The sequence below is a fragment of the Mus caroli genome, unplaced genomic scaffold (assembly GCF_978045245.1).
Source record: "Mus caroli unplaced genomic scaffold, Mus_caroli_1 scaffold_6, whole genome shotgun sequence".
In the NCBI taxonomy this organism is placed as follows: domain Eukaryota; kingdom Metazoa; phylum Chordata; class Mammalia; order Rodentia; family Muridae; genus Mus; species Mus caroli.
Genome location: NW_028227261.1, coordinates 23,418,842 through 23,487,831, shown reverse-complemented (window position 1 = coordinate 23,487,831; position 68,990 = coordinate 23,418,842). Strand labels below are relative to the sequence as shown.

General features: G+C 50.5%; 3 protein-coding genes across 8 annotated transcripts in view; 2 read left to right on the top strand and 1 right to left on the bottom strand.

Annotated features, from left to right (window-relative positions):
- Trim63 (tripartite motif containing 63) overlaps nucleotides 1-7,167 on the top strand; it is an 11,635-nt gene extending 4,468 nt beyond the window's left edge. The window contains 6 exon segments of the mRNA XM_021160834.3: nucleotides 43-211; nucleotides 1,543-1,638; nucleotides 3,389-3,622; nucleotides 5,212-5,234; nucleotides 5,647-5,806; nucleotides 5,808-7,167. Coding sequence (XP_021016493.2) covers nucleotides 43-211; nucleotides 1,543-1,638; nucleotides 3,389-3,622; nucleotides 5,212-5,234; nucleotides 5,647-5,806; nucleotides 5,808-5,837 — 712 coding nt within the window. The 3' untranslated portion in view covers nucleotides 5,838-7,167.
- A 15,315-nt stretch (nucleotides 7,168-22,482) lies between these two features.
- Nucleotides 22,483-34,271, top strand: Slc30a2 (solute carrier family 30 member 2). Of its 3 annotated transcripts, none has more exons than XM_021159851.3 (8): nucleotides 22,483-22,646; nucleotides 23,312-23,520; nucleotides 25,320-25,466; nucleotides 26,759-26,912; nucleotides 27,905-28,073; nucleotides 29,119-29,224; nucleotides 31,755-31,889; nucleotides 32,179-34,270. In XM_021159851.3, exons 1-8 carry the CDS (start codon nucleotides 22,597-22,599, stop codon nucleotides 32,322-32,324), a joined length of 1,116 nt encoding a protein of 371 aa, XP_021015510.1. In that variant the 5' UTR covers nucleotides 22,483-22,596; the 3' UTR covers nucleotides 32,325-34,270. The 3 variants fall into 3 exon arrangements, with proteins under 3 accessions (XP_021015510.1, XP_029332728.1, XP_029332727.1); XM_029476868.2 differs by lacking the exon at nucleotides 22,483-22,646 and adding an exon at nucleotides 22,776-22,862 and having other exon boundaries at nucleotides 32,179-34,271; XM_029476867.2 differs by lacking the exon at nucleotides 22,483-22,646 and adding an exon at nucleotides 22,982-23,106 and having other exon boundaries at nucleotides 32,179-34,271.
- Nucleotides 34,272-36,750: 2,479 nt separating this feature from the next.
- Nucleotides 36,751-52,862, bottom strand: Extl1 (exostosin like glycosyltransferase 1). Of its 4 annotated transcripts, none has more exons than XM_021159734.3 (12): nucleotides 52,756-52,862; nucleotides 51,230-52,636; nucleotides 44,855-44,945; nucleotides 44,537-44,644; nucleotides 42,837-42,956; nucleotides 42,339-42,471; nucleotides 42,055-42,161; nucleotides 40,502-40,591; nucleotides 39,713-39,799; nucleotides 39,063-39,223; nucleotides 37,926-38,094; nucleotides 36,751-37,768 (listed from the first exon to the last, which is right to left on the bottom strand). In XM_021159734.3, the coding sequence occupies exons 2-12, from the start codon at nucleotides 51,988-51,990 to the stop codon at nucleotides 37,586-37,588; spliced, it is 2,010 nt and encodes a 669-aa protein (XP_021015393.1). In that variant the 5' UTR covers nucleotides 51,991-52,636; nucleotides 52,756-52,862; the 3' UTR covers nucleotides 36,751-37,585. The 4 variants fall into 4 exon arrangements, with proteins under 4 accessions (XP_021015393.1, XP_085694982.1, XP_085694984.1 ...); XM_085838856.1 differs by having other exon boundaries at nucleotides 51,230-52,010; XM_085838858.1 differs by lacking the exon at nucleotides 52,756-52,862 and adding an exon at nucleotides 38,477-38,550 and having other exon boundaries at nucleotides 37,926-38,114; nucleotides 39,061-39,223; nucleotides 51,230-52,077.
- Nucleotides 52,863-68,990: the final 16,128 nt, after the last annotated feature.

Sequence of the window (68,990 nt, the reverse complement as noted above, 5' to 3'; positions counted from 1 at the left end):
GGAGATGGGACAACCCTGACCTGTGACTCTCCTCCACCTCAGTCGGCCCCTGCAGAAAGGCAGCCACCCGATGTGCAAGGAACACGAAGACGAGAAGATCAACATCTACTGTCTCACGTGTGAGGTGCCTACTTGCTCCTTGTGCAAGGTGTTTGGGGCTCACCAGGCCTGTGAGGTTGCCCCTTTGCAAAGCATCTTCCAAGGACAGAAGGTACTGACTACAGCTGCTATGCCCTGATGATTCTGGGGGTGGACTTGACCCTTGTGGATGTGCTGAGCCGGCCTTTCAGGAATAGTCCCTCTGGAGGGACTTCCCAGGCCACAGGGACAACAGCCGTCGCCTCCCTGGGGGAGGTGGCTGAGCTCATGGGTTATACTTAGAGCCACTTGAGAGCGCCTGGGTGTGACCAGAAGGAAGAGGCCACAGCTTCCCTGTCCTGTCTGCTAGTCTGTGGTCCCAGACCTCTCCACCCGAGCCTCTCATGAAGTCTAAGGCAGCTTTGAGGCTCTTCCCTGGACCATGGCAACCCAGCATCCTGCCATGGAGTGAGCTGTAGCCCTACTCTCTGAGCAGTGTGTTTGTAACACTCCACGCGGCTCTCTCTGCTAGAACTTTCCAATTCTGTTCCTTCTCTCAGAAAGTAGCAGCTGGGGATGGTAGTGCGGGCCTTTAAGCCTAGCATTCAGCAGGCAGAGGTAGGATCACTATGAATTTGAGGTCAACCTAGTCTACACTAGTCTATATATTGAGTTCTGGGCCAGCCAAGGCAGCACAGTAATACCCTGTCTTGAGAGGGGGGTGGGGAGGAAAAGGAAGGAAGGAAGGAAGGAAGGAAGGAAGGAAGGAAGAAAGAAAGGGGGGCTGGTGAGATGGCTTAGTGGTTAAGAGCACTGATTGCTCTTCTGAAGGTCCTGAGTTCAAATCCCAGCAACCACATGGTGGCTCACAACCATCCCTAATGAGATCTGATGCCCTCTTCTGGGGTGTCTGAAGTCAGCTACAGTGTACTTACATATTAGGAAGGAAGGAAGGAAGGGAGGAAGGAAAGAAGGAAGGAAGGAAGGAAAAAGGAAAAGAAGGAAGAAAGAGCGAGGGAGAGAAAGAGAGAGAGGAAAAGGAAAAGAAAGAGAGGAAGGAAGGAAGGGAGGAAGGAAAGAAGGAAGGGAGGGAGGAAAAAGGGAAAGAAAGAAGAGAGAGGGAGAGAAAGAGAGAGAGGAAAAGAAGGAAGGAAGGAGAAGGAAGGAAGGAAGGAAGGAAGGAAGGAAGGAAGGAAGGAAGGAAGGAAGTGGTTTTCCTTTGTCCCTTTGTCAGTGCCTTGCTGTGTGTTTTAGGTTGCTTGGTTCCCCTCTCTGGGCCTCATCTGTCCATAAAGGATACATCTGTGGTAGTCTCTGCTTTAGACCAGAGCTGCACCCCAGAAAGAGGGATAGTAACCCTGTTGGTGACTGTCACAGACAGGGAGCATGAACACTGTGCTGCTATAACACTGGAGAAACAGCGGGCTCTGAGTCTATTTCTGTCTCTCCTCCCCCCCCCCCCAGACTGAGCTGAGTAACTGCATCTCTATGCTGGTGGCGGGGAATGACCGAGTGCAGACGATCATCTCTCAGCTGGAGGACTCGTGCAGAGTGACCAAGGTGAGGGTGCAGAGCCGCCCTGCCCTGCCAGCGGTGAGGGGTTCGAGCCTCCAGGGCAGCTGCTCTCTGGGCAAGATCTGAGCTATGAGTGCAATTTGGGGTTTGAATCTTGGGTGCAAGATAGAGATGGCAGGAAAGGACACAGTCATTTCTCCATTCCCTCGGTGAACACAGCAGCTGTGTCCGAGCCTGCTGAAGGACAAGACAGACCCCAGTTGGTCCCTGACTGCAGAGACCCAATAACTCCCTGAATGTTTCCAGTGTTTTGCTGTAGAACAAGACTCCTGGGCCTTTAAAAGCTCACACTTGACTCAGGACTATGGAAACTCGGGGGCTCTGGAATGATACAGAAGTCTTCACTTGCTCCCTGTTTGTATTTTACTTTTTATGTATAAGATGTTTTGCCTGCACATATGTCTGTGTACCATGTGTGTGCAGTGCCAGAGGAGGCCAGAAGAGGGAGTCGGATTCCCTGGAAATGGAGTTCAAGATGGTTGTGAGCCTTTCACTATGTAGGTGCTAGCAATTGACGGGTCTTCTGGAAGAGCAGCCCGTGCTCTCAACCATTAAGCCATTTCTCCAGTCTTCTGTCTTTCTGCCTTGGATTTGATCTTTGTTTGTTTTTCAGGACAGAGTTTCTCTGTGTAGCCCTGGTTGTCCCGGAACTCCCTCTGTAGTCTGAAATCAGAGATCCACCTGCTTCTGCCTCCAGCGTGCTGGGATGAAAGGTGTGTGCCATCACCTGGCAGATTTGATTTTTTGAGACTAGATCTTATGTAGAACAGGACAACCTTGCATTTACTATGTAGCCTAGATTGCTCTTGAACTTCTGATCCTCCTGCCTCTACCTGCCAAGTGCTGATATTACAGGCACCATATACCTGGCTGGAAATTTGCATTTCTACTGAGCTTTGGCAGGCTGCTGGTTCTACAGACTGCAGAAGGCAGTGGTAGCTTTCCCAGCCAGATGTGATGGCACATCTGTAACTTAGCATTTGGGAGGTGGATGCAAGAGATCAGAGAAGTTCAAGGTCGCCTTCCTACACATAATGGATTTGAGGCCAGCCTGGGATACATGAGACTGTCTCAAAAAACAAAATGAAAATAGAGAAAGAAGAAGAGAAAAGAAAAAGAAAGAAGGAAGCTTTCTCACTCCTGGAAGAGTATTCAGAATTCTGCACTTCCTGGATGTGGTAGCACACAACTCTGACACCAGTGCTCAGGAAGAGTTTGAGGCTAGCCTGTCTACATACTGAGCTCCAGGCCAGCCAGGGCTACACAATAAGACCCCGTCTCAAAAGAAAGAAAGAGAGAAAGAGAGAAAGGGAGAGATAAGAAAGAAAAAGAGATTAAAAAATAAAACCAGTCGGACATGCTGGTGCACGCCCTTAATCCCAGCACTCGGGAGGCAGATTTCTGAGTTCAGGCCAGCCTGGTCTACAAAGTGAGTTCCAGGACAGCCAGAGCTATACAGAGAAACCCTGTCTCGAAAATCAAACAAACCAAAACCAAACCAAACCAAAAAACCCTCTGGTCTCTTCTTGAGGAGGGTTGGAGCTGGTAAGACCGGGGGCGGGGGGGTACACGACCATCATAACTGCAAGTGGGCTGAGCTGTGGAGTGGAGGGGAACAGCTTTGCTTCCTGTGTGACAGAGATTCTTCTTGCTGCAGATAGTTCCTGGGGCCCTTCTGTCTCAGAAAGTGCGTTGGGACCCCCATGGGATGTGACTGTAGGATTTCTGTCTTCAGGAGAACAGTCACCAGGTGAAGGAGGAGCTGAGCCAGAAGTTTGACGCCCTCTACGCCATCCTGGACGAGAAGAAGAGCGAGCTGCTGCAGCGGATCACGCAGGAGCAGGAGGAGAAGCTGGGCTTCATTGAGGCTCTGATCCTCCAGTACAGGGAGCAGCTGGAAAAGTCCACCAAGCTTGTGGAGACCGCCATCCAGTCCCTGGATGAGCCCGGAGGGGCTACCTTCCTCTCGGTGAGTGCAATCTGAAGGGTTTGGGTAGATTTGAACTATACTTTCTTAACCCTCGAACTGGCCGTTCAAATCTTGGTGAAATGCCAGGCATCTCGAGCCATTGCAGGCTCCTGGCTATATTTCTAATTTTTGTGGAGCTGAAACAGGAGGGGTGCAAGTTTCTGAGAAATCAGGGCAGTTTGGTGAAATATTATCTCAGAATAAAACATGCCGGTGTTAGGCTTGGTGACACACAACTTGGATCCCAGTACTTGGGAGACACAGGCAGAGGCAAGAGGATCTCTGTGGGTTTAAGGTTAGTCTGGTCTATATAGCAGCAAGCTCCAGGCCAGCCAAGACTGCATACTGAGACCCTGTCAATAAACAAACAAACAAATAAACAAACATAAGAAATATTGGCATGGAGAGATGACTCTGTGGTTAAGAACATTTCTTGTGTCAAACTTTTTTGTTGTTTTTAAAGATATTTATTTATTTATTTATTTAAGTACACTGTCACTGTCTTCAGACACACGAGAAGAAGACATTGTATCTCATTACAGATGGTTGTGAGCCACCATGTAGTTGTTGGGAATTGAACTCAGGATCTCTGGAAGAGCAGTCTTATCCACTCTTATCCACTGAGCCATCTCTCCAGCCTGTGTCAAACACTTTTAATCCCAGCACTGAGGAGACAGAGACAGGCAGATCTCTGTAACTTTAAGGCCAGCCTGGTCTACAGAGTAAATTCCAGGACATCCAGAGCTGCATAATAGAGAGAACTTGTCTCAAAACAAAACACAAACAGACAAAAACCAACCAAACCAAAATAACACCTTGGTTTTGTTCTTGCAAATGACCTGAGTCCAGTGCCCAGCACCTACACAGTGGCTGAGGACCATGTATAAGTCCAGTTCCAGGGCACCCAATGCCCATTTCTGACTTCCAAGGGCACCAGGCACATATGTGCAGGCACTCATGCATACACTTAAAATAAAAATAGATCTTTTACAAACAATATCAACAAAACCCAGAGAGGCTGGAGAGATAGATGCTCAGTGGTCAAGAGTGCTTACTATTCTTTCAAGGTACTTGAGTTAGGACCCCAGTACCCATGTCTGGCAGCTTAAAAATGCCTAGAATTCTAATTGTAGGGGAATCTGACACCCTCTTCTGGCTTCTAGGCGCTGTAATATATATATATATATATATATATATATATATATATATATATATATATATACATACATACATAGAAAAAATTTTAAAACATACAAAAAAACCTACAATACCCAGACCACATGCCTTCAAGCTCTTTACAGTCCAGCTTTGTCCGGCCCATGGTCTAAAAAGGAAGTTTGGTTGATGTTCACCCAGGAGACTTCAGACATTGTGAGTGGTTGGTCAGAGAACCCTGGCTTCCTGCCAGGACAGTGGATGCATACAGGGGTGCATGCCGGCTAAGATCTGTGCTACCCAGGGACAGAGAGAGAGTGAGTGTCCGAGTTCTGTCTAACAGGGCAGGAGGCGAGCTATGCCTGTACCACGGATTGGTACTGGAGTCCACCCTTGGGGGCTTCCATGTTAACCTCTGTTCTTTCTCTCCACAGAGTGCCAAGCAGCTTATCAAGAGGTCAGTGTCCCCCAGGAGTGGGTCCCACGCCCCTAGTCAGTGTCCCCAGGAGTGGGTCCCACGCCCCTAGTCAGTGTTCCCCAGGAGTGGGTCCCATGCCCCTAGTCAGTGTCCCCAGGAGTGGGTCCCACGCCCCTAGTCAGTGTCCCCCAGGGCTTCTGACACCTGCCCAGTAGGATCCTGTGCATTCATTTTGCAGGGATTGGGGCTCACCTCCCCACTCTCCAGACCATGTCCCCTACTTTCTTAGACATCCACTCTGCTTGATCCTAAAGAAGAAATGCTCTCTGCCTCTTTACTCCCTCACTTCAGGGATGGATTGTGGGGCTGGGATGCATGGATATAGAGCCAAGGCTAAGCTGACCCTTCCTGCATGGAGCCCTGAGACCTCACCCTGCCTCTCTCCCCACAGCATTGTAGAAGCCTCCAAGGGCTGCCAGCTGGGGAAGACAGAGCAAGGCTTTGAGAACATGGACTACTTTACCCTGGACTTAGAACACATAGCAGAGGCCTTGAGGGCCATTGACTTTGGGACAGGTAAAGGATGTGATAATGTTACTTGCTTATGCATGATTGACCTTTGAAAGGCAGCATTCCTCTTGAGTTCTGAGGGGAACTGTTAAAAAAGTCAAATTTACACAGCCAGTGTTGACAGGTCTCTCTATGGAGCCCTGGCTGTCTTAGAATTCTCTAAGTAGACTGAGCTGGACTGGAACACATAGAGCTCTATCTGCCCATCTCTGCTTCCTGAGGGCTGAGATAAAAGGCATGTGCCCAACATGCCTGGCTCCACAGACAACTTTGTGATGGATCCAGGGTCTAGCACAGTGCCTGGTACATAATTGTTACGAAATAAATTCTGTCTGGATCCAAAGCTCATGACATCTGGCATTAGACAGGTCTGTCTTCAAATCCCGATTCTGCCATTTGTGTGTTATCCGTGTGACCTTTGGCACTCCCCCAAACCCCTGCCTTTGTGGTCTCCTGCTTTGGCTGGGTTTTTGGGAGGATCTATTACCGGTACTCCAACCCAGGCCTTGGAGTCTTTGACTTAGCACCTAGGAAGTTTAGGCAGGAAGATGGCGAGCTGGAGGTTAGCCTAGGCTACATAGTCAAAAGGATATTCAAGACAGGTTGTGCTGTGTGAACATACATGTTAAAGGCTTGCACTACCCACTCCCTACCCACAGCAGGGAGACCATGCCAACAGCGTTTCTTAAGCCCATTCATGAAGACCAAGCCAGCCTCAAATTCACAGGACCCTGATGGCAGGCAAAAAAGGCATGGGCCACTACATTCAGCCCTGAGCCCATTTATTGGTTGGACTTTCCATGCTCTGAGCACTGAGACTCAGATGTAAAGTTGTAAAGGTGGAAATTCTATCACTTAATACAGTTCTGGGATGCGGCTCAGTTTGTAGCTTAGAAAACTGAGTTTCGACAGAGCAATCCCTTGTTCAAAGCCACACGGCTAGTAAGTAGGTGGCGCAGACCTCACCTGGGGCCCCTTGGCTTACAAGACTCTCTGAGGACATCTGAGACCCTTGTGAAGACACCATGGGACCTGCCCATAGTGATTCTCTGGGAGAAAACTATTCTGAACAGTCATTATGGTTTAAATTAAACAGGCCTCCTGCATTGTGGAGATTATGGGTGCGTCCTACATGGTTAGCTGGAGGTCTTACGTGACAGTTTTGTTGTTTTGCTTTTTTGTTTGTTTCTTGAGGCAGGGTGTCACTATGTAGCCCAGGCTGTCCTTGAATTAGTGGCTAATCTCCTACCTAAGTTTCCTGAGTGCTGGGTTTCCACGCTAAAGCCATGGTAGGCGTTCTGGTTGGTAGATAGCCTTGAGAAAGGTTGACTCTGCAATTCCTGGAGGCCCAGAAAGGCCTGGGGGAAGGAAGGGTCAGGGTCCCGTTAGGAAGGTTTGAAGGTCACACCCCAGGATGAGAAAGTGAGAATCCAGGTGTGGGGGGGTGTGAGATGGGGGGTGGGAGGTGGGGGGATGGGATGGGGACATCAGACTGTCCCACTCTCCTGAACAGAAACCCCACCCCCAACCCCTGGCCACCCTGAGACTGCCTCTCTGTGGACCTAGGAATCAGGCAAACAAGGAGATGCTGAGTCAGCAGATTTCAAAGGCGAGCAAATTCCTTTCAGTTGAGGACTCTGATCCCTAAGAATAGGAAATGCTTGCCCTGCCTCCCCTTTGTGGTGTGTCTGTTCTGTTGAGATGCACAGAACACTAAGTGTACCTCCTGCCTCACGGAGGCCACAGTCATGCCAGTGATGAAGTGTGCTAATGTCCTGGAGCAAAAGGACTATGATCTGGAAGGAGGAGGCAGGGAATGTGGAGGCCGGACTCTGTGAGCTTGAATCTTAACAAAGCCACCTCCCAGGTCCCTGCTGCCATTAAGTGCCCAGTTGGGACCAGAAATGGGGACAGATGTCCCCTCTAGGCCAGTCTTCTAGTAGCTGCTGTGAGAAGCCAGCCCCATCCTAACACAGTTGGTCTCCTCACAGATGAGGAGGAGGAGGAGGAGTTTACAGAAGAGGAGGCTGATGAAGAAGAGGGCGTGACCACAGAGGGTAAAGAAGGTAGGAGACCCTTGTGCCTTCACTGATGAGAATGCCAGGCTACACATTGCCAGGGTGTGTGCCTAGTGTCTATTATAATCTCGGCTCTCCTCTTTTGTTGCACGTGGTGGGTGGGTGTGCATATGCGCATGTCTGCACACTTGTGTGCTCGCTCAGGGGTGCCGTGCAGGGGCCCAAGGCTGGCATCCAGGATCTCTCAGATCACTCTCCACTGCATTCACTGAGGCTGGGTCTCTTAATAGAACCCAGAGTTCATGGATTTGCTAGTCTAGCTAGCTGGGTGGCTCAAGGCTCTCTTCTGCTATCTTCTGAGCTCTGGAGTCACAGGGGCTACCATGGTCACCTAGCATGTCTGAGTGCTGGAGATCTGAATTCAGGCCCTCTCCTTTATGTAGGAATCCACCCACCAAGCCATCTCCCAGCTGCTGCTGCTGCTGCTTTCTCCCCCCTCCCCCTCCCCATCCTCCCTCCCCTTCCTCCTCTTCCACCTCCTGCTCTACCACCATCATTTCCTCCTCCTCCACTACTTCGTCCTCCTCCTCCCCCTCCCCCTCCTTCAATGTACCCATGGTTTGCCAGGAGCTCATTATGGAGGACAGGCTGGCCTCAGAGCTGGGGTCAAAGGCATGTACCCTTACCCCTGATTAGTGTTCAACCTTAGTTACTGGAGCCAAATTCCAACCCAGCTAAAGTAACTAGCTCCAAAGAGTCTAAGGCAGCGGTTCTCAGCCTATGAGTTGCGACCCCTTTGAGTGGGGGGGGTGGGGTGGGGTGGAATGATCCTTTCATGGGGGTCACCTAAGGCCATTGGAAAACAGATTTACATTACCGTTCATAACAGTAGCAAATCACAGTTATGAAGTCACAATGAAGATAATTTTATGGTTGGGGGTCACCACAACATGAGGAATTGTACTAAAGGGTGGCAGCATTGGGAAGGTTGAGAACCACTACTGTAGGGTATCAGTAGCCCATTGGATTCTGACCGCTAAATTAATCTGAGGCTGAAGATGTGGAGATCTGGCTTTATTTGGCTTGTCATCACAGCTCAGGAGGCCCTGGGTCCTCTTGAGTCTGTCTGTGTCTCACCATGAGCCTGTGTCTGATTTTTCTCTTTCAGAACACCAATGAAGAAGGAGATGAGCGAGACACGCTCTGGACGCAGAGATGGGGGAGGTGGGGACAGGCCCATCTCGGGAGGGGGTTAGGGCTCCTTGGGGGGCACAATAGGGAAGTGTGTCTTCTCTCTGCTCAGAGAGCAGGGATTAGCATAGGGCTCCCCACCACTGTGTCCAGCAGCTGCTGAAACACAATTGGAAGTGTATCCAAGACGTCACAGGACACTTTTCTACGTTGGTGCGAAATGAAATATTTTGTATGTTTTTAAAATGTGATTTTTTGTATATACTTGTATATGTACGCCAGTTTGGTGCTTTTTGTACGAGAACTTTTGTATAATCACGCCTGGTCATTGTGTGACTGGCGATTGTCACAAAGCGGGAAGGAAGCCAAGACAATAGAGATGCCTACTTCCTTTCCTTGGTGGGAGGGCTGGGTCTCACTCGACGGCCTAGAGGGGGCAATGTACTGTACAGTGCCCATCCCCAAACATGGGGATAGGACTGAATTTGTGTTATATGTTGTTTTGCACAAGGGGCTGGGCCTTGGGGCACACACCCTTTGATCCCAGCACTCTGGAGGCAGAGGCAGTTGGATCTCTATGAGTTCAAGGCCAGCCTGGTCTACATGGAGAGTTCCAGGTCAGTCAGAGCTACATAGAGAGACTCTGCCTCAAAAATAAAAATGAAAAAGAATAAAAAATAAACTCACAATGCTCTTTTCCTGTAACTATGAAAGAGGTGTGATTTCCTTCAGCTTGAATGTGTGTGTGTGTGTGTGTGTGTGTGTGTGTGTGAGAGAGAGAGAGAGAGAGAGAGACAGTGTGAGTGAGTATGTGTGTTAGTGTATGAGTGTATGTGAGTGTGTATATGTGTGCGTTGCTAGCAGTGAAACTGAGGGTCAAGAAAGCACTCCATGAAAGTTCTACCCTGCTCTACAGGAGGTCCCAGCATCAGCCAACCTTTAATACCAGCACTTGAGAGGTAAGAGACAGGCTGATCTCTGTCTACAGAGGCAGCCAGAGTCAAGCAGAAAGCCTGAGAAACGGCATAGCCAAGGCTAGGCTTACATACCCCACACTTCCCAATGTGAGCTCCATGGAGAACCAGCTCTGCCACAAGCACAGGTTCTAGTTCTCCCAATGACCTGCCCCTGGCCATTCAGGGGTTTTATCCAGAGGTCCCATCCAAGGGCAGATAGCACAGGGGAATAGAACCGAGGCAGGAGGAGAGGGAGCAAATGTGTGCAGGTGTTCTGTGACTGAGCTGCCGTTGCTTTAGCGCCCCAACCTGGCTCAGTGGTTTGAGATATTTCTAGTGATTAGGGAGAGACAAGACTTGACTGTAATAGTTCTGGGGTTGAGGGACAGGGGAGCAGTGGGGGTGGGGCGGGGTTGAGAGCTTATCTGTTGGCTTCTCCCTATCTCCCACTTCTCAAAGCCCCAGTTTACCTCCTTGAGCATTTCCAGGTGGGACCCCTTGGTCCCTGGAGTCTTTCCCTGAGCAGTGAGAGGGCTCTCTGTTGTAGTTATACTTGGTGAGGCTCCCGTTTAGTTTGGAAGTGGTGGGAGGAGCCAGAGTTTCATGGTTCAGAGGAGCTGGGTCTGGAACTGCGGCTGTCTATGGGCAACAGACTGAATGAAGGTCACAGTGGAGCCCAGACTTCTTCCATGGAAGGCCAAGACAACCACTGGCTCCTGGGATGAGACAATTGTACAGAGCACAGTCAGCAGCCTCAGGCTCTCAAAGAAGCAAAAGGTGAGGCCCAGGGCAGGAGAGGCAACGAAGCAATACACCTTGTGTAATCTCAGAGAGTAGTGGAGAGTCAGCTCACCTACAGGCAAGCAGAGCACAGGAGCAATACAGACACCAGAAGCAGCCTACCAAAAGCAAGCTGATGAGAGAGCCTGGCATGGTAGCACATACCTTGAATCCCAGCACCCGGAGGCAGAGGCAGGCTGATCTCTGTAAGTTCAAAGCCAGCTTGATACCGAGGTCAAGGTTAGCCAGATTTAGACCCTGTCTCGGAATAAAAATAAAGTTAGAAAGTTGAGACCTGCAAAGTTGGCTTGGTGGTACACGCCTGCAATCCCGCTCATTTCTGGGATGGAGGCAGGAAGATCTGATGTTCAAGGCCACCCTCAGCTCCACAGCAAGTCTGAGGACAGCCTGAGATCCTGTCTTATGAAACAAAAGCTGACAGAGCTAGATGGGGTGCACACCTATCACCTCAGCCCCCAGAAAGCTTTTCAACAAGACAGCCATGAATCTGAGCCTATGCAGGGCTCATGGTAAGCCGTAGGCCAGACAGGGATGCATGGCAAGATGTGGCTTTGACAGTAACAGGGCTAGGGAATGTCACTTGATTAATGGAGTGTCTAAATAAGATCCATGAGGTAGGAGGTTTGATTCCCCAGCACAGCACAAACTGAGTGAGGATCCCATCATGTTTGGGCTCGGAGCAGGGGGATCAGGAGTTCAAGACCAGTCTGGACTACAGAATCAATTTGTTTTCCTGTGTGTGTATGTATGTAACTATGTATGTATGTATGTATGTATGTATGCATGCATGCATGTGTCTTAGTCAGAGTTTCTATTCTTGCACAAACATCATGACCAAAAAGCAAGTTGGGGAGGAAAACACATGAGTCTATGAGACCATACCTAAACATAGCATAATGCAAAAATACATTTAGTCCAACTTCTGAAGTGCCCATAGTCTATAGCAGTCTCAACAATGTTAAAAGTTCAGAGTCTCTTCTGAGACTCATCTAATCACTTAACTGTAGTCCCCAAAGCAAGACAGGAAACCAGCTGGGCAAACTCCAACTTTGCATCTCCATGGCTGACGTCAAAGCGCTTTTCAAATCTCCAGCTCCTTTTTGGTCTTTGTTGACTGCAACAAACTTCTTTCTCCTGGGCTGCTTCCACTCCCTGTTAGCAGCTTTCCTCAGCACATAACTCACAGATCTGACATCCTGAACATCTTGGGGTCTCCAAGGCAACTTCTACATTACAGCTTCTTGTTCCAATATCTGGGGTCCACACATGATCTTCTGGGCTCTTCCAAGGGGTTTGGGTCACATCTCCAGCTCTGCCCTCTGTAGCACTCTAGGCTCTGGTTGATTCCACTCCACTTCTGCTGCTGTTCCTGGTGGTCATCCCATGGTACTGGCATCTCCAGTACACTGGGGTCTTCCGCTGCAATTAGGCTTTACCAATAGCTTCTCATGGACTTTCTTCATGGTGCTAACCCTCAACTTCTTTACGCTTTCAGTTCTGGGCAGTTAACTGAAACTGAGGTTGCAACTTCACCAATGGCTTCCCTTAGCCTCTTACAATGCCAAGCCTCGGCTGCTCTTCATGACCCCTTCATGCCTTCAAAACCACCTGGGTTATTCTTACAGATTACCAAGTCCAGCTGCAGCACGAGGTACAACCTTGTCTCTAGACCACACCTTATGTGTGCTCTCAGAAAACACTTCCCAGATGATTTCACCTCAGTGATGCTGGTCTCTTCTTAGTCACTGCTACCAGCTAACCAGCATCAATTGTACCAGTAGTCCCTTCTGGTTTTGACTGTAAAGCTAGAGCCGCATAGCTGAAGTTACTGAGTTCTGCTGCTTGCTGGAGCTGGAACATGGCCCCCTTGTTCTATTACATTATCGCCAGTTTTCTGTTTTCCAACTCCTTCCCTGCCTAAGCTTGGCTGTCCTGGAACTTGCTCTGTAGATTGACTGTGAACTCAAGAGATCTGCATGGCTCTATCTCCTCAATGTTGGCTGTCCTGGAACTCACTATAGAGACCAGGCTTGCTTGAACTCAGAGATCCGCTTGCTCCTGCCTCCGGAGTGCTGGGTTGTGTGCCATCACACTCAGAACAGACTGAATTTGAGGACAAGCCTGGGATTCATGAGACGAAAAAAAAAAAAGACCTTAGAGCCTCCGTATATATTTCTGCAGGTCAAACACTTAACCTAGCAACTCCTCAATTTCCAATTCCCCTGTTCATGAGAGACCATTTAGAACTCACGCTGGTCAAGCTGTCCCACCTGTGTCTTCAGAGAGTTTCCATCTGCCAGACTGGGGCTCACTGACAATTCTCCTGGACACTGTGCTTCAAGTTTTGTTTTTCTGTTTTCGTGTGTGTGTGTGTGTGTGTGTGTGTGTGTGTGTGTGTGTGTGATGTGCCTATAGAGTGCACACGTGAGTGTGGTACGTATGTGGAGACCAGAGGTTGATACGGGGATCTGCTCTTGCTCTTACCACCTCCTCCCCCTTTTTGAGACAGGGTCTCACTATTTAGCCCTGACTGCCTGGCGCTCTCTATTTAGCCCAGGCTGGCCTTGAACTCAGAGGTCCTCTTGTCAGTGTTGGGATTAAAGTCATTTAAAAAAGAAAGAAAGAGGGCTGGTGAGATGGCTCAGTGGATAAGAGCACCCGACTGCTCTTCCGAAGGTCCAGAGTTCAAATCCCAGCAACCACATGGTGGCTCACAACCATCTGTAACGAGATCTGACTCCCTCTTCTGGAGTGTCTGAAGACAGCTACAGTGTACTTACATATAATAATAAATAAATAAATCTAAAAAAAAAAAGAAAGAAAGAAAGAAAGAAAGAAAGAAAGAAAGAAAGAAAGAAAGAAAGAAAGTGCTTCCTTATGTAAGAAAGAAAGAAAGAAAGAAAGAAAGAAAGAAAGAAAGAAAGAAAGAAAGAAAGTGCTTCCTTATGTAGTCCAGGCTGGTCTTCAACTATCTCTGCCTCTTGAATGCCAGAATGACCAGTGTAGGCCACTATGCCATGGCTAATTTTTGGTTTTGATATGAAACTTCTTTTTGCAGTTTGCAGTATGTACACAGTTGTAAAATGTAGTGAGTTGTTGTAGCATATAACTCCCTTACTGAAGTCAAGCTAAGGAAAAGAATATGAGCTAGCCTTAGAACCTTCCTGTGCCCATGCTAGCCCAGTTCCTGACCCTTCAGGGGCTGTTACCAGACGTCTTCACTCTCACACACCTGCTTGTCTTCTTAAGTTTTATTTATTTATTATACACAAGTACACTGTCTTCAGACACACCAGAACAGGGCATCTGATCCCATTACAGATGATTGTAAGCCACCATGTGGTTGCTGGGAATTGAACTCAGGACCTCTGGAAAAACAGTCAGTGCTCTTAACCACTGAGCCATCTCTCCAGCCCCTTCTTTTACTCTTTTTTTTTTTCTTTTCATTTTTCTTTTGGAGGGAGGAGACACCGCAGTTCAATCTAATTAAGAAAAGCCAACTTGGGGGCTGGGAAGATGACACTGTGACTAAAAGCACCGACTGGTCTTGCAGAGGACCTGGCTTTGGTTCCCTGCATCCACACGGTGGCTCACAACTACCTGTAACTCCAGCTTCAGGGGACTCAAAGCCCCCTCTGACTCCAAGGACACTAGTGCACAGACATACCTGCAAGCAGAGCACACACACACACACACACACACACAGAACAAAATAAACAAATCTTTAATAAAGAAAAGAAACATACTTTTACAACTGAGGCCTCTTATTTAATCCCCCTGCCTCAAGCCATGAACGCACACTCCTCTGGGTGGGGTGACTTGTGCTTTGGAGGAAATTTTCTCTTTGGTTTTTGCTTTCCTTCCATCAGGGAATCACCTCAGACCACGCTCAGCATCTATGTTCCTTCTCTCAGAATCTTGCCCTCAACCTGTTTGTTTACAGTGCCAGTAGCACTGGGTGACATGGTAAACTCTGCCAGCTTTGCCATGGTGACATTTATGGCGCGTTCCACTTTGATCCATAATTGTTTCTTTGATGTCTGTGGGAGGGCTGTTTTTGTAGAATCATACATATGTGGCCAAAGGAGTAAGTCCACGTAGTCTAAGCTCGGTGAGCAGCAGGCAAGTGCCTGCCCTCTCTAACCATTGGGGACACCTTATCAAATGACTGGAAGATGGCAGCTCTGGCTTGAAAGCACCTGGTTTCCTTACAGTTTTGTTTGTTTGTTTGTTTTGATATTTTATTTATCTTTACTAAGGTGGGGGGAGGGGAGATCCATGCCCTCACAGCACACCTGTGAGGTCAGATCAGAACTTACGATGAGTCTGTTTTCTCCTCCCACCTCGTGGGTACCAGGTCTTTTGGCTTGGTGATGGCCGCTTCGTCTGCTGAACCCTCTTCGCTTCAGAGTTTTATTCAAGTATTCTCCGACGGACGACTATAAAGGCTTTAGAAGCCAGAAAGAGAGAAGTGGGGCATGGTGACCTTGGATTCTAGCACTCGGGAGATTGAGGCAGGAGGATTAAGAAGAGTTCCAGCTAGCCTGCAATACATAGAGCATGTCTCAAAAGTGGGTAATTTAGGACTGGAGAGATGGCTCAGCAGTTAAGAACATGGACTGCTCTTCCAGAGATCCTGAGTTCAATTCCCAGCAACCACATGGTGGCTCACAACCATCTGTAATGGGATTTGATACCCTCATGTGGTGTGTCTCAAGACAGCTACAGTGTACTCATGTAAATAAAATAAATAAAATCTTAAAAAAAAAAGAGTGGATAATTTAAAAATGAAGACAGAGGCTTTGGCCTCCTTGAAATCGCAGCATTACTGGTATACACTATCCTATTCCCACATCATCTGGTCATGTTACTGACAAGAGAAGCAGGCATTAGCCCCCCCTTCATCAAGTCTCTTGTCAAGAGGAGACATGAAGAAGCATTCACTTGCTCCAGATAGGGAACCAACAAAGTGCGGCTACCAAGGTCCCCTTGGTGAGCCAATCAATGAGCTTTATTTGGGTTACTTACAGGAATGTGGGGGAGAGGTACCCTCCAGGTTCAGCAATGACTCAGACAGCTACAGCAGGAAAACCCTACTTCAGCACAGGCAACAGGTCAAAAGTTAGAAACCTGGAGCATTCAGCCTAACATACAATCAGCTCAGCAGGCTGGAGAGGGTCCTTTCCCGGCAGTTAAATTGGAAACACTTCTTCCTGGCAGCTCAGGGGCCTCTGCTTCTAATAAGGCTTTTATTTAATTATTTATTTATTTGGGGCCTCTGCTTCTAATAAGGCATTTATTTATTTATTTATTTATTTATTTATTTATTTATTTATTTGGTTTGTTTGTTTGTTTGTTTGTTTTTAAGACAGGGTCTCTCTGTATAGCCTTATCTGTCCTGGAACTCGTTCTGTAGACCAGGCTTGCCTCAAACTCTTAGAAAGATGCCCTCTTCCACCTCCCTAGTACCAGGAATAAAAAGCATGCTCCATTACTACCCAGCTTTCTAGTATGACCCTTTCAGGCAGTTCAGCTCATCTGAGAGTGTCTCCCTGTAGTCAGGCACTGCTTGTGTATGCTTGGGGAAGGAGGGGCCTAGAGAATCTGGTCAGTTTCAGGAACTTCCTGAGGCTATTGAGTTGTTTACTTCCTGAGCTTAAGGAGCTTTTTCCCTATAGAACATCTTGTTGTTTCACCTCTCTATAAGCATCTTCTCTTAAAATACCCTGTTATTTTACCTCCCCTTTAACATCCTGCATCTGAATTAGCTTCCTTTAAAGACACAAGGCTGCAGGGCAGTGATGGCACACTGCCTTTAATCCTAGCACTTGGGAGGCAGAGGCAGGCGGATGGAGGCCAGCCTGGTCTACTGAGTGAGTTCCAGGACAGCCAGGGCTACACAGAGAAACCCTGTGAAAAACAAAACAAAACAAAAGACACAAGGCTTTGATCTAGAAGGAAACTGCTACACAGTACATACTCAGCTTCTCTTTTGTCTCCTGTACCTGGGGTCTAGCCTTGAACTCACTAATTAGTTGATATCCTGGTCTCCTAATTCTCTTGCCCTTACCCACCAGGTGCTGTCAATCTTGTGAAGTCTTATTTTTATCTATTATTTATTTTTGAGGGAGTGTCTATGTGAACCAGGCTGACCAATAACTCACAAATATCCTCCTGCCTCTGTCTCCTCAGTGCTGGATTACTTGTCTTATTTTATGTGCATAGATGGGTTGTGCTGCCTGTATTTATGTGCACTGCATGTGTGTCAGGCACCAGTGACATCAGAAGACAACACTGGATCCCCTGGAACTACTGTACAGACAGGAGAGGTTTATGCTCCTGGTGGATGCAGAGAATTGAAGGCCTCTTCTTTGTTTGTTTTTTGAGATGAGGTTTCTCTCTGTAGCCCTGGCTGTCCTGGAACTTGAGCTGCAGATTGGCCTGCCTCTGTCTCTCAAGCTCTGGGATTAAAAGCATGAACCACCACCTTCTGTCTTGAAGTGCTCTTGAAGACCAGTGGGTGCTTTTAACCACTGACCCATCTCTCCCACTCCCTTGTTGAAGTTTTTTTTTTTTGTTTTGTTTTTTTGTTTTTTTCGATACAGGGTTTCTCTGTATAGCCCTGGCTGTCCTGGAGCTCACTTTGTAGACCAGGCTGGCCTCGAACTCAGAAATCCGCCTGCCTCTGCCTCCCGAGTGCTGGGATTAAAGGCATGTGCCACCACGCCCGGCTATTGTTGAAGTTTTAAATGCAACTTTTTTTTTTTAAAGATTTATTTATTTATTTATTATATGTAAGTACACTGTAGCTGTCTGTCTTCAGACACACCAGAAGAGGGCATCAGATCTCATTACGGGTGGTTGTGAGCCACCATGTGGTTGCTGGGATTTGAACTTCGGACCTTTGGAAGAGCAGTCGGGTGCTCTTACCCACTGAGCCATCTCACCAGCCCTAAATGCAACTTTTGTTTAGGTGTGTGTGTGTGTGTATGTGTATGTGTGTCTCTGTGTGTGTATTGAACCCAAGGCCCCAAGAATGCTAGTCTCACTCTATTATTGAGCTACAGCTTGACACAAACTCTTCCAAATCAATTCAAATTCTTTCTGAGGATACAGAGAGAGGCTAAGTTCAGATACAGTTTCCCCTGGTAAACTCTCAAGGCAGAGCTTCAGACATCAGAGCACGCACCAGGCAGGGCAACTGATTCTGCAGTGGACCACAACAGGTTGTCCACCAATTCTGTTCAGCCCTGCTGCTATTGTAAGACCTCCGCTCAAGTCTCTCTCAGGATGAGCTGGCCGGCACCCCAATGACGCGAGAGAAAACCACACCTGATGCAAACTGCAAGAGGTTTTATTATAAGCTAGCTGAAGTAGGGGGCTTTTAACAGTTAGCCGAGGAATTGGGAGGAGTAGGGAGGAGTTGAGGGGAGAGTTGGGAGGAGTTGGGCTAAAGCTCTTCTCTGCCAGGTGTCCTTGGTAAAATTACAAGGCATGAGGAGTGGGGAGTGAGTTCTTTGTGAATTTTTATCTCTGTGTCCTCGGCACAGGAAGCCAGGCAAGTGCCTGACTAGGTCTTTTGCAATGATCACATCTCTGGTTGTAAGGTATAGAAACAAAAAGGCTTTTTGCTGGCTATAGAGAACAAAGAGCTTCTTTCTAGCTGTATTTTTAGAGATCGGGGAAAACAAGCTTGGGGAAATGTTTTAGGGGGTTTACCTTCCAGGGAGAAATGCTTTAAGCCGGGGTCTCACACTATCTGCCTTCGATGCTAGACTCTCAGGACAGTCCCCCTTCTCTTCTGACGCCAAACACAAACTCCAGGTTGTTTTATCTTCTCGTGGCTTCCCTCCTAAGGTACCATCAATTTTCTAAGAACCCAGGGAAACAGCTAACTTGACATAAATTAGTTCATTATAAATGATATCGTGAAGGAAACAGATAAAGGACTCAGGGCAGGTTGAACAGGAAGGGGCGGAGTCGCTCCATGCCCTCTCTGGACAGACCAGCTTCCAGGAACCTCCCTGTGTTCGCTCTCTGAAGCTTCTGGAACTCTGTCCCTGTGTTTATGTGTGTGTTGGGGGCCGGTATGTGTGTACTGGGGATGTCCTCGTGTAAACACAATTAAATTGCAACCCTGGGGGATTTGATTGGACGAGAAATGTGAGACCCACTGTTAATAGCCGGTGACAAAACCAAGCAGAGTCTGTCTGTTCACTTTCCTCATCCCAGATACTGGGCAGGGCCTCTCTGGTTGCTCAGGCCAGAGGATTCTTGTATGCCCAGCTCCTAAGATTAGAATATCTGTGGCTTCATGTGGGAGAGCAAGGCAGGAGGATCAGTAGCTCAAGGCCACCCTCAGAAAATTCATGGTCAGTCTGGGCTGGCTTGATACAGTCTCAAGAAACCAAAACTAAAACCAAAAGGAATGAGTTGGGTGGTCTGACATTAGCCTATAATCCCACGACTCAGGATACTGGGGCAGGGGGAGCTCAAATTCAAACCAGCCTTGATTACATAGGGAGACTGTCTCAAGCTCAAACAAGCCAAGCCAAACTAGATTTCATATATATATATATATATATATATATATATATATATATATATATATATATACACATATATATGTACATATATATATACACACACATATAATATCACATGCATGTTGGAATATGAATTTAAAACAAATCTGCTGATCTGCTGAGCCGGCATGGTGTTGTACATCTTTGATTTCAGTGCTTAGAAGGCAGAAGCAGGCAGATCTCTGTGAGTTCAAGGCCAGTCTGGTTTTTACAAATCAAATTCCAGGACAGCCAGGTCTGTTACACAGAGAAACTCTTATCTCAAAAAGCCAAAACCAAAACCTGGAGAATGTATGTTTTGCACCAAGGAGATAAAGGTGTTCTAACACACTGTCACAATCTTTCTCCCTTAAGTAAGATATGACAGCAATCTGTGGTTATTCTATAGAGACTCCCTCGAACAGCACTTGCTGCCTCTCACCTAATTCATGTTTACAGGGCCAGGGACTGGACTAAGGGCTTTGTGCCACCAAGCTCACACCCCAGTCCTTTTTCACTTTGGGACAGGGTCCCAGTAAATTGCCCAGGCTAGCCTTTTGCCCAAGGCTCCTAAACTGCTGGATTGCAGGCCTGTGTGACCTTGTCAGGGTCTCCTATGTGTTCCAATTGAACTTCACAGGTGTTAAGTGCCCACCTAGTACTCAGCCCTGAACCAGGCCGACCAGGTGTCTTCCTTAGGGTTTTAGTACAAACCATCACACCAGGGGAGGAGAGTTCCTGTCTCTGCTCCCCCATCAGCTGAATTCCAGGCTTATGCACCCGGAAATACTTGTTTCTTCTGTTTCCCACTTCTCTAACTGAGAGGATTTGGTATGGGTTTCTTTTCATTATTGTTTGTCTTTTTGAGACAGGGCCTGCAAGTCGTAAGTACCCCAGGCTGGCCTCAAAGTAGCCATAAAGCCAAAGGGGACCTTGAACTTCTGATCCCTTTTCCCCTCTATCTCTGCAGAGGTGGGACTACAAGCATATATCATTCCACTGGTTAATATGGTGCTGAGGCTGGAACTCGAGTCTGCATGCTACCGCAGTCCTGTCCTGTCCAGACCAGTCTTTCCTCCGAGGTTTACAGTCTCATTTCTAGCCTGGGCTACATACACATGGTCATTTCTAGCCTGGGCTAACCATGGCCGTAGTGATACACATGGCCTTTCCTTCTGTAAGACCCCCAAAACTGGGGAGACCTCTGCTCAAGTCCCAGGATGAGCTGGCACCCCAATAACTCTAGAGAAAACCACACCTGATGCAAAACAGCAAGAGGCTTTATTGTCAGCTAGCTGAGGACGAACTCCTTTCGCTGCACAGGGCAGGGGAGTTTGACCCCAAGCAGTAACAGTAGGGGGCTTTTAAAGGAAAAAGTGAGGAGTTGGGAGGAGAGTTGGGAGGAGTTGGGAGGAGTTTGGCTACAGCTCTTCTCTGGCGGGTGTCCTTGGTAAAATTACAAGGCATGAGGAGTGGGGAGTGAGTTGTAGCTCTTCTTTGTGGAGTTTATCTCCGTGTCCTTGGCACAGGGAGCCAGGCAAGGGCCTGGTTAGATCTTTTTACAATGATCACATCTCTGGTTGTAAGGTTTAGAAACAAAAAGGCTTTTTGCTGGCTATAGAGAACAAAGAGCTTCTTTCTGGCTGTATTTTTCGAGATCAGGGAAAACAAGCTTGGGGGAACGTTTAGGGGCTTTACCGTTCAGGGAGAAACGCTTTAAGTCGGGGTCTCACACTTCCTTCTCCTGCACTGGGCACTGGATAGGCTCCAAGGCTTTGTGCATGACTGCTCAATCCACAAACTACCCCCCCCCCCCCCCCCGTTATACTTTCCAAGCTGAGGTCATGAAGAATCTAGGAGATGGAGTGACTGAGTACGGAGATCATCAACCGGAAGGAGATATCTATCAGCAGTCAGCACTGAGCTGTGGGGGGAGAGTGAATCACAGAGCCCAATCCCCCCAAAAATAGACTGTTTAGAATACATAGGGCAAGCTGGGTATAGTGGTATAGTGGCACATGCCTTTAATCCCAACACTGGACAGGCAGAAACAGGTAGATCTCTACTCTAAGTTCGAGGCTAGCCTGATCTACAGAGCATGTTGAGTCAGGGCGACACAGAGAACCTTGTCTCAGGGAAGGAAAAGAAAGAAAAGAAAAGAAAAGAAAAGAAAAGAAAAGAAAAGAAAAGAAAAGAAAAGAAAAGAAAAGAAAAGAAAGAAAAAGAAAAAGAAAAAGAAAGGAAAGGAAAGGAAAAGAAGAAAAGAAGAGAAAAGTGTGGGGTGTGGTCTTCTCCGTTGAAGGTCCCACATCATCTCTTAGGAATTTGCTGGGCTTCTGGGGTACACAGTCTCCTGTAGTGTGTCTGTTCTCCCCAGATAGCATCGGTTAAAAAGACAGGACACTGTTCTTTGTAGAGGCGGAGATAAAGCGGCTGATCTGGCCACTCCAGATCGCAATCAGAGAGTGCAAGGCAGGAGGAACTTTCAAAATGGGTCTGTAACTCCAACAGCCCTATGGTGGGGCACCGCCCCAGCAAGGGGGAGGCAGATCCTCTCGCTGGCTGCAGCTATGGGCAAGAGCACCAGCCCTCTGTCACTCCCTTGCACCAAGAATCCAACTCCAGGAAGTCTCTCTTCCCCTCACCAGCCCCCATCAAAGCTGCTAGTCACATCCCTACCCTAAGGGCAATCGAAGGATTTTCTTTCTTTTCTTTTTCTGAGGGTTTATTGTTGGTTGGTTTTGTTTTTTTTTTTTTTTGAGACACTCTGTGTAGCTGTGAATCTCACTCTGTAGACCAGGCTGGCCTCGAACCTAGAGATCTGCCTGACTCAGCTTCCCCATTGCTGCCCTTAAATGTGTATGCCACCACGCCAGGCCCATTTTCTAGAAACTCAGATTCCAAGGCTTTTTTTTTTCTACAGGATTCCGGGAAGAGTGGGTGTTGTGGTCATCCAGTCCTAACTTAGCAACTCTAGACAACTCTTAGCAAGTGCTTTTCTCTTTGCTCCAGGCAAAAGCTTTAGGTCGCAGTCCGCTCAGCTCCTTCGGGCTCCAGGGATGCAGGGGTCAGGTCCTGGGGGCAGAGCCGCGATTCCCTTTGCAGCCGGCCACCCTCCCCCCTCCCCGCGGGCTTTTGCACACGACGCGCGGCGGGCGGCTTCACACCAGGTGGCGAGGAGGGCCGGGGATAAAGCGGGCGGGCGCGGGGCGCAGCGGCAGGGCCGGAGAGGAAGGTGGAAGGTGACTGCGAGCTGCCATCGTCCTGCGCGCAACTTCGAGGGCGCACCGGGAGAGGCGGCATGCAGACTATGGACAAGCAGAACCTGCTGGAGAGCACGCGCGGAGCCCGGTAAGTTCAAGCCCCAAGGGGCGGGAAGCTGGGCAGCATCACACGTACCTCCTCTTTGACCATCTCGGCTGTGGTTGGTCCGAGCGGGGGCTTGAACTGGGACCCGATCCGAGGGATGGGGTGAGGCAAGAGAAAGGAAATTGGCGGCGGCCTCGTAGCCTCAGGGATCACCTGTCTCACCTGGCCAAGCACACAGTTCCTGAACGCTGCCTGCCGGTGCGCCCGAGTGGGACGTAGGGTGCCTGGAACCCCGCCTTCACTCCAGCACTTTGATCCCGGGCAGCCCTGAGGTGGGGAGGCCCCGTGGCCTCGGGTGCGCGGAGCTATGGTCTTTAGCTGCTGTTTGAGCCAGAACTCGGCTCTTTCTCTGAGCTCGACCGGACCGACTGCCCTTTGGCTAGTTCGCAAAGTCTCTCAGCCTGGGAATGGGTGGAGGAGCAGGGGACCGTCATAGAACAAGGTCCCAAGACTCACCTCCCCAATACCACCCCCACCCCCCTGTAACATTGGCTGCATACCTCTGCTTACCCGCCAGCCACCGCGGGGTTCGGAGTGTTCTTTCTTGTTCTGGAAACAGCAGACCAGCAATAACTCCCAGAGACTGGCCCAGTGCCCCCTCCCCTGTCTCCGGCTGAGCGGTCTCCTGTCCTTCCTCTTGCCTCCAGGTCCTTCTTAGGATCTCTGTGGAAGAGTGAAGCTAGCCGGATCCCTCCTGTGGACCTGCCCGCGGTTGAGCTGGCTGTCCAGAGCAACCATTATTGCCATGCCCAGAAGGATTCTGGAAGTCACCCTGACCCCGAGAAGCAGAGGGCCCGACGTAAACTCTATGTGGCCTCTGCCATCTGCCTGGTGTTCATGATTGGCGAAATCATTGGTAAGGCCGTGTGTGTGTGTGTGTGTGTGTGTGTGTGTGTGTGTGTGTGTGTGTGTGTGAATTAAGTGAAAGTTGCTGTGCACATAGGCGGAATGTTTACATTAATGCTAATGGCAGTAATAGCTACCCGTTTTATTGGTTACTTTTTCTTCTTTTTTCTTTCTTTCTTCCTTCCTTTCTTTTTTTTTTCTTTTGTTTTTCTTTTTTTGAGGCTTCACTAAGTAGCCTTTGCTTGCCTAGAACTCATATATGTCTGTTTCTGCTTCTAGAGTGTTGGGATTAACAATATGTGACACCACAACCACCATTATTTATTTGTTTGTTCGTTTGTTTATTATTTCTCGAGACAGGGTTTCTCTGTGTAGCCCTGGCTGTTATAACTCCCTTAGACCAGACTGGCTTCGAACTCAGAGACCTGCCTGTCTCTGCCTTTCATGTGCGGCTACCACCGAACTAATTTTTTTTTTTTTTTAAAGGCAATCACTTGGCATGGCTCTGTAGTTAAGAGCACTGGCTGCTCTTCCAGGGTACTTGGCCCTGCTTCCCAGCACCTATGTGAGGGCTCTGTCATCTGTTACTCTATCTAGCTCCAGGGAGTCGGATGCCCTCTTGTGGCTTCTGTGGGCACCTGGCATATGGTATACATACATACATACATACATACATACAAGTAAGCAAAACACTTGCACTTGGGTTAATAGTAAAAGAGATAAGAAGAGCCCCTACTGAGGTCTTATTTTGCTTTCCTGTCCCTAGGTGAACTTGATTTTCTGTGAATAAGATCTGAGATAAACAGCTGAGGTGCATATTTAACATAACAAAGTGAACCAGGCCTCCAGGTTCTCCCAGCCTCCTTCAGTCTCTGCCTGGTAAAATCTGCCCTCCACCCTGAACTTTTCAGCCCAGGGGGCTGAACAATTTCTCCCCCAAGAGGGACTGTTTCCTAAATCATCCAGACATTTTGGCCCCCTGCTTTGAACTCTTTCTCTCTCTCTCTCTCTCTCTCTCTCTCTCTCTGCCACACACTTCCTTTTTCTTCCCCCTCCCCTCTATCTCCCTCTCCATGAAGACTTCCCTGGCCTCTTTCTTGGGACCAATGAACTCACCGGAGAGCCACAAAAGAGGTTTCCCAATAAACCTGCCTTTATATATACTTTAATCTGCTTGAATTAGCTCATTTTCCCATGGAGAAATGATCTTTCTTTCTTTCTTTCTTTCTTTCTTTCTTTCTTTCTTTCTTTCTTTCTTCCTTCCTTCCTTCCTTCCTTCCTTCCTTTCTTTCTTTCTTTTCTTTCTTCCCTTTTATTTTCTTTGAACTTTTTTTTTTTAATTAGATAGGATTTCTCTGTAGCCCTGGCTGTCCTGGAATTCACACTCTTTTAGACCAGGCTGGCCTTAAACTCCTAGAGATCCACCTACCTCTGCTTCCTGAGTGCTGGGTTTAATGGTTTCCCCACCACCAGCATTACTCACACACAGATAGACACAGACAGGGTTCCTCTGTGTAGCCCCGGGGCTGGCTTGGAACTTGCTCAGTAGCCCATGCTTGCTCAGTGCCTTCCCTGTCTCTGCTGAGATGCAAGGTGTGTTCCACTACAGCCTGAGCCTGTGAGACTTGGGTGAACTCCATCCACAGGCGCAAGAGTGGAGGTCAGGTGCCCATGTTGTACAACTGAGAGACTCAGAGACCTTGAACCCAATTTGGCTCATCTTCTAGGGCGTGTGGGCTCTTCGCTGTACACAGCTGGGGGAGCTGACTCTTTGGGGGAACCTCACGGTCCTGGCTCTCGATGTTGCAGGTGGGTACCTGGCACAGAGCCTGGCCATCATGACCGACGCTGCGCACCTGCTCACGGATTTTGCCAGCATGCTTATTAGCCTCTTCGCCCTCTGGGTGTCTTCCCGACCAGCCACCAAGACCATGAACTTTGGCTGGCATCGAGCCGGTAGGGATCTCAGTGGACCGGAGATGAGGGCTGATTAAGAGAAAATATACGGGTCATGATACGATTTTGTTTGGAATTTTACATGTTTTGAGACAGTGTCTCTAGTAGTCCAGGCTGGCCTTGAGCTTGTAAGTAGCCAAGGCTACCTACCCATTCATTCCTGTTCCTTATGTCTCCACCTCCTGAGTCCTAAAATTCCAGGCTTGTACCCTACCCAGCTAGTCTTAGAGTTCTCTTTACAGAATCTTGCTAGGTAGCCCAGGCTGACTGTAAACTCATAGTAACTCGATGTCAGAGGCTCCCAAGAACTGGAGTTAGGCTTGCACCATCCCAGGGATGCCAAGCTAGAACAAGGTCTCTTAGGGGGATCCCTGAGTAAGGCTAAGAGTGGAGTTCTTGCTCCTATGGAACAAGAGAGTGTCAGCCTTGGCTTCTGTCCCCTGTGAACTCCCTGTCTGTCATCTGGGAGCTAGGGGTTAATGGCGAAGCAAAGTTCACTTTGCTTAGAAAGTAGTGGCTCAGAATAATGACAGTAGCATTGCCTGTCACCAGGGCTCAGCTCTGGGAGAAGGAAGAGTCGGTAAACACACTGCCTTAGCTGATGGTTCACTTCTGGGTTGGCGAAGGTATTTCCCTCTAGGGAGAGATGGCCTGGTGTCCTCAGCCTTCAATTGTCAATTGAACAAAACAAGGAACTTGGGATGGCCCAGCAGTTAGCACCTGCTCCTCTTGGCTCACAGCTGTAACTCCAGCCTGGGGAGGGGGATGGGGGCTGGGAGAGGCGGCTCCATCTGAGTCCTCTTCTGGCCTGCTACCTTAATTAAAGTAGGTAGTGACCCTATCTCTATTTGAGAGTGGGGGGGGGGAGGGGAAACTAGGCATACACCTTTAATCCTAGCACAAGGGAGGCAGAAGCAGGTGACTCTTAAGTTCAAAGCTAGCCTGGTTTACATAATGTGGCCGCAAAGAAACATGAAAGGGAGGCTATCAAAGCCAGGCAGGCCCCTGCCTCACGCCCATGTTCTAGAATTAGAGATAGTCACCAGCATGGTAGCTATGATATATATCAGTGTCCATTTCTTCCCATGTAGAGCAAACAGGGTGGGCCTAGGTAGCTCCCTCTAGCTCCGATGTACCCAGACATCGTTGGTGGGATGAGACGGGTCTTAAGGAGCTGACAGAGAGACTCAGGCCCTGACTTTACAGTGGGAGAGCCCATCGTGGAGTGGGTAGGCCCTCCCACCCTCAGCGCCCCGGGCTCAGGTTGCTGTTGTGGCTGGGCTCTCTTCCAGAGATCCTTGGAGCCTTGTTGTCCGTGCTCTCCATCTGGGTGGTGACTGGTGTGCTCGTGTACCTGGCTGTGCAGCGGTTGATTTCTGGAGATTATGAGATCAAAGGGGACACCATGTTGATCACTTCGGGCTGCGCTGTGGCTGTGAACCTCATGTGAGTGTGGCCCCAGTTCCCTGTAACACACACACACACACACACACACACACACACACACACTATACCACCCCCCGGCCACCACTGCAGGCCTCCTCCATCAGCTCCCAAGGGAAGGAGTCTGTGCTCTCCTTCCAGGAGATGTGAATGACAGGTTTAGAGTTTAAGGCATTCCCTTAGGACAGAATTTCCCCCAAGGTTTTGAGTTCTGGTACCTGCCTCACATCATCATCATCATTTAGACCTTAGGCTCAGGACATGGGTGTTAATGGAATATAACGCAGCAAGTGTGTACCTGGCAGCCCCATGCCAAGGTGAGCCCCTGAGTAATTACACCATAGGACAGATCTGGTATAAAGCTGGTTATGGGGGCAGGGAGAGGAGTGAGGACCTGGGAAAGGGAAGAGGGGAGGGGTGCAGAGGAGGGGGGAGGAGCTCAAGTGCTGGTATGGCCGGCAGTCCTTTTATATGTGGCCCACGCCTGACACACCTGGCAGAGGATGACAGAAGGTCCCTGGGGAGGATCCTAATGGAACCACCTGTAGGCTAACAATGGAGGTTACAGACATGCACCCCACATTTTGTGTCCAAGAATAACACTGAAGGCCATCACAGCAAACGGGTGCATCTGGTCCATGCTAGAACAGAGGCTAAGTCAGGCTGATGTGGCTAAAACAGGTCTCGGTAGAAAGGATCGGGTAGGCAGAGCATGGGTTTGGGGTTCTTCTGTCTCCTGATGGCGTGTACCTGCTGACTTCATTGCCCGCGTACCCTGAGATTCAGCTCTGGAGATTGGGCTCAGAGCCTAGGCAGAGCTCTTTGCCCTGTGGCACTGAGCCAAGGCTGTAGGGCTAGATTGCTAAGCCTGAGAGGGTCACTGAGTGCCGAGGCTTCAGGATGTCACCGTCGTCATCGTCGGGGAGGCCAGCCCTAATGGGTAGACTGAGCCTGGCTGACTTGAAACCTTCCCTGGGCTTTGTCTGCCTCCACAGAATGGGGTTGGCCCTCCATCAGTCTGGACACGGGCACAGCCATGGGAACAGCCGCGACAACAGCAGCCAGCAGCAGAACCCCAGCGTCCGAGCTGCCTTCATTCATGTGATTGGGGACCTTCTGCAGAGTGTGGGGGTACTGGTAGCAGCCTATATCATATACTTCAAGGTTAGAACTGGGCTCGGAAGGAGAGGGACGGGCTAGTACCTGGGGCTCCTCTCGCTGCACAGGACTTTTTCTATGTTGGGCTCCCTCTAGTTGGGAATGAGAGGGTGGGGAAAGGGAAGGAATGTTTATTTAATACTTGGCAGGTCTTGGCACCTCTTATGACGACAACAAGCCTTTAAGGTAGGCCGTTGTCATCTATGTGGTGTGAAGCTGGATCTAAGCTCAGGACTGTGATGCTAAAGCAGGGCCTTGCCCATCACACAGGCAGTGGGATGTAGAATGAGCCAGGTGCGTGGCCGAAGCTGTGTGATGAGTGATGTGCTTGGGTCTCATTGAACCTCAGTTTTCCCACCTGTAAAATGGGAATGGTGAACCAAATGCTGAGATTTCTTTTCTAGCTCCGCCTATGTCTCGGCTCTTTAGGAAGGTGAGACCTGAGCTCTTCTTGGTGGAGAGAAGAGTAGAAAATGGAAAGAGCCAGGGCCTAGCAAACACAGGAGTGGATGCTCACAGTCAGCTATTGGATGTATCACAGGGCTCCCAATGGAAAAGCTAGAGAAAGTACCCAAGGAGCTAAAGGGATCTGCAACCCTATAGTTGGAACAACATGATGAACTAACCAGTACCCCGGAGCTCTTGTCTCTAGCTGCATATGTATTGAAAGATGGCCTAGTCGGCCATCACTGGAAAGAGAGGCCCATTGGACTTACAAACTTTATATGCCCCAATATAGGGGAATGCCAGGGCCAAAAGAATGGGAATGGGTGGGTAGGGAAGTGGGGGGCGCTATGGGGGACTTTTGGGATAGCATTGGAAATGTAATTGAGGAAAATATGTAATAAAAAATATTAAAAATTAAAAATAAAATAAAATAAAATACACAATGTTTTGAAATAAAAAAAAAAAAAGAAAATGGAAAGACACGGGCCAGAGCGAGGCCTGTTCTTACCCAGATGAGAGACCTCCCTGATACGGTGTTGCTGGGAGGGAAGTAGGGAGGACCCAGGCTGATGCTGACGAGGCCCGGGTTTGTCTCCTCCTGCAGCCTGAGTACAAATACGTGGATCCCATCTGCACCTTCCTCTTCTCCATCCTGGTCTTGGGGACAACGTTGACCATCCTAAGAGACGTGATCTTGGTCCTGATGGAAGGTGACTTGGAAGTGGGGGATGTTAGGGCTTTGGGAGTCTGGGGGGGTGAGTGGCATACACGGACGCAGACTGTGTGCGTCCGTTAGGTTGTGTGTGGAAACCAGAGTTTGCCACCGGGGTGTCTTCCTCTGCCTAATTTTGTTGTTACTGGTTTATTGTTGGTGTTTGTTTGTTTGTTTGTTTGTTTGTTTGTTTGTTTCTGAGCCAGGGTCCCACTGTGTAGCTCTGGTTGTTGTCCTGGAACTCACTTTGTAGACCAGGCTGACCTCAAATTCACAGACATCCATCCGTCTGCCTCTGCCTCCCAAGTGCTGGCATTAAAGCTCTGTGTCAGTATGCTCAGCTCCCTCCCAGATTTTTTTTTTCCCTCCCAGATTTTTAAGATTGTGTCTTAGTTAGGGTTTCACTGCTGAGAACAGACACAATGACCAAGGCAACTCTTATAAGGATAACATTTAATTGGGGCTGGCTTAGAGGTTCAGAGGTTCAGTCCATTATCATCAAGGTGGGAACATGGCAGCATCCAGGCAGGCATGGCGCAGGAGGAGCTGAGAGTTCTACATCTTCATCTGAAGGCTGCTAGCGGAATACTTAACTGGCTTTCAAGCAGCTAGGATGAGGATCTTAAAGGCCATGCCTATTCTAACAGGGCCACACCTCCTCCTAATAGTGCTGCTCCCTGGGCCTAGCAGAGCATATAACAAACCATCTCAGATAGGGTCTCACTGTTTAGAGCAAGCTGGCCTTGAACGTACACGTTCATCTGCCTTTGCCTCTGCCATGCTAGGATTGAAGCTGCTACCATACCCACCTCACCTTGGTTTTTAAATTAGAAGTTAGGGTCTTTCACTGAACCTAGAGCTTTCTCAATGCTGGGCTGGCCTGCAAGCCACCTGGGGCTCCTTGTCCTTCATCTCCCACCCAGCTCTAGGGTTACTGAAGAGCTGTTGGTTTGTTTGTTTGTCTTGCATTGGTGCTGGGCGCCTGAACTCAGGCCCTAATTTCACCCACTGACCCTTCTCCCCAAAGCTGAGGCTCTCTAATTAGACTAAGCTGACTGACTGGTCAATAAGTTCCAAGGAATCTGCCTGTCTGGGATTACAAATGTACACTGTTGTTTGTGTGTGAATGTGTGTGTTTGTGAGTGTGTGTGTGATTAGTGTGAGTTCTGAGGGAATCTAACAGGTATCCAGCACTATTGTTACCAGCTGAAGTATCCCCCCCCAGCCTGACTTGGGACCTTTCCCTCAACCTGTGGCTCACAAAGTCTAATCAGCCTCAAGGATGGTATGGATGTTTGGAGAACTCACACTGGAGTGGGGAGCTAGTTCCCAGCTGAGTCTTAGCCAGTGCTTATCCCACCCTTAGCCCCATAGGCCCAGGGCTGCCTCCTCCCTCTGCTGTTTGGAATGTGTCTTCCTTGGCTGGTCACAAGACTGAGAGGCCTTGGTAACACCTGGAGTTCCAGCCACCCCTCCCCCAACAGTCATCAGGTGGTTTTGCCACAGAAAGACCGGGATTCAGGTGTATTTTAGGATCTTTGGTTTTGTTTGGGGGGCAGAGTTTGCAATAGGACCTGGCTGGCCTGGAACTCAATGCCAGGTTGGCCTCAAAGTTTGCCTCCCAAGTGCCAGGCAGAAAGCATGCACCACCATACCCAGCAACTCTTTAAAAAGATTTTATTTCATATTTGAGACAGAGTCTTAATATGTACCCCTAGCTGTTCCAGAACTCACTATGTAGCCCAGACTGGCCTCAAATTTACAGAAATCCACCTACGTTTGCTATCTGACTGCTAGGATCAAAGGGTGGTGGGAATCGAACCTTGATCCTCTGGAAGAGCAGCGAGTGGTTCCAATCTCTCTAAGCCCTTGTTTTTGAGACCAGGTCTCTCTGCCTTGGCCTCCTGAGTGTTGGAAATAGACATATGCCCTTGTACTTGTTGGATGAATCTATCTCAGCTCAGCCCTTTCCCATGGGTTTCACGGGCTGCATCCTGTTTGTGCCCCAGCTGCAAAGTGGTAAATGGTCTTCCGGAAACCACCTCAGATCGCCGGGATCAGGGACAGTTGGAGGAGTGGGGCTCAGGCCTAGGATTGATTGGCAGGGGCTCCAAGGTGAGGCAGTCAAAGCATCCAATGTGACTGACCTTGCTGCGCCTGGTGGGGCCACATCTGTAACCCCAGCAGCCAGCAAGCTGAATTGGAACTTTCCAAGACCAGCCTGGGGATACATAGCAAGACTGTCTAAACAGCAAATAGATTAAAATGAAAATGCAAACATGGTTCTGCTCTGGGCACTGACCTTCTCGCTGTGAGCAAGACAGCCTTCTGCTCTCAAGAGATTCCGTTCTAGACACAGATCAGTTAAACCATTCCAGGGGCTGTCCCCTGTAACAGGACAGAGTGGGGGATGGGAACCCCATGGAAACTGCTGGCCGAGGAGGCCTTCTGAGTAGATGGCCCTGGAGGAATGGGGTGGGGTTGGGGGCAGGGGGAGCGACCTTCAGCATTGTGCTTGATGTCCCCAGGGACTCCCAAAGGCGTGGACTTCACAACTGTGAAAAATCTCCTGCTGTCCGTGGATGGGGTGGAAGCCCTGCATAGCCTGCATATCTGGGCACTGACAGTGGCCCAGCCGGTGCTGTCTGTCCACATAGCCATTGGTGAGTAGAGGTAAAGGAAGAAGAGGGGCTGTCCAGGAGGGTTTGCCAAGCTCTGACCACATGCTGAGCGTCTACATGCCCTCTGATCTTCCCCACTGCATTTATAGGGAGAGATAACTAAGTTCCTGCTTGGGGTGGTCAGATTCCTTGTACTTGCTGTTGGGTGGGGGAGACAGGTTCCAGCTCTCAGGCTTGCTGGATGCGGGACACCCCCTAGTGTCTCTTGTCCCCTAGTCTGTGCCCCAGGGGTAGACATGAGCCCAAGCATCCTGTGTTTCTCTCGTCCCAGCCCAGAATGCTGACGCCCAGGCTGTGCTGAAGGTGGCTAGGGACCGCCTCCAGGGGAAGTTCAATTTCCACACCATGACCATCCAGATTGAGAAGTACACTGAGGACATGAAGAGCTGCCAGGCGTGCCAGGGCCCCTCGGAATGACTCCCCAGCCAGACACCGTCTCCTCGGAAGCATGGTCAGGATCTGTGGGTAGAAACGTCCAGTGTGCAGCCGGGACTCCAGCAAGGCACAGCCTGGATCACTCCAGGGTGGGACTCTCCTTAGCCTCTCTGAGCTCACAGGATGGGGACACAGCAGATGAGGCCCCACTTCTGTTCCAGGATGGTGTTTGGGCTGGGTCCTGAACTGATGTCATTCCTAACATCACAGCTGAGAGACACTGAGGCACAGAAAGGGATTTGGGGGTGTCCTGTATGATCCAGGGTCTCTGTGTCTGAACCAAAAATTGAACAAGATCCATGTAACATGTGACCGGGTAGTCGGGGGTTCCCTTGGCAGGGTCGGTCTCATTGATAAAAGAACCTGGAGCCGGACTCAGGAGGAAGATCTGAGGCTGTTTTATTAGAATTTGGAAACAAACAAAACAAAGACCCACAGTCCAGGCAAGCCATGAATCTCGGCAGCTACTGAAGGAAAGTGAGGGAGAAGAGAGAAAGAAAGTCAGGGCTTTTGAATTAGGGTCAGCAATGGAGTTCTGTAAATAGCTGGATGGCTATAATGGGGGAGGGAGGGTTAAAGGAACAGTGAGAAAGCCACGCATGCACACACACAATTTCAAGACGAGAGAAAAAGGGGGGAAGGAGAAATTGGGCTTCTGAGTTAAGAGTTTGGGAAAACAAGCTAACTTAGCAGTTAAGGTCTATAAACAAGTATCTGTAAGTGGGACCCCGGAGAGCCTTAAGTGCTATAATCAAGGAGATAATTGTTCCTTAGCATGTCTTTGGATGACTGACAGGCCCAACTGAATGAACTCTAAAAAGACTGCAGAGAGGTCAAACCATAACTTGGTGGAGTTTTTTCTCTCCATCTTTACGTGAATGTCTGTGATCAATGTCAGGTAGTCAGGTCTGAGCCACTTTTGAGGGAGGCGTGGGGGCTATGGGAGGTACTGTCCTACTCTTTGGGACACATCTTCATCAGGGGTAGAACCTAGTTCCTATCCTTTTGACCAGGAGGAATTTGCTTCTGAGGGAGATGGGTCTCAAGGGTCTCTCCCTGGTTTGCTTTACACAGTTGGGAGCAGAGCCCTTGCCTCTGCTATATAGCATGACTTACCAAGACCATGGGGACAGCATTCATACACTCCCTCTGAGATGTGGGACCAAGGGGCACCCGAGGCTTCTCTCTGCCTTGCTCACTTTGGCTGTGGGCCCCATGTGACTTCCTAGAAGAGGAGGAGAAAAAGGCCTCTTTATAGGGAAAAACCTGCCTGGTTTCTTCCTTCCTGGTACCCCAGCCCAGGAAGCCAAGTCAGTGTATCTATGGCCTTGACCAAGGTGGCAGTAACAGATTCCAGTTAGATCTTGCTCTCACAGCCTCAGGGCCAGGCCACTTCCCTTGATCTATCTCACGAGATAATAGATCCTGCTGTTTCGAGGGTGACCATAACCTAGTTAGGGGTGAGGATGTGTCCAGAGGCTGACAGGAGGAGTGTCCCCGGAGTCTGTGTGAAGAATCCTTTGAGCTGGTTTGAGGTTACAGATGCAAGAGGTGAGAGCTGTCTCCAGTCTTACAGAGTTCATAGGAAGTCCCTTCTTAGGAAGTTCTAGGCCAATGTTTATATCTGTCATTGCAGGCCAACTGAAGGTTGTCACTTCTCAGTGCCTGTGACTCATACAGAGACCAGGAACATCGTGACATCTTCCCTCACAGGAGTGTGCAGACAGCCGAGCCTGCTAAGCGCCGGGTGGTTGTGTATTAGTCTCTTTGATCAGTGTCCTGGAAAAGGCTCTTGTGAAGGGCCAGACAGGCTTCCTAAAGTTCCTGCAATGGCTCTGTCCTGGCACAGTAAGGAGAAAGGCTAGGGTTGGCCTCCACCACCACCACCACCCCAATTTAAAAAAAAATAAATGGTATTTGTTTTATGTGTATGAGTGTTTTGCCTTGCAGATATATATGTGGTGCCACGTGTATACTTGGTGCCATTGGATACAGGAAGAAGGCATCAGATCCCTTAGAACGCAAAAATGGCTGTGAGCCACCTTGTGGGTGCTGGGAACTGAACCCAGAGCCACCACGTGGGTGCTGGGACCTGAAGGCAGCATCTCTAACCCCTGAGCCATCTCTCCAGCCCCTCAGTTTCTCTTTCTTTTTGTTTCTCTGGCTGCTCAGGTAGCCCTGGAGATAGCCTCAGACTCCTGGTCTTCTTAAAATTTTTAAAGAATGATCATTATCGTGTGTCTGTGCATCGGGGTGGGCATGTGTGTTCCATGGTGTGTGGGCAAAGATCGGGGAGTTAGGCTCTCTCTCCACTCTGAGCTCTGGGGAGGGGATTCAAGTCACTAGGCCTGTCCCTTTCCCCACAGCCAACTCACTAGCCCTCTTGTGTCTGCCTCCTAAGTTCTGGAATTAGACAGCAGACACCTGGCTTTTTGGATATCCCACACTAGCCGGCAATTCCCAGCCTCCTGCTTCAGCCTCCTGAGTAGCTGAATCCCAGCATGCACCACCCTTGGCCTCCTCACCTTTGAACTTCTTTCCAACTGTAAAGAAAAGCTATGTCTTCCAGCACTGTCATATTTCCTTAGGGTCAGGTCAGTGTGAAACCTGCGTGGACCTGGAACGGGAAAGATGTACTCCTCCAGTCTCAAGGCATCACCTGCCCACCCCTCAGCCTCCACCAGCCCCAGGATTCTGGATACTGGGTATCACAGTGTGCCACATCCTTAAACCTCTCAAGAGATGGTTGCCTGGGACTTTGAGAGGGTCTCTTGCCCCTGCCTCCTGAGTGTTGGAACTATAAACACCAGACTCTCTTCTTCCTTTCTTTTAAATTGTGTGTGTGTGTATGTGTGCGTGCACACACACATACTTATCTGTATGTGAACCACATGTGTGGGTGCCTGTGGAGGCCAGAAGGCGGGTGTTGGATCCCTGGGAACAGGAGTTAATATGTGTTTGTGTGCCATCCAATGTGTGAGCGAGGAACCCAGGAAGAGGTCCTTTGCAAGAGCAGTCAGTGCTCTTAACCTCTGAGCCATCTCTCTAGCCCCTCACCGCCCTACTTTCATTTTTTTTTTTTTTTGTTTTTCGAGACAGGGTTTCTTTGTGTAGCCCTGGCTGTCCTGGCATTCACTTTGTAGACCAGGCTGGCCTCGAACTCAGAAATCCGCCTGCCTCTGCCTCCCGAGTGCTGGGATTAAAGGCATGCGCCACCACGCCCGGCTACTTTCATTTTTATAGACAAGAAAAAGGAAGGTTCAGAGAGGCCCACTGCTGGTGAAACAAATGCCCCTCGTTCCTGGGCTGATGACGGCAGGAGTTGGACCTGCCTTGAGCTGCATGTTTAGCCCAGTGTGAGCCCTGAAACCCAACAATGCTTTCCACACAGTCTCAACCAACCCCAAGGCAGTCCATCGTCCTGGGTGTCCAAGCCACCACTGCAAAGGTGCCTTCTGTCCCTGGGCTGGCCCTGGCACTGGGTGCCCTTTCCATCTTTGGCAGGCTGCCTAGACTGCAGCTGTGTGAGTCCTCTTACCTTCAACTGCTCCTGACCCTGGGCCAGGCCTCCTCCCCCACTTTAATCTCAAATCCGCTCCTCCCCCACCCACCTTGCACCTCAAGGCATCTGACAGCACCCTGCTTCCATTAGAAGACCTGACCAGCTTTCCACACCCAGCTGTGACAGGCTCCAGGAAGGACCTGAGTCATACAGGGGCAAGGAGTGAAGTTGGAGAAAGAGGTTGTGAGGCCTCAGGGGACAGCCTGTTCCAGCCAGCAACCTAGTCACGGGAGTTTCCACAGTGGCCGAAGCCATCAAAGAAGGAAAACACCTGATACCTTGGGCTGGGTTAGACCCCCCACCCTCACTGTCTGGAGTCACCCCAGTTCCATGCCACGCCCCTCGCTGACCCTGAGCGCCCCGCCACACAGGGCAGCTACTGGAAGCGTATTTATAGCCCGGGCGTGAGTGGGCAAGGACACGTGCTTTATTTCGGAAGTGATAATTCCAGTTCCAGGTGGATGAACCCAGGAAAAGCAGCTCTCCCCTCCCCTACTCCACTCTCACCTACAAGATGCTGAGGCCAGCCCTCTTCCTGGCCACCAGCCCATCTGCCAACAGCCCAAGTTTGCAGGCCAATGTGGAGTTCTGTCATATTCCTTGCACCTTTTCATACTGGGGTCTGCACACAACAGTGACCCTCTAGCTCAACATTTTATCCGTAGTCTTTAACTCTATTCAGTCAGGAATTGTGGCTCACACCTGTAACTCTAACACTTGGGAAACTGAGGCAGTAAGACTGTAGTGAGTTCCAAGCCAGCCTGGGTTACAGACTGGGACCTTGTCTTGCCTCCTCCTCTCTCGTCTCCTCCCCTCCCGACCCCCCAAGTTCAAGAGGCAGCCAGGTGTAGTGCATGAATTTAATCTCAGCACTCAGGTGGATCTCTGTGAATTTGAGGCTAGTCTGGAATACAGAGCAAGTTCCAGGACAGCCAGGACTACCCAGAGAAACCCTTACTTGTAAAACAAAAACAAACAACAAAATGTCAAGCAAAACCAAACTCCATTCCTTTGAAGGGAGAGCAGTGCAGCAGCTGACCTCTAGTGGTCAAGATTGGTAGTGCAGTGCTGCTAGTCACCCAAGATCGGGGTCTGCCTTGAGGCTGGCACACCACACCGAATCCTCTGGTTATCTCCGACTCCTGGCCTCTTTGTTCACGCTTGATTGAGTCTGGAAATCCTGGTGTGTGCTTTGTACCTGGACCAGGAACTCCAGAGTAAGGGGCAGCGTTATGTCTCGCGCTCATTCTGCCCGTGTTCCACCATGCATGCCACCAGTTAATACTCTTGCAGCTATTGCTCAAATATTTACAGTGCACCTGCCAGACCAAAGAGATGAGGGCAGGACTCCGCTCTACGGAACTCGCAGGCCGGCCCTGAGGGCCTCGTGATGTGCTCAAGGCCACTGGGCGTGAATCCTGCTAGGACTTCGAGATCACCAAGGAGGTGAGTGCAGGTCTGACAGACATACATCGACCAGGCAGAGATGCAGAGAAAGGCATTTCAGGGAACAGGATCAGCCTGTACACCGGCCTGTGTGAAACGTGCCAAACGCAACCCCACTGCAGCTGGGGAAGGCCCCGTCCCTCAGGGATCCCTGTCGCGATTGGCCAACCAGGACAGGACTTTGATCCATCTCTGTTGGTTCTCTCGCGTCTAGCAGACAGGTGCAGTGCCTCGCCTATGGCTTCTCTAGACTGCGATACTTCTTGCGTTGCACCGATACCGGGTCCTTGAACAGCACCGGATCCAGACGCACTTGAGAGGAAACCAGAGGCATGTGGCCGAACCCTGCTGCTAAACGGTTGATGCAGTCCTCATCCGGGGGCTGAGGCTCTGGCACTGGTCGTGGATCCGCAGAATCCTAAGAGGTGAGAGGGAAACGTGTCCGTGAGGTTGTTTTTTTCTGAACCCTCACGCTGCTGCAACAAGATTTGGATTAGAGAGTGAAGAGACTCCGCCCTCTTTTCCTTCCCCATCAGGGCTTTCCTAGTGTGGTCCAGCCCCTGGAGTCGCCTCACCATTAGCACAGCCTCCGGGCGCTGCCTCCCATAAGGCACCTTGATAGGGGGCAGTTTGGTGACGGTGGCTACCAGGAAGTTCATCAGGACGTCAGCACAGGTGGGAGTCTCATCAGCTATGGTCCTCAGGGCCTTAGGCAGGGAGTGGGTGAAGAGGGTGTGGTAGTACCTGTAAGATACATGGTAAGCCTTAGGCGGGTGGGGGTGGGGAGGTGGGACAGGAGGAGGATGCAGGCCTCATCCATTTCCCTATCTTTGACCCCAGACCCCAAGTTCCAAGACCTGTACCCCATCCCCTTGCTCCTCTCACAGGGTGCTCCCACCCTGGGCATGACTCCTCTCCATGTGCCCTGTGATTTAGGGGTTGGGCAATGATTGTGAATCCCTCCAGTCTCTCCGGGGGGCCTCTTTCTGTGCTCCCAAGTCTGAACTCTGACAGAGCCAACTTGGTGGTGGGTCTGTGTGTGGGGACGGTGTTGAGGGTACAAGGTGGTTCCAAGCCACCAAACATGGCTACCCAAAACCCAGATTCAGCGGGGCTATATACCAGCTAGGCCCACTCTGCACACATGAGGGTTATCCCCTGTTCTGAGGGCTCCATGCAGAGCCCCTGGGGGAAAAAAATCTACAAAAAGTTCCATGATATCTGGGTAAGGTTCAAGCAGATTAAAGACCCGCTTTCTAGAGGCCCCAGAAGCCAGGCCTGGTGGGGAACAGCACCTGTAAGCTCTGCACTTGGGAGACGAGCAGAAGATCGCATGCCTGAGATCAGCTTGGGCTACATAGGGAGACCCTGTCTCCGAGTCAGGGTTCCATGATCCCCAGGGCCGACCTCAAACTCACTATTCCACTGACTGGCATTGACCTTGAACTCCTAATCCTCCTGCTTCCACCTGCCCAGTGTTAGGATTACAGATGTGCGCTATCATGCTCAGCTTCAGCGTTAAGGTTGGAACCCAAGTGCTAGACGAGTGCTCTTACCAGCAGAGCTATGTCCCCAGCCCAGCTCCAGGACATTGTTTCAAAAAGCAAAAAGAACAATCTGGGATGTTGATCCTACCCACTCAGGTCAGAACTGTAGCCTCCCGCCCTTTCTCCCTGCTGGGGAGGGGGGCAGGGGAGGGGCAAGGTTTGCACCTGTGGTAGAAGGCAGCCGTGGTCAGGACCATGGAGAACTCATTGGTCATCCCAGTACGGTAGCCCCAGCCACCCCGGGCCTCATCCCAGAAGTGGCTTCTGGACAGAAAGCCCACCATCCTCTCAGGAAAGCTCTGCCACACCACAAAGGCAAAGTCCACCTGCAGAGGGATTGAGCAGCCGTGAGGAGGGGGTTCCTGACCAAAATCCTTACAGCCTATGGTGGTGAGACCAGCCTAGCTGACTAAGGTTGGGGCAGGACTTAGGGCACAGGGGATCAGAGCATTGCTTGAAGTCCTTATTTGTTTGTTTTGGGCTGATTTTGTTTTTGTTTTTGTTTTTGAGACGGGGTTTCTTTGTGCAGCTCTGGCAGACCTGCAACTAGCTCTATAGACCAGGCTGGCCTCGAACTCACAGAGATCCACTTGCCTCTGCCTGCGCCATTGCCCGGCTATTACTTGACGTTTTACTAGAAGATTAACACGAGTGTTTCTGGGGGGACTTGGAGGGAACTTGCCCAGCCAGGAGCTCTCTTCTATTTGACCACTACAGCAAGAGGCTGGTGCTCTGGGCACGGGAACCCAAGGGACCAGAAGTGGCCTAGAGCTCCATTCACATTAGACTGGACATTTTCTGGGCCCAGCCCTCACCTCACTGGTAGAAAGAGTGCTCTGAGCATCAAGGCTGAGGATAACATTGGTGCTGATGTTGCTGTACGGGAAGAACCGGTTGCTGACCTGTGATGGGGCAAAGGGAGTGGAGGGTGACTCAGCCATGAGAACCATTCCTCAACACTCCCCATTCCCAGTTAAGTATGAGCCCTTCAGACAGGGTGCAGAAGAGGGAGCCAGGAATACAGAATCCTGCCCACAAGCCTAAGTGACAGCTTCCCCTTTGGCTCTAAAGGCCAAGTTCCTTTTACATTTCACTCTTACTAACCCCCAATCAATCATTTGAAAGAATCAGACGTGGAGAGATGCAAGTGTCTTACCTAGACCTATACAACCAGCACGTAGTGCTTGTGGCACCTGTGCCCGTGGTGCCCAGGTTCCCAGCTCCTACCACCTCCTGGCTCAGTATGCTGCCTTCTCTGGTATTTTTCCCATGAGCCTACGTTTCTTCCCACACCTTCTCCGAGACATCCAGACGGTTTCCTGTCTCCTACATCACAGGAACTCCAGTGCCCTAGAAGTGTATTTCCCAGGGCCAGGGAGGGAAGGGTATTTGATGCTGCTGGAAACGTAGAACCCAGGACCCTGTACCTGTGCAGGCAAATCTGTACCGCTGAGCCCAACTCTAGTAAGAGTATCGTTCCAACTAGACCTGCAGCTAGAACCCATGGCCTGATTCCTTCAGACCCATATAAAACTCCAGCTTGGCTCAAAACATCCTGTGGCTGTCCTCCTCTGTCCCCAGTTGGAGTCCCCCTGCCCGCTTACCTTCCTGTGCCCCTCGATGACTGTTAGGGGCACTGCTGTCTCGGGCCACCTGTCAGGGGGCGGCTTCTCACTGTTCCAGAGAATCAGGATCTGGGAGAAAGAGAACTTGTCTGAAGTCTGGGCTTGGATTAGAACAGGAGCCCTTTCTTAGGATGCATGGGTCACAGGAACCAGCTACTTACACGCACAGGAGAGCGAGCGAGGGAGGTGCGGTCCCTGCCCCTTCATTACCACCTTTGGTCTTGCCTCTGGCCTTATGTTAGGCAAGAGCCCAGGCTGAGACAGGGGTTGTGGTGCACACCTATAATTCTAGCATTTGGGAGTCAGAGGGAAGCAGATCTCTGAGTTCAGGACTAACCAGGATTAAGTAGTAAAACCATCTAAAAAAATTTGTGTGTGTGTGTTTGTGTGTGTGTGTGGTTGCCCTGTACTGGGTTCTGATTTTTTTTTTTTTCCTTGAGACAGGATCTCTATGTGTAGCTCTGGCTGTCTTACACCTCACCACGTGGGCCTGGCTGGCCTTGAATTCCCAGTCAGTCTGCCTCCACCTCTGGAGTGCAGTGATTAAAGTCATGTGTCCCTGCACTGAGCTCTGGGCTCTGACTTCAGGCGCAGTCCCCCACCTGCTCTCTGAGGCCTATATTCTCCTTGTCATTTCCTGCTCTGCTCAGCCCACACCTCATCTGCAGAGGTTCCCTCTGCACCTTGGCCTAGCAACTTCCTCTGAGAGCCACCTGTATTCTCCTGGGGGTGGGAGGAGTGTTGTTATTTTGATTGTCACTTTATGTGCGTGAATGTGTTTGCCTGCACATCTGTGAGCTACATGCCTGTCTGGGTCCCTCAGAGGTACGAAGAGGTACCTGATCCCTTGGAAGTGGAGTCACGGGTGGTTGTCAGCCACCGTGTGGGTGCTGGGAGCTGAACCTGGGTTCCCCAAGATAACGAGTAGTTTTAACCAATGAGCCATTTCTCCAGCTCTGTTTCTGTTTGTTGTTTTCTTTTCTTTTGTTTTATTGCTTTTGAGGTGGGATCTTCCTGTGTGATCTTGGCTGGCCTTATCTTGCCATGTAGCCCGAGGCTAGCCTGCCTCCAACTCTGGGAATTTCTCCTGCCTCAGCTCAAGGGCTGGAATTACAAACATGAGCGATCATACCTAGCAGGCAGCCTGTGTTCTCTGGAAGTGAGACTGGGCGGTGTTGGTACTAGGAACCGCTGGCAGTATGAATCAAGGAGAGGACTCCTCTCCTGCCTGTCCTCTGGTCCTCAGCACTAGAAGCCCCAGGACTGGCCCCAAAGTGACCACTGAGTGAGAGAATGAATGAATGAATGAATGAATGCTTCTTTCTCCAGCCTCACCATGAGGCACCAGCTCTCCAAGGGCTTCACCAATTCTGATGGTGTTTGGAGAAAGAACAAGAAACCTGAGACTTGAAGTCAGCAAGAATCTTTAGAAAGAGTCCCTGTGCCTTCCCCCGGATGTACGGTCATCTAAGTCCTTGCTCTGCTCTGCATTCACCCCGGATCCCAGAATCCTGGCCTTCAGCGGTACAGACCTGGGCACAGTGCCGAGAACCTGCCACCTCCTGGATGAGCTTCAGCAGGGACTCTCCAGAGGCCCCCACCCAGATCACGGCGCTGAAACTGCTCCCAGGGCCAGAGCCTGGAGAAAGGAGACACGGGTGTTAGGAGGGAGGTGGAATCCTTTGGAGAGTGACCTTTGCTGGGGAACCCCAAAGAACCAGAAGAGATGGAGTCTGAGAGAGTGTCTGCAGATGAAGTTGGAGTAAATCTAAGGAAAGCTGGGGTTACCTCAAGTTGTCCGACCCCCAGGACGTACCCAGTTGCAGATGATAAAAGGGGAAGTCTTGAAGGCTCGTGGAAAATGTGGGCAACACTAAGAGTGCTCCCGGGGGGCTATTCCACATCAGTGAGGGGTGACCTGATGCACCCCAGATCCGGTCCTGAATAATCTGTGGAAAGAGGAAGTGGCTCACAGGGGGCAGTGGCTAGTGTGTGGGGTTCAGACTGCAGATTGTGGGTGGGGCCTGAGGAAGGGCAGACCCTGAGAGGCGGGGCCTGAGGAGAGGCGGGGCCTAAGGAGAAGGGTGTGGGCGGAGATAACTACCAGGGGCATTTAGCCCTGCACTTTCCCTTCAGGCTTCTAGAAGAGAGACTTAGGCACAGAGCCCTAATTGAGTAGCCAGAGACCAGAAGCAGCAACTTCCGGAGTGGCAATCAGGTGACAGTCATGGCTTTTCTTCTTTTCCTCATTAACACAGACAAAACTGTGGGGTCCTGCCATTCTCTCAGGCACAGCGGGTGATCCCCCCCTCACCTCTAGGGTGGTATGGATAACTTTTTCCACCGAGGAGAAGTAAGCGGTCCACAGAAACTGGGTCTGCTGGCGCAGGGTGAGAACCCTCGAAGGGAGCATTTCACGGAGGGCAGCCAGGACCTGGAGGCACAGAGGGAGGGAAGAAGAGAGGAGACCTGGGGTCCAGCCTCCTGACTGACTCCCGTTAGGAGAAAGCCCAACCCAGAGCTCCGGGATCTGGAAGCTTCTAGTGATGTGCACCCTGTGTTCAGGGTCACACAGCTGGTTTTAAGTGACACTGAGGTGACACATACCTGTAAATCCTAGCATGTAGGAGGCTGAGACAGGGGGATCTTAAGCTCAAGACCAGCTTGGGCTACATAGAGAATAAAACAAAACAGAAAAGGTAGGAGTGGGGCTGGAGAGATGGCTCAGTGGTTAAGAGCACTGACTGCTCTTCCGAAGGTCTTGAGTTCAAATCCAGCAACCACATGATGGCTCACAACCACCTGTAACCAGATCTGTCTCTCTCTTCTGGTGTGTCTGAAGACAGCTACAGTGTACTTACATATAATAAAATAAATCTTAAAAAAAAAAAGGGGGCTGGTGAGATGGCTCAGTGGGTAAGGGCACCCGACTGCTCTTCCGAAGGTCCAGAGTTCAAATCCCAGCAACCACATGGTGGCTCACAACCATCCGTAACGAGATCTGGCTCCCTCTTCTGGAGTGTCTGAAGACAGCTACAGTGTACTTACATATAATCAATAAATAAATCTTTTAAAAAAATTATTTAAAAAAAAAAAAAGAAAGAAAGGTAGGAGTGGCTGGGGATGTGGCTCGGTTGACAAAGAGCCAACACAGCACAGCGTGGACAAAGCCCTGGGCTTGATCCCCAGCACCACCTCAACTGTCACCATTGACACGTGCCTGTAATCACAGCATTCAGGAGCTAGAGGCAGGAGGATCAGAAGTTCAAGATATTCTGGGCTGCATAGGGAGTTTGAGGTCAGCTTGGATGAGATCCTATCCAAAACACCAAGGTGAAGAGGGGTTGACAGTAGCTGTTACAAAGCCTCCTGGCCTCAGTTTCTATGTCTGTGGAATGGGTGCATTAAACCATCTCTCTCACGTGTGGTTGTAGACTCAACTAGAAAATGTCCATTTGGTGGAGACTCTCTGAATGTGTGTGTGTGTGTGTGTGTGTGTGTGCCCATGTTCCTGTGTCTGTTTCTTTTTGTGAGGATCCCAGGCTGGCCTCAAACTTGCTATGTAGTTGAAAATGACCTTGAACTCCTGATCTCCTGCCCCCCAGCCACGCCCTAGTGTTGGGATTGTAGGTGTGGTCCCCAGCTAAAGCATGGCCGTTGCTCTCTTTCCTGCCTCCCTCCACCCAGCTCCCCAGATTTCTCACCGCTGCTCACAGAGATGCTTCTGGCCTGGGCAACATTCATTTCATCAGATGGAAGAGACGTGGCATCTTATCTATTTACTTTCAGCTGATCCCTAGAGATCTAACTTATCCCATTATACAGATGGGAAAACCGAGGAAGAAAGTGGTTCAGAACTTGCTCTCAGCACCCTCTAGAGCCTTCCCTTCATCTACATCTATGATAGCCCTAGAGGGAGGCAATAGGTATAGGAATGACTACTAGAAGGGGGCCGAGATCCTGAGGGTCCCTCCCCTGACATTCTCCCCCACCATGACACAGACCCTGAGCTACCTGCAGCGGGAGTCTCTCATCAGCAATGATGGCTGCCTTGGTCCAGTCGATGACTTCAGAGAAAGGGAGCTCCCAGCGGGGGCTGAGGAGCACGGGGATGCAGCCGGCCTGGGGGGCAGGGCAGTCATTGGGGAGCCCAGGGCTTGCACACATTCACCACCACCCCAGGCCACCATCAGCCCCCCTGTTAAGGGAAAGGACAAAGAGGAGTATTTGGGGGGTACAGGGAACCCCCTTCCTATGTGCATGTGCCCGGCATTTCCTGCCAGTGCAAGGGCAGAGGTACTGAGGCTGGGGAATACCCAGATTGGGGTGTACCTGAAGGGCTTGGAGAAAGCAGGAGGTGGCAGATCGATGACCAGGGATGAGGCAGAAGGTGGCATTGGGAAGGGTCTCTCCTGGGTAGGTCCTGAGAAGGTACAGGAAGGGAGCCTGAGACACCTGCCCCTCACCGTGCAGCTCCAGTGGCCCCTGCCACCTTACAGTGACATTCCTTCAATCACAAGAGGTTGCCCCTGCTGTGTCCTCAGACACACACACACAGCCGTACACAGACATACTTAACCAAGAGCAGTGACCTGACCTCTCTGCTCTCTGCTTCTCTGTCTCTGCCCCTGGTGGCCCTTTTCTTCCCTGTACCTCAGTTCCCTCATCTTCAAAATGGGGGTACCTGGATCTCCTGCCCTTCCTTTCACTTCCACTCTGGCCTAGGCACCCCTCACCTGAGTGACCCCTACACCCAGCCCCTCACCCTCACTTGAGTGACCCCCACATCCAGCCCTCCCTCTCACCTGAGTGACCCCCACACTCAGCTCTCCCCAAATTGGTAGCCTAGCCATGAAAGGCTTCTCTGTACTGAGGTGGGCTGGGCCTCCAGCCTGGAACCGCACAGGAAGCTCTTGCCCGCAGCCCTGTGTTGGAGGACAGGCCTCCTCTGTTCCCCCTGCTCCTCCCCCAGCCCCAGGATGGTGATCAGGTTGTGCCAAGGAATATGTGAGGGACCCCCTCAGAGCCACCTCTCTGGGACTGCCAGTCCAGGGGACTGATGCCTACCATCCAACCGGGAAAGAAAGGACCAGAGGGACCCATGGGTGCACACAACCCTCAGTGAGGTGCATGAAGGGACCACCCAAGACCCTCCTCAGCTGCCCTCTGCTCTGACCTCCAGCAGAACGATCTGGGAGTATAGGGCATTGCCTCTGAACGGTTGGGGAACCAGAGTCTCAAGGAGAGGGACCAGGCTGTGGTTAGAACTAAGCTGGGCCAATTCCAACCCCAGGTTATTTCAGCCACCATGAGGAATATGTCCAAGGGGTACATGGAGGAGCCACAAAACAAACTTTACCCCACCCCCATCACATCCAAAGCTACAGCACTGGCCAGGCAGGCCCAGCTCCCACCAGTAAGCTGTAAGGAACTAAAAGGCCCTAGTTGAAGGCTCCAGGGAACCCACAGAGAGAAACAGGGTCGGCTATACAGATTTGGCCTTCATCTCCCCTTTATCTCTCATCTGCATCCCCTCTCCCCGCATCCTGATGCCCTTTGCCTCATCTACTTTGGGGAATTCCTTTTGCTCTGCAGCAGAGACCAGGCTCCCTTTGTGTCTTCTCCGGGAAGCCCTCCTTGATATCCCAGCTAACCACCGCTCCTGGCACAGATCTAGGTGCTCTCCATGTATGAAGGCCATTCTCACAGCAGCCGTCTGAGATGGAAACCACCGCTGTGTCATCATCCAACAGTGAAGGAACAGAGGCCCAAAGTCACGCTCAGCTCTGAAATAGATCAGACTCTAAAGCCTTGCTCTGCTCACCGGTGTACCCCTGATACACCGGACAGGACTGAGTTAACTAAGCCCAGGAGTGGAGGGTGCTGGTTTGGGGGAGATGCTAGGCAGAGGTTGAATGAGCGTCTGTGTGGGGCTCAGGAGAGAGTTAGAAAGGGAACTTGTGTCTCTGTGCCCTGACCACCAAGAAGTCCAAAGATGTTCTGCTGTTTAAGGTATGCACCATAGGCCTAGGGTCTCAGAGCCCAGGGTGAAAGTCATGGCTCTGCCCACGGTCACGGGGTTCACCAGGGCCTGGCCAGGGCAGGGTCACATGTGATTTCCATGGGTCCTAGGCACTTTAGCTTTTGCTGTTACTCCTGCCCTGGGAGAAAGTTTTATATTTAAAGTATTAAAAATTATATTTAACTGCTGTGTTGAAATAAAAGCAAATACTGTTAGATATTAAATCATTTTCCTCCTCCTTCCTAAGCATTCAGTCTTATTCTTCTGAAGCTGCTTTCCTGTGCTCCCCAAGTGTCCCTGGGCTCCATGTGTCACCCAAGAGTTGGGAACAGGGACATGGAAACTCGATGTACATTAAAAATGGGAGAGATCGCCAGGGGTGGTGGCACACACCTCTGATCCCAGCGCTCAAGAGGCAGAGGCGGGTGGATCTCTGGGAGTTCAAGGCCAGTGTGGTCTACAGAAGTTTGACTCGTGGACCCATGTAAAGATGCAAAGAGACAACCAACTACACAACTTTGTCCTCCCTCTCTCTCTCTCTCTCTCTCTCTCTCTCTCTCTCTCTCTCTCTCTCTCTCTCTCACACACACACACACACAAACACACACATGGACACACAAGGACACAATACTACACTTTTTAATGGGGAGGGGAGACGGGACTATGGATCAGCAGGTCAAACACTTGCTTCACAAGAGAGCCTGGTTTCCGGGCGGAAGAGCTGGCTCAGCAGTTAAGGGCACTTCTTGCTCTTGCAAAGGACCCGGGTTTGGTTCTCAGCCCTCATAGGACAGCTCACATCCACCTGTAACTCCAGTTCCAAGGGATCCAACGCCCTCTTCTGGTCTCTGAAGGTATCTTGCATGCATATGGTGCACATAAGCACATGAAAGTCCACACACACACACACACCCACCACACACACACACACACACACACACACACCACACACACACCACACACACCACACACACCACACACACACACACACACACCACACACACACCACACACACCACACACACCACACACACCACACACACCACACACACCACATACACCACACACACCACACACACCACACACACACACCACACACACACACCACACACACACATACACACACAATTAATAAATAGTTTTTGGTTTTTGTTTGTTTTTCTTTCTTTTTTTTTTTTTTAAAGATTTATTTCTTGATTATATGTAAGTACACTGTAGCTGTCTTCAGGCACTCCAGAAGAGGGCATCAGATCTCGTTACGGATGGTTGTGAGCCACCGTGGTTGCTGGGATTTGAACTCCGGACATTTGGAAGAGCAGTCGGGTGCTCTTACCCACTGAGCCATCTCACCAGCCCTTGTTTGTTTTTCTAGATAGGGTTTCTCTACATAACCCTGGCTGTCCTGGAGTTCCCTCTGTAGACCAGGCTGGCCTCAAAACTCAGGGATCCACCTGCCTTGGATTAAAGGTGTGAGCCACCACTGCCCATTTCTAATACCATAATTTTTAAGTACCTAAACTCTGGATTCCCCAGCCCCCAGCTAAACCCATCTCAACATGAACTATATGGAGATGGGACCTCTTGGGCAAGCTGGCTAGCTAGACTAGGTGAACAGGCAAGCTCTGAGTTCAAGTGAGATACCCTGCCTCAATGGATAAGGTAAAGAGAGATCGAGGAATTGGCTGTCAACTTTGGGCTTCCCCACGTATGTACATACATGTACACATGTATCCCCCATGCGTGTGGCCACATAAAGATGAAGTGGTATGCATGTATGCACACCACAGGCAGGTACAGAAATTTAAAAATGGAGGAGCCAGACCTGGTGGCCACACCCCTGAAATCTCAGTACTTGGGCAGTGGAGGCAGGAGGATTGGAAGTTCAAAGTCATTTTTCATACAGTCTGGGCTATAAGTGACTCTGTCTAGAAAAATCCAGAATAACAAAAAGAAGAGGTATGTAGGGGTTCATATGCCCTGACTATACAGAGCTCCCCAGGAAAGAGAGACACCCGAGAAGCTTAAGCAAGGAAACCTGGGTGGCCAAGCCAGGTGGGAGGGGGACTTTTAACTGTGTACCCCTTTGTACCACTGGAATTCTTCACCCTGTGAATGAATCACCTATTCATAAAAAAAAAGAAACTGCGATTTAAGAGGGTGGGCACTTATTCCAATGGAACAGGAACCTATTCAACAGATTTGGAAAAGCACTCGCACCACGGAGCCAGAAGTATAGCTTAGACTCCCAACCCCACTACAGCTTCCGAGTGCTTCCTGGATCAGAGAGAACTGAGGGCCCCTGACATCTCCCCAACACCCTGTGCCCTGGAATGGGGACTGGGATCTCCTGTGAAGGATGCTGGGAGAATCAGTAATAATTGAGAAAGGTAGGTACAGTCCCCTGGAGAGCCTCCACCATGGCCACCTGCCTGCCAGCTAGAATGTGGGACAGTGGCCGGGACTGAAGTACCTCTTTCTCTGGCCAGTGCTTGTTTATTCAGGCTGTCTTCTGGGGCTGGCCTCCCTCTCTCACCCTGTCCCTATGCTGTCTGGCCCAGGCTGCTGCTACGTCTGAGAAACTGAGGGCAATGAAAGACTACCACGAAGCATACCTTGGAAAGAAAGGCATCATGGGAAATGCTGCCCAGAGCAGAAGGGAAGGACTCACACCTGTAACCTCTAGCCGCCCCCCCCACCCCCCCCCACACACACACAGGAGGCAAAGACAGTGGAATTACTGCAAGCTCCAGGCCAGCCCCGTCTACCCTGAGCCTTCCAGGTGGGCCAGGGAAAAACAGAGGAAAAGAAAACCCAACAACACAAAGTATCTACACATAGTAATCACAAAGTATCAGTAACTATGGGTAATAACCATTGTTAGCCCAAAGAGGGACTTCCAGAGCCAGTGAGTGCACAGCACAGTGGTATAGTATTTGCCTAGCATGTACATGGCCCTGGGGACAGTCCATAGTAACACACACACACACACACACACACACACAAAGATGGCCACCAACAGCAATAGTAAGTTTTTAAGACTACTGTTTCTAGTCACAGGAGAGTCCCTGTCAGGGTCTGGGTCTGAAGATCCCCAGAAGGGCTGGAGGGTGTGTGTGTTGACAGGAGGCAGGTGAATGACAGGGCAGGCTCCCAGGAGGTCTCCAAGTGACTTCAGGAAGGTAAGGATTCCATTCCCTGCAGATTCCCCTGAGCCTTAAGTAGAGGTAGAACTGGACCTTGGCCAGGGGAGGGAATCCCCGGGGAGAGGGGTGAAGCTCAGAATAGCCATGTTGGAGGGCAGGGAGGGAGACCACAGGAAGACACAGAAAAAGAGAGACTCCAGAGGGACTCTGGGGCTATGGAAAGGGACCCTTGGGACCCACAGCCTACACAACCTTGGAAGGAGACAGCTGACCTGCTGGGCACATAAGGGTTCAATCGTTAGGAGTGACCACAGCTTCATCACTGAAGTGTGCCCAGCACAGGGGGAGGGAAGCCTCTACCACGCATGGTCTCCATCCCCTTATGTCTACACAAGGATTCTCACAGGTAGGAAGTTCTTTAAGTCAGACCTAAGTCATATTTCTAAAACCAGAGGCTGTTATTTCCTTGAGAAATTAATCTCCAAAATTAGACCCAGGAGCAGTTTCCAGCTGGGACCAGCTACCAGGCTTGGTGGCTCCCCTGAGGCCTTGGGACAGGATCGAACCCAACTCTTGCTTAAAACTCAGAAGCCTTCGGAGACAGGAGACAGACAGTTCTGTGTTCACTCTGGCCGGGTGGCCATGGCTAAGTTCCCTAATATATATCTTCTTTAGAATACAGACTCCTTAGCGACAGCAGTTAGAATTATTTTACTATACATAATAGCTTGTGTGTGTGTGTGTGTGTGTGTGTGTGTGTGTAGGCCAAAGATTGAGGGTGGGTGTCTTGTTCAGTCCTGTGAGTGGGTGGGGTACCCATGTGCCTTGGACCATGTGTGGAAGTCAGAGGACAATTTCCAGGAATCTCTTCTCTTTCAAACTTGTGGGCTCAGGGGGACAACAGAACCCTCCAGCCCTCAGGCTTGGTGGCAAGTGTCTTTGCCCACTCAGCCACCTCTCTACCTTCAGGGTCTCTCATTGATCTTGAAACTCCTAAGCTGGTTGGCTAGAGCTCTAGATCCTCCTGTCTCTACCTCCTCAACACCGGAAGGTCTCATAAGGAGGGGGCAGGGGAGGGGGAGGGGGCTTGAACTCACTTCTCTGTTTGTAAGGTAAACACACCTTAGGACTGCTCTACCTCCCCCTACCACGTCATTGTTTATGGAAGTGCTAACACCCAGCGAATGGTATACAAATGTCTGTTACATAAAATGTTAGAGTAGGAGGGACCAGCATACCAGGCATGGAGGAGGTGGGAGGGGGAGGCAGCCTGCTATGTTTCTAAGATCCCCAAGGGAGAATTCAAAAAATCTGCCTTTCACACCCTCGGAGACTTATCACTCCAGCTTGGTGGAGATCTGCTCTACTGTCTTAACCCTCTCTCTCCTACTGTGGCTGAGATTTGTCCTGACAGGATGACAGTCTTAACCCTTCACTCCATCCTCTGGATCTGCTCCTGTCCCAGCCGCCTCCCACTCAGGAGTTCCCTCCCACTCAGGATTTCCCTCCCACTCAGCGGCTCCCCAAGGGTAGGTTTACTTACTGCTGGGGTCCAGGGTCTTGCTCACAGTGCCTGTCCCAGAGGCAGGCTGAGGCGTGGGTGCTTGTGATACGCCACCTGCCTTTCTCCTCTGCTACCGCCAGTAAGGTGGCCCCAGGTTGGGGACTGTGCTGCTGCAGCTTGCCGGGAGCCCCACCTCGCAATGGGTGAGCTTCGGGGAGATACGGGAGCGCTATATCGAAGCCCGGTCGGAAGATGTCCGAGGAGGGGCTGGCCTCAGCTACCATCGCCTGTCCCAGCCTGGTGCAAGGGGCTGGGTAGAGACTCAACACCAGATGGTTCCGGCCTCCGTTCCAGTTCGGAGGCAGGGGCCCGCAGGCTCCTCTACGGTCCTGGCTGGGGAGAAAAAGGAGAAGGCACGCGTCTGCTGGGCTGAGTGCAGAGTAGCGGGAGCCTTCCAAGGAATCCAGGATCCTGCGCTGAGCCTCAGAGGTCGGACCAGCCGGGGGGTGCACAAAGATCTTGAGGACCTTTCCCCTACACTTGGAGGTGTCAAAGCAGGCTCCCCAGGTGCAGCTGCTTCCCCGAAAGACCTGAGGGAGCTGTGCGACATCTTCTGGGTTCGTCTCAGACTGGGAGAAACTCTGTAAGAAGGCAGCATCCAGCCAGCGGGGCCAGCCTTGGGAGCGCCCTGGAAGAGGACCGGGCGACACTGCCAGGCGAAGGGGGAAGACTCCTAGGAGGACAAGGAGGAGCCAGAAGGCTGACAACGCCAGCCAGAAGGACTTTCTTCTCCACAGCATGTGGCCACCCACAGCTAGGGCTAGAAGGAAGTTAGGAATTTCTGTAGCAAGTGGAGGAGGCGACCCCAGGCAGGAGGGACCTGGAAATCAGCCTTCTGGTCCAGCGCTCTCTCACCATTGAAGGCAGGTCCCCTGCCTAAGTTCGACTAACCATTGGCCACCTGTGGGATTGACCCCTCGTGGGAGGTCCAAGGAGGCTCTGGCTTTCTAAATTTGCCTTCCCACTCTCCGGCTGCTTTCTCTACCTTCACACAACCTTGCCACCCTTTGCCCTCTCATCGGGACCTCTGCCCTGGGCCACTGCTCGGGCTGATGCAACCCTTGTCCAGACCACAAGATCGTGTCCATTTGCGCTCGGGACTGCACCCCTGATCTTACCCTTGACCCAGGGGCAGGCTATCTATGGAGAACTGTCTGGGTTCATGGGGAGTGGGTATCGGGAGGGGCTGGCCAAGGATGATGTGGAAGGAGGCAGGACTGGCCTCTCCCACTCTTCCCTCTGCCCCAAAAGCCCTTGAAAAAAACCCTGGCTACCCCTGTGTTTGGTGGCTGGCCTTCTGTGGCAGAACTATAAATAGACCTTGTGTCCATGTGGGCCACCAGAGCCAGCTGAAGTTGGAGCCGGAGTGCATCCCATGCCCGCCGCCTGGGGAATGAGAAGGTTCGGAGTGCTAGTCTTCTTCCCCTCGGCTATGGCCCCTAACCCAGGCAGCTGCCCTGCACCCTCCGGCTAGGAGCTGTCACAGGGCAGAGGGCAAGACCTACGCTCCAAATTCCTGCTCCTGCCCCACAGGTCCAGCCGGCAGCTCCAGGTCCCACTCCAGAAGGTATCTAGTCGGTCCAGATCTCTTTCGCAGCAGCAGCAGCAGCAGCAGCAGCAGCAGCAGCAGCAGCTTGGCCACGCCCCCGCCAGCTCTGATTGGCTCCTGGCTAGGAGGCAGGGTTTCCACTTAACCCCTTGCAACCTCTTTCGCTGGGGTACCGTTTCGTTTCGTTTTCCTTTTTTTTTTTTTTCTTTTTTGAGACGAGGGGGGTGGGGGTGGGGTGTTCCTGTAGCCCCGGTTGGTTTCAAACCCACCTTGCAACCAAGGACTTTGAGTCTCTGATCAGTCTGTCTTCACCTCAGATGCTCAGATGCCAGCTACCTGCCATCACGCCTGGCTCTGGAAGATTAATAATGGTCAGGAGGGCACCATACCTCACTGGTGGCTGTGGATTGACAGTTTGTTTCTCTCCAAGGTCTTTACCAGTGATCCAATGTAGATGTTTATTTGCCTTTCTCTCCCCTCCCCTTTATTACTATTATCATTGTTTATTTTTAGAATTGATGTTGTGGTACTGGGAGTAGAACCCAAGGCTTTGTGCACACTAGACAAGTATTCTATCGCTGAATTAAATCACCAGCTCTTTTGTCTTTTTTACTATTGAGGAAAAGGAAGCGCAGAGAGGGGATTGACTTTTCTTAAGGTGACCCAGCTTAGATATGTCCAGGTGAAGATTTGAACTCAGAGCCTGGCCTGATGGGGCCTCTGCTTGTCCCCTCGGCCACTGAATGGAGCTGGGCAGTGTCTACCTGCATCTTTAAAATGGATTAACATCATTCCCTTGGAGGGTTGCTAAGGTAGGTCCTACAAGAGCCCTTGGTGGGGTGTCCTTCCAGAAGGAAGTATCCTTCCGCTGGCCTCTCCTCCTTGGTGAGCAGCCTGAGGGCAGGGCACAGTCAGGTGCCCAGGAACATCCTCAAAAAGGGATCAAGACGAATCTGGCCTCTTAGCAGTAAGAGGTCGGTCGCTCCGTGATAGACAGCTACTCAGGCAAACCACAGGCTTTCTCACGCAGAAGACAGGTGTGGGCATGCGCTGTTGCCATCCCACCAGGCTTGGAATTGGCAGAAGGTTCCCTTCCTGTAGGAAGCCGCCGCCGACTCCTGAGTCAGAGCCAGGACCCTCCTTCAGGGGCTCAAGCTTGCTCTCACCACATCCATGTTCAGTCATCTAAGAGATCCTTAGCATCCTAACTTGGACCAGGTTCCCAGGGAGGCACTGGAAGTGCCATGCTGAATAAGAGTAATAGTGTAGGTGACTATGTCCTGAGCATGCTGGAAATGACTATAAAGGTGATATTATTATCGTTCCCATTTTACAGAAGAGAAAGTTGAGGCTCAGGGAACTTGAGTGACTTTGCCTGTATTCCCATGGCTTAGCCAGGTCCTAAGCCATCTATCTATGCATCTTCTCTTTTATTCTGAGGCAGTGTTTCTCTGTAGCCAAGAACACACTATATAAACCAGGCTAGCCTTGATTTTGCAAAGATCTGCGTGTCTCTGTGTCCCATGTGCTAGGATTAAAGGTATATGTTACCATACCTGGCCATTCATTTTAAAAACATATTTATTTTTATTTGGTGTGTATGAGTGTTTGCCTCTGTGTGTGTGTGTGTGTGTATGTGTGTGTGAGTGTGTGCGTGCCTGTGCGTGCCTGTCTACAGTATTACAGTATGCATGTCCTGTGCTTATGGGGGCCAGAAGAGGGCATCAGATTCACTGGAACTGAAATTAGAGATAATTGCGAGCTGCCATGTGGGTTCTAGGAACCAAACCTGGGTCCACTGTAAAAAAAAAAAGAAGAAGAAGAAGAAGAAGAAGAAGAAGAAGAAGAAGAAGAAGAAGAAGAAGAAGAAGAAGAAGAAGAGCTCTGAGCCATTCTTCCAGCCTACCATCCATCCCTTTAACTGCTAAACAGGCAATGTGCAGAGTGAGATGAACGCTCTCCTCTACCCCTGTTGTTAGAGAGCCTATGGATGGGGGAACCTGACAGCACACAGTGGGGCTGCTGAACCCAGGGGCCGAGAAGGCTTCTGAGGGTGACCTTGACCTTAGGACCGGAAAGGAAGTTGTTTGGGGTTTGCCTGCACTGGGATGGAACCTTCCTACTTCCCCAAGCTGGGTAACTGCTCCCCACTGAGCTGCCTCCTGGCTACATTTTTGTTTGGTTTGCTGGCCTTGAACTAGCTATGTAGTCAAGAATGCCCTTGAATGTCTGCTCCCCTTGTCTTGACCTCCTCAGTGCTGTGATTGTAGGCAGGCACCACCAAGCCTGGGTTTATGTGGTGTCACACCTAACCCAGGGCCTCGTGTGTGCACGGTACACCCTACCGACTGAGCCATCCTCCCAGCTTCCAAATACGTTTTTGAGAAAAATTACCCTCCCTATGAAAAAGTAAGAAGTGGTCACCTCCTTCCTCATTTCAGAATTATTTAGTGAGCATTATCTCATGGGCCAGGCAGGTCCCGAGGGGAGCAGGTGGCTGATAGCATCTTCATTGAAAATGGAGGCTTCTTTCCCAGAAGGAAACATAAGACAGAAATGAAAATCTTCCGTAGTGTCAGGAAAGGGTAAGAAAGGCGGCGTCAAGGGGCCTGAGGTAGCTGCACTATCAAGCGCCCCTCGGAGCTTCTAGGGGAAAATTGCTCCAAGCACAGGGGCAGCAAGGGGCACGGGTTCAGGGGCAGGAGAGTGGACCTGTAACCTGTTTTCCCAGCAACACACAGACTCCAGTCTCCCTATCCGGGGTGATTAGATGTTTGTGTAGCGCCTCCTCAAGAAAAGATTCACACAAAAGGGACATCCTGTCTGATTGCCACCCTACCCCCAACCCTGGGCTCATGGCTGGTTCATGCTGGAAGTGTGCTTCCTTTGCATTGCAACATACATACACGTATATACACACAGCACCTATCACATACGTACATATACACAGCACACACACATACACACACAGAGCATACACACACACACACACACACACACCCTCTTCACCTTCATCCCTGCAAGGGAGACTCTCAGCCAGCTGGGCCTGGGCTTGTCTAAACTAATTCCCAAGCTTGCCAGCAGGCTTGGGTGGAGGCAAAGAAGAGAGGTGTCCTCAGAGCATCCTAAAAACATACTTGGCCGGGCTGTGCCAAGGGCTCACCGGGCACACTCATGGAAGCCACTAGGAGGCCCCGTGCCCTGTAGCTGGGTGCTGATTTATGGGATGGAGACCTGGGGAGCAGGGAGTGGCCAGGCAGGAAGGTGAGGACACAGGGAGGCCTGGTGCGTGGCCTGGCTTCAGTGGGGCAGAGGTGAGGCCCCTTCATGTGTGTGTGTGTGTGTGTGTGTGTGTGTGTGTGTGTGTGTGTGATACTAAGAACTAACCAGTGCTCCAGGATCTCTAAGCAGGGTGGTGTTTGCCTCCCAGCTACGGTAGCTCCGCCTCCCAGCCTGGGGACAAGTACCACTTCCTGCCTGAAGCAGGGGCTCAGGGAATGGGAGCTTAGGTCACCTCTGTAGAGTTTGGTCTGAAGCACGCCACTCCTAACCTCTCCTTTGCTTTATCTCAGGCTGGGCCTACAACCCTCAGAAAGACTTCTATATCCTTTTTCGAGGAAGGGTCCTAACTGTGAACAGGCACTGCAGTTGACAGTACAGGCCACACGTTCCCAATAAGCTGTGCCTTCTAGGGCAGGTGACTGTCCTTCTCTGTGCAGTTCTCTCACCCATATAATGGGGACACTGAGAATATCTGTTTCCCAAAGTTGGGTGAGATTTCAGGTGTGCAATAGTCTGCAAACCATGCCTGGCAAGTCTTAAACAGCTGGCTTCCCAGTGGTTGGGGTTTGGCTCAGCAATAGAGCACTTTTGTCTTTTGCCCAAGGACACAGGTTCAGTCTCTTGGCATGTCCCGTGCCCTGTCATCCCATGTTGTGTTGTTACTGCCCTCCCACACACACTTGGCACAAACTCGAGACTCTAGTGGGTCTCACCCTTCCTAACACTGCGGCCCTTTAATACAGTTCCTCCCGTTGTGGTGACCCCAGCCCTAAGATTATTTTTCATGCTACTTCATAACTGTAATTCTGCCGCTGTTATGAATCGTCAGTCTCTGGCACGCAGGATAACTGATACACAACTCCTGGAAAATGGTCCTTTGTCCCCAAAGGGGTCGGAACCCACAGTTTGAGAACCGCGGATAGAGTCCTCGCTTGAAAAAGTATCTCTCTCTGACTAGCCTGTAGGCAAGTCTGTGGGCACTTCCTTGGTTGGTGAATTGTGTGGTTCTGAGCTGTGTAAAAAAACAAGCAGAGCCAGGCGTGGTGGTGCATGCCTTTAATCCCAGCACTCGGGAGGCAGAGGCAGGCAGATTTCTGAGTTCGAGGCCAGCCTGGTCTACAAAGTGAGTTCCAGGACAGCCAGGGCTACACAGAGAAACCCTGTCTCGAAAAACAAAACAAGGGCTGGAGAGATGGCTCAGTGGGTAAGAGCACTGACTGCTCTTCCGAAGGTCCTGAGTTCAAATCCCAGCAACCACATGGTGGCTCACAACCATCCATGATGAGATCTGATGCCTTCTTCTGGAGTGTCTGAAGACAGCCACAGTGTACTTACATATAATAAATAAATAAATCTTAAAAAAAAAGAAAAACAAAACAAAACAACCAAACAAACAAACAAAAAAACCAACCAAGCAGACTGAGCAAATCATGAGGAGCAAGCCAGGGGCAGCCTTCCTCCATGGCCTCTGTTTCTGTTCCTGTCTTGAGTTCCTGTCCTCACTTCCCTGAATGGTGATTGGAAGATGGAATAAACCCTTTCCTCCCCAAACTGCTTTTGGTTACAGTGTTTACCACAGCAACGGAAAACCAGCTAAGACACCCATTCATGGTGGTACTTCACCCGAGGACACCCCACCAGCCAGCAGAGCAGACCAGCACCTGGACTTTCCACTCCCAGTTGACTAAGATCACTTTCTATAGCTGTGACAGGACCGTGGCCAAAAGCAACAGTGGAGGGAAGGGCTGAGGTCGAGGCATGGGGATTGACAGTTTGAGGTAAGTTAGGGATGGATGTAGCTCAGTTGGTGGAATGCTTGTCTGCCATACACAAAGTATTCGGTTCTCGCCCCAATAATAAACCAGGCATGGCGGCGAACACCGTGGGAGGTGGAAACAATAGGAGCATAAATTCAAGGTCACTCACAGGTCACAAGTAGGTATTCAAGGTCATTCACAGGTCACAAGTAGGTTTGGGCTAGCCTGGGCTACATGAGACCCTGTCTCAAAACAACAAAATTACTACTAATAATAATAATTAATTAATTAAGTGGTCAAATTTGGACACTGTCAAAGGTCTGAGCCTGTGTAGGCCTCTGCTTCCTGTAGGATGTGCTTGTGTTGGTCAGAGAAAGCTGGATGTGATGGAGCATACATGTAACTCCAGCACGCAGGGGTGAGGAGACAGGGAGATTGCTATGAGTCCAAAGCTAGCCCGAGTTATATATACATAGTTCGAAGCAGGCCTAGATTTCATAGACCTTGTCTCTAATTAATTAAAAAAAAAAAAATCTAAAGTTGGGCAGTGTGGTCCACACCTTTAATCCCAGCAGTCAGGAGGCAGAGGCAGAGGCAGGCAGAGCTCTAGTGAGTTTGAGACCAGCCTGGTCTACAAAGCAAGTTCCAGGATAGCCAGCCAGGGCTACACAGAGAAACTAAAATAAATAAGTGACACTAAGGGCCATGAAGGCGAGCAGGCACTGTGCACAAGCCAGCGTTTATACCTCAGGCTGCAGGCTGAGTTTTGAGGCCTGGCCATTCCCAAAGGACAGGGCTCTTTGAAATGCAGGATTGGCCCAACTGAGTAAGTAAATTTCAAAGCTTGATCCTGAAATAATTTTATTCTTCCCACCGTGTTCCACTGAAATAGACTCTCTGATGGTTTCTGAAGCCGAGGAGCCCTCAAGGGAGTTCCTGGCCCATCTCAGCGCTGCCCACACCCAGACGCCTTCATGTCAGCCCTGAGCACCTGGGGATTAACCAGGAGAGCCAGGCTGTTACCTAGCAAGCAGGCTGCCTCAGCCCCTGTAATTAAGAGGCTGCCTTCCAAGCAGAGGCAAGAGGATTCATTTCTCCTCCTCTCCCTCCCCAGGGTAGGCTGCTTGGCATCTTGGGCTATGTCCGCTTTCTGGGAGTGCTTTGAGAGCTGGGGAGGGGGGTCGGGGTCTGAGATCTGGGGGCGGAGTCTGTGGTGGGGCAGGAAGCAGGTCCAGAGGTGAGCCCTGAGGAGGAGAAACGGGGTCACAGTTCCACCATCCCGTTTCTCTCTTGAGTCTTGGCTTACTTCTGCAACCTGACTGTGTTACCTGAGGTCACTGCTGTTGCAGCTGATGGAGCCGTGCAAGAGCTGGGCCCAGACAGACAGAGCCCCATTCAATTCTCCTAACTTCGAGAAAAACTAGGCCTTCTACGGAGAAAGGGAAGCAGGATGGCTCTTCAGGGCTGCCTAGCTAGTGGAGAATAGAGCTGGTACCCAGAGCGATCAGACAGACAGCAGCTGTGTACTGAGTCCCACTGTGGGCCAGACATTGTATTCCACTTCCTGTCCATCTTGAACCCTGGGGGTATCACAGCCTTAAAAAATCCCTTTACTAAGCCACCAAGGCCAGAAGTGTCATTGTGACATTGTACAGGACACAACAGGGCCTGCGGTAGGGACGGGGAACACATGTGAATTTCAGACTAGAAACAGGATGGGCCTCTTAGAATGTACCAGACAACGTCTCTGGTTGTCCACCAACTTCCTCCCATGCCAATTTGAAACAAGCCCTGAAGCCTAGCTCCCATCTCTTCACCCCTACCCGCCCCGTTCACCACACCCCTACCCTAGTTCCTCTGCCACCACTTGGCAGCAAGGTCATGGCACTGGCCTCTGGTCTCTCGTCTCCTCCCTGTCTCCTCAACAGCCCAGTGTGGCCTCGATTCTTACTGAGGCTCTCTGTGTGAAGTGAGTTAGCAGCTGGTCCTGGAGTGACCTGGACTTTTCAAAGGCATAGCCCTGGGCTCAGAGCACCAGGACAAGGTACCAAAGACACAGGGATACTCGCTAGGCCCCGTGCTTGCTGAAATGGTGCACATAGGCCAGGCCTTACCTTCCCGTGGCACCTCCCTCCTGTTCCCAAGGAGACCACACTGGAGAATCCTGCCGCCTGGCTGTTGAGGCAGTTCTTTGGATGCCCTCCCAGGACATAATGTCAGCCCTCCACTCGAGATCTGTGAGAAGTCTTTTAATGAAAGATGCTGTGATTTGTGGACCTTGTCATAGTGATAGCACAGTCAATATTTATTTATATTCTTTTGTGTGTATGTGGGTGTAAGCATAGTGACATGTGTGTTGGCGGTCCTGTGTCTACAAGTCTGTGGAGCCCCAAGGCTGACATTGGGAGTCATGTTCAATCACTCTCCGATTTATTCATTGAGGCAAGGCTTCTCAATCAAAACCAGAGCTTACCTCTATGTCTAGTTCAGCTATCCAGCTTGCTCTGGGTTTCCCCTGTCTCTTCCTGGAATGACAGGTGGGCTGACACACCCAGCCAGTATTTACATACTTGTGGAGCGACTTCTTTATGCACTGAGCCATCTCCCCAGTCCCTGTAGCCAATGCGTTAAAGCCGGTTCCTGGTAGCTTCTATCAGACTTAGAATAAGATCCACACAAGCTGTGTACGATGACACACGCCCGTGAGCAACAAGCAGTTTGCTGAGGCAGGAGGATTGCTGTGAGTTCAGTCCTAGCCTGAGCTACTAGCAAGACTGTCTTAGGTTACTCTTCTCATCCCTGTGACAAAATACCAGATAGGGAGAAGGTCACTTTGATGTCATGTGACTATCCTGCCGGTGGTGTGTGTGTGTGTGTGTGTGTGTGTGTGTGAGGAGCAGGTGGGTGTTAGAGGACTGCAGAGGAGCATGGGGGAGGAGGGGAGCAGGGGAGGAGAGACATCGATACTGGGTTTGAGAGAATGTACTGAAGCAGGAGACCATAAGAGAAGAGAGGTGGTCAGGTGTGTGACCAGCAGTCACTCTGCCTGAGGAAGAGGAGTGGAGCCTGGCTCTCAGGAGGACACCGGTCAGAAGCATTCAGGGCTTTTGACATGGGCTGACACCTTTGTCTCAAGGTTGTAACTGGCCCCAGAAGGGTAAGTAAGGGCTGACAGGAACCTCCAACCTGTTCCAGCATCAGCCTCCATCCCTAAACACTTGAGAGTTTCATCCCCCCAGGCTGCCTTACCCTTGGCAGAAGGTTCAGCCTCTGCCAGGCTTTTGATGGGGTCTGTGATAACAGGGCTGGGAGCCAGAAAGGGAAGAGTGGGAGTGGGAATCGGGCCCTGCCTTGGCCTCTGGCACCTCTGAGCTGGCTCTGTCTCCACCAGGCATTTCTGACGAGAGATTCTGGGAAGCAGGTTGTTGCTAAGGCCAAGTAAACTCTCAAAGGCCTGGAGGGAGCCAGAAAGCAGGATGCGAAATGCCCCCTGCTCTCCTCCCTCTGCCCTGCTGCTCCCCTCCCTCTGCCCTGCTCCCCTCCCTCTGCCCTGCTCCCCTCCCTCTGCCCTGCTCTCCCCCCTCTGCCCTGCTCCCCTCCCTCTGCCCTGCTCCCCTCCCTCTGCCCTGCTGCTCCCCTCCCTCTGCCCTGCTGCTCCCCTCCCTCTGCCCTGCTGCTCCCCTCCCTCTGCCCTGCTGCTCCCCTCCCTCTGCCCTGCTGCTCCCCTCCCTCTGCCCTGCTGCTCCCCTCCCTCTGCCCTGCTGCTCCCCTCCCTCTGCCCTGCTGCTCTCCTCCCTCTGCCCTGCTGCTCCCCTCCCTCTGCCCTGCTGCTCCCCTCCCTCTGCCCTGCTCCCCTCCCTCTGCCCTGCTCCCCTCCCTCTGCCCTGCTCTCCCCCCTCTGCCCTGCTCCCCTCCCTCTGCCCTGCTCCCCTCCCTCTGCCCTGCTGCTCCCCTCCCTCTGCCCTGCTGCTCCCCTCCCTCTGCCCTGCTGCTCCCCTCCCTCTGCCCTGCTGCTCCCCTCCCTCTGCCCTGCTGCTCCCCTCCCTCTGCCCTGCTGCTCCCCTCCCTCTGCCCTGCTGCTCCCCTCCCTCTGCCCTGCTGCTCTCCTCCCTCTGCCCTGCTGCTCCCCTCCCTCTGCCCTGCTGCTCCCCTCCCTCTGCCCTGCTGCTCCCCTCCCTCTGCCCTGCTGCTCCCCTCCCTCTGCCCTGCTGCTCCCCTCCCTCTGCCCTGCTCCCCTCCCTCTGCCCTGCTCCCCTCCCTCTGCCCTGCTGCTCCCCTCCTTCTGCCCTGCTCCCCTCCCTCTGGGCTCTGTAGTCCCTGATACTCCCTACCCAGGGCTCTGGTGATCCTGAGGTCACACCCAGGCCTGGAATTAGGAGAGAGGAAGAATAGGGGTTCCCAGAGACGCCACTTTCTGTGGCCAGGAATCAAGATGTCACAGCAGAATAGGTAAATGGGAGTTTTGACTCTGGTTCTGCCATTGAGTAGAGAAGACCCTGACAAGCCACCTGGCTTTGCTCTCCTTCTGTTTCCTGCCTACGAAACTGGGTGTGCTATGACTGCCATTTTAAATCTCTCATGCTAACCCGCTGAGTGTCTAAGCACCGGGCACAGACTTGGTCTTCTCTGGTGATGGAATGACATTTGGGACTTGTCAGAGCAAGAGGACAGGATGGAGTGAGGATGAGTGCTGTGGTTTGGATGTGAAATGCTGTCTAAGTTTGGTTTATATTGCTGTGAAGAGACACCATGACCGAGGCAACTCTTATAAAGGCAAACATTCCTTTGGGGCTGGCTTACAGGCTCAGAGGTTCCGTTCATTATCATCATGGCAGGGAAACCAGGGAGGGTTGTAGGGAGAGATGGGGAGGAGCAGAGAGTTCTACACCTAGATGTGAAGGCAGCTGGAGACTGTATGTCACACTGGGCATAGCTTGAGCATCGGGAGACCCCAAATCTCCATATCCACAGAATCCTCCAACATGGTCACACCTCCTCCTCCGAGGCCACACTTCCTGATAGCTCCACTCCCTACCGGCCAAGCATTCAAACACAGGAGTCTATGGGAGCCATTCCTATTCAAACCACTACACAAGCCTAAAACTGGCTCGTGTGTCAAACAAAAGCTTAGTCCCCAGCTGGTGGCACAGTGTCTTTGAAACAGTAGGGTCTTATATAGCCCAGGCTAGCCCCAAATTCATTATGTAGCCAAGGATGACTTTGACTTCATCTTTTGTCTATACCTGGGCAATGCTACCACATCCAGTTTTATACTGGTGCTGGGAATGAAACCGGGGGCTTTCTGCACACTCAGCAACCACTCTGCCAGCTGAGCCACATTCCCAGCTGAAGGCACCATTGAGAAGTGACTGTTGCTCATCAAGGTGCTGACTTCACCAGTGAGTTAATCCATCAATGAGTTCAGGGCTAATGGACCATTAGGAGGCAGGGCCGGGTGGGAGCAAATAGGTTCCTGGGAGTATATCCTAGGGGGTGCTGTTAGGATAGAGTGGTGCAAAGGTACCTTGTTCTGGTTGGCGCCAAGGAATGTGGCAAAGTCGCACCCCATGAAACAGATCTAGGGCAAGAGGTTTGTTGGGGGGAGGGGGAGAGTTAAAGGCTATCTTGGAGTGGGGACATGAGAGAGAGAGAGAGAGAGAGAGAGAGAGAGAGACAGAGAGACAGAGAGACAGAGAGACAGAGAGACAGAGAGAACAGATAGAATGAACAAGACAGAGGGAATGAGAAAGAAAGGGAGGGAGAGAAAGAGGAAGGGAGCCGGGTGTGGTGGCACACGCCTTTAATCCCAGCACTCGGGAGGCAGAGGCAGGCGGATTTCTGAGTTCAAGGCCAGCCTGGTCTACAAACTGAGTGCCAGGACAGCCAGGGCTATACAGAGAAACCCTGTCTCGAAAAACCAAAAAAAAAAAAAAAAAAAAGAGGAAGGGAAGGAGAGAGAGAGGGAAGAAGGGAGGGAGACAGGGGAGCGGGGAGAGGAAGAGTCAGGGCCTAAGCTGCTGCAGGGAGTTGCTGAAAGGCAGGTTGGGGAACACCTAATTTACAGAGAGCGTCTCCTCTCTGCATCCCTTCCCGTTGTCTCTGCCTTCTCTCCACTATGAGGTGAGCCACTTTGCACCATTTTGCACTTGCTGCCATGATGTTTGGCCTTACCGCGGGCATGGGAAGCAACTGGACAGAAGCCAGATCCTGAGTGAAGGTGCTCCCAGCAGCTGGAATGACCTCCCCACCAAGGCGGCTGGGTGGGGGGAGAGGGGGTAAAGGATATAAGGTGGGCAACCGACAGCGTCCGTAGGGACTTTTCACACCCATGTTTCCTTGTTTGAAAAATAGGAAGGCTGTTTTCTGTTCTGGAAAGAAAATGGTACATTCCACTGGAGAATTAAATAAGAAAAAACACTAAACAACACATGAGACACACCGTGTCTTAGGCTTTACTGCTGTGAACAGACATCATGACCAAGGCAACCCTTATTAGGACAACATTTAATTTGGGGCTGTCTTACAGGTTCAGAGGTTCAGTCCATTATCATCAAGGTGGGAACATGGCAGCATCCAGGCAGGCATGGTGCAGGAGGAGCTGAGAGTTCTACATCTTCATCTGAAGGCTACTAGGAGAAGACTGACTTCTCAGGCAGCTAGGATGAGGGTCTCAAAGCCCACACCCACAGTGACACACCTACTCCATCAAGGCTACACCCACTCCAACAAAGCCACACCTCCTAACGGTGCCATTCCCTGGGCCAAGCATATTTAAACCACCACACAGGGTGACTCACTGACTGGTACATGTGGTTGGACTCAGGACTCAGTTCAGATGCTAACTCCTCTAATGTGAGGGCCAGCCAGGTGGCTGGGGCTTCAGTCCCTCCATTGATCACCAAGGTTGCGTCAGCTCATCCGCTGGTGTTGCTTTCCTACATCACTGCTCCATGCCTGTCCCTCCAGATACTGCAGGCTCCATCACATCCCCGATAGGAGGCCATTCCTCAGTCAGGAGTCTGTAGGTAGAGGCTGGAGAGATGGCTTACTGGTTAGAGGACTGGCTGCTCTTCCAGAGAACCTGGGCATGCAGCACCCACAGGAAGGCTCACAAACATCTGTAATTCCAATTCCTGGGGTTCTGGCACTCTCTTTTGCCCCCTGCTGGTACTGCATGCATACAGTATACAGACATACCTGCAGGCAAAATACCCATATGCATAAAATGAAAATAAAGGTTAAGCCAGGCAGTGGTGGCACACACCTTTAATCCCAGCACTTGGGAGTCAGAGGCAGGTGGATTTCTGAGTTTGAGGCCAGCCTGGTCTACAGAGTGAGTTCCAGGACAGCCAGGGCTACACAGAGAAACCCTGTCTCGAAAAAACCAAAAATGAACAAAACAAACAAACAAAAAAGAAAAGAAAAGAAAGGTTAATAATTTTTTAAAGTTTTTTTTTTTAATTTATTCTTTTATTTATGAGCATTCTGTAGCTGTCTTCAGACACACCAGAAGAGGGCATCAGATCCCATTACAGATGGTTGTGAGCCACCCTGTGGTTGCTGGAAATTGAACTCATGAGTTCAGTGCTCTTAACCTCTGAGCCATCTCTCCAGCCCCTAGCTTAATACTTTTTAATAAAAGAGTTATTATATAAACACAGAGAAAGCTACTTTCTGGTCCTCACTGAGCTGAATTTATTATTATATGGGCTTAATCCTTAGCATTGCAGAAAAATATGAGAAATTAAAAATAAGAAGTTTATGGACTAGAGGTGTAGGTTAGCATTCACATAGAAGCTAGCATGGTGATCGTACACCTAAAATCTCAGCATTCCAGAAATAGAAGCAGGAAGCTTGAGAGTGTAAGGCTGTCCTCAGTTATAAAGAAAGTCTGAGACCATCCTGAGATGCATAAGATGCTGTCTCCAAGATAATAATAATTTAAAAGATAGGACGGGGTAGGTGGCTCAGAGGTTGCTGCTTTGTGGAGAACTCCAGTCCAATTCAAGGGCAACTCAAAACTGTCAGTAACTCCAGGTCTAGGGTCTCTGGCGCCCTCTTCTGGCCTTCAATGGACACTGGGCCATGCAGGCAAAATACACAAGTAAAATAAAAATAATTTCTTTTTGTTTTGTTTTGTTTTGTTTCCAGACAGGGTTTCTCTGTGTAATGGCTCTGGCTGTCCTGGAACCAACTTTGTAGACCAGGCTGGCCTCAAACTCAGAGATATGCTCACCTCTGCCTTCCAAGGCCTGCACCACCATGCCCAGCAAATAAATCTTTTTAAAAAAGAAAAACAAAAACCCATGGATTAAAACGATGATTCAGAGGATTTGTCTGGACTCAGTTGGACACGGATACAGCAGCACGGGGGGCGCCTTGCCTCATGCCCACCAACATCCTGGCTTCTGCGTGAGAAATGGATAAGAGGCCTGAACAGGTATTGGTGAGTTTTTGTTTGTTTGCTTGTTTGTTTTTTTTGTTTGTTTGTTTTTTGAGACAGGGTTTCTCGGTAGCCCTGGCTTTCCTGGAACTCACTTTGTAGACTAGGCTGGCCTCGAACTCAGAAATCTGCCTGCCTCTGCCTCCCAAGTGCTGAGATTAAAGGCATGTGCCACCACTGCCCAGTGGTGTTGGTGAGTTTTAGGGGAACAAGTTGAATATGAGACTTAAAAAGAATGAGGGCTGGAGAGATGGCTCAGTGGTTAAGAGCACTGACTGCTCTTCTGAAGGTCCCGAGTTCAATTCCCAGCAACCACATGGTGGCTCTCAACCATCTGTAATAAGATCTGATGCCCTCTTCTGGGGTGTCTGAAGACAGCTACAGTGAATTTACATATAATAAATAAAGAAATCTTTGGGCCAGAACTAGCAAGGTGGAGTGAGTGGGACCAGAGGGAGAAGGAAAAGTATCTGAAGACAGCTACAGTGTACTAACATATAATAAGTAAATAAAACTTAAAAATAAAACTGTTCTCTACCCCAGCCCCCCTTCTTCCTTTCTTCTCTCCCTCTCTCTTTTTTAAAAAAAAAACATTTATTTTTTTATTTTATATATATGAATACACTGTAGCTACACTGATGGTCGTGAGCCATTTTGTGGTTGTTGGGAATTTAACTCAGGACCTCTGCTCACTCTGGCCCCGCTCGCTCCGGCGACTATTTATTATTTATTTATTATATGTAAGTACACTGTAGCTGTCTTCAGACACACCAGAAGAGGGTGTCAGATCTCATTATGGATGGTTGTGAGCCTTCATGTGGTTGCTGGGATTTGAACTCAAGACCTTTAGAAGAACAGTCAGTGCTCTTAACTGCTGAGTCATCTCTCCAGCCCTTCATCTCTCTTTCTCTCCCTTCTTTTTTTTTTTTTTTTTTTTTTTTTTTTTCGAGACAGGGTTTCTCTGTGTAGCCCTGGCTGTCCTGGAACTCACTTTGTAGACCAGGCTGGCCTCGAACTCAGAAATCCGCCTGCCTCTGCCTCCCGAGTGCTGGGATTAAAGGCGTGCGCCACCACGCCCGGCCTTTCTCTCCCTTCTCAATCTTTCCCTTTCTCTCTCTCTGTTCCCATGTATTCCCCAGTAGTCTCTCTTTCTCTTTCTGTCCTCTGTCTCCCCCAATCCCTTTCTCTGCCTCTACCCCTTTTCCAGGTCCCTGTTCCCTTCCTCCACTCAATAAACTCTCCTATGTCGGATCTGTTGCATGGCTGTGATTTCTCAGGGGAACTCCTTTGCTTGGGCCCGCCAGGTACCCCCTTACTCCTACTGCCATTAAATTATATATATTTCATAACAGTCACAGAAGAGCTGGGGAAGTGTCACCTTTCTGTGGCCCTGGGAAGGGACCTAGCCTCGTACTTACATGATCATGTGGTCTGAAGTTTACTACAAGAAACATATTTTACAATCCTTTTCCTGCTGTGTAGATTAGGCTAGACTGGAACTTACTATGTACCTATGTAGCCCAGGCTGGCCTCGAACTTGCAGTGATCTTTCTGCTTCAGCCGTCTTGAACGCATTATAAGTGTGAGTCGCCATGCCATCTGTGCCGGCGAATTCCTTTTTCCAAACAAGGGTCCTCTCTGTGTTAAGTAAGGAGGCTTGGAGAGTGGTCATGGCCTACAATTCACAGCGGTGCTGCCAGGCTGTTTAAACTCAGGCTGTGGGCCAGAGGGTGGCAGCTAGTGGCAGAGCATAATAAGCTCTGCATGCACAAAGTTCTGAGTATGATCCAAAGTCCCCAGTGGCCTGCTGTCCCTACAGATCCCTGAGGACACAAAGTCCAGTCATTTCTATACATCCCAGCTACAGCCCGGGTGAGACAGCAACACATCATTGGATAAGAGATAAAAGCCACTGGCCGAGCTCTGGGAGCCGGTCTCATCCTCGGCCAACTCCCTTGTTGAACGTCAAGTTCACAAAAAGCAACAACAGACAAGCTCACCCTGGGGCTATGAAGCATCAAGACAAATAAGGATACCTGAGTATGGAAAAGACATGAATATTGTCCAGACCAGGAGAAAGAATCAAACACCTCCATTGTTGCTGCCAAGACTCTTTATTTCTTATCTCTGATAACTTCAGCTGAGTCCAGACCTCCCCTCCTTCTGGACAAATCTCATTAGGATAGCTTTTCATCAACTCATTGATAAGTTATTTCTCCACTGGTGAAATGAGCCAGTACAAGCTAGATTAAATTATATTAAACACAGGTTTATTGGGAAGCAGTCCCCAAGGACTGAGGCCAGAGGAGTTGAAAGAAATTTAAAATTCAAGGTCCATGACTCATGCAGCTTGCTAGTTAGGAGGGCTTTTTGGGCCTAGAGCAAAGAACAAAGGCTGTAAAATCATCCCAGGAACCAACTAGTCATAAAGGTAGAGAAGACATACAAGAATGTCCGGACTGACCCGGTGCCTCCCTATCTCCTGCCCTTCTGACCTGGGTTAAATGTTAACCAGATGCTCTGCTGACTTAGATAAGCACCCGGCCCTCAGAATTCCTGATGCCCTGACCTGCATGTACTCTTTTTCTAATGTGTAATCATTCTGCTGAAGTTTAAATGAACCAATCGTGTGAAACCGCACCAATTCCTTCCCCAGCCCCAGACCCTTTTCTTTAAAAACCCCTAGCTTTCGAGCCTCGTGGTCGACAA

What these genes read in the sequence shown, in the direction of transcription:
- Slc30a2 (XM_021159851.3), top strand. Translation starts at nt 22,597, where the DNA reads ATGCAGACTATGGACAAGCAGAACCTGCTGGAGAGCACGCGCGGAGCC. An exon ending in CATGATTGGCGAAATCATTG is followed by an intron (nt 23,521 to 25,319) that starts GTAAGGCCGTGT and finishes TCGATGTTGCAG; the next exon opens with GTGGGTACCTGGCACAGAGC. An exon ending in GATCTTGGTCCTGATGGAAG is followed by an intron (nt 29,225 to 31,754) that starts GTGACTTGGAAG and finishes TGATGTCCCCAG; the next exon opens with GGACTCCCAAAGGCGTGGAC.
- Extl1 (XM_085838858.1), bottom strand. Translation starts at nt 51,990, where the DNA reads ATGCTGTGGAGAAGAAAGTCCTTCTGGCTGGCGTTGTCAGCCTTCTGG. An exon ending in GCTTTCTCCAAGCCCTTCAG is followed by an intron (nt 44,645 to 44,854) that starts GTACACCCCAAT and finishes CCTGCCCCCCAG; the next exon opens with GCCGGCTGCATCCCCGTGCT. An exon ending in ATGTGTGCAGAGTGGGCCTA is followed by an intron (nt 38,115 to 38,476) that starts GCTGGTATATAG and finishes CACCCGCCTAAG; the next exon opens with GCTTACCATGTATCTTACAG.